This window comes from Prosopis cineraria, unplaced genomic scaffold, assembly GCF_029017545.1.
Source record: "Prosopis cineraria cultivar Desert tree isolate PC_DT_omini unplaced genomic scaffold, ASM2901754v1 PC3, whole genome shotgun sequence".
In the NCBI taxonomy this organism is placed as follows: Eukaryota; Viridiplantae; Streptophyta; class Magnoliopsida; order Fabales; family Fabaceae; genus Prosopis; species Prosopis cineraria.
In genome coordinates, this window is record NW_026555334.1 from 26,066,251 (window position 1) to 26,127,198 (window position 60,948).

Genomic DNA, 60,948 nt, shown 5'->3' on the forward strand with positions numbered 1-60,948 from the left:
TGTAGAAGCCTTTGAGCACGCAAGAGCACGTGAAAAGTGAGGGAAAATGAGGGTATTTAAAGCGTCCTCTGTTACTAAGAAGGGTGTGGAAGTTTTGCTGAATATTTTCCTTCCGAAACTCTCTCTCTCTCTCTCTGTGGTTATCTCTTCTTTCTGATACATTTCTGTTAGCTTTCTGTTATTTCCTTCCATGAAAGCTGTAATACTGCGATCTTGACGTTTGATTAATAAATTACAGTGAAGTTTCTTCTGCACTTTATTATTGTTAATTCAGGTTACATCAGTTTCAGATATCAAGAATGTTCATGTGGTTGAAGTCATTGGTGTGCATGGTTGTAAATGACTCCTAACCATAAAGATGATCCAGGTTAATGCACAAAGCAGTAAGTGTTTACAAGTCAGTTGAAGAATCTGCTATTGCTGCTGAAAACACTTCATGTTGAGCTTTTCATATGAAATCAATCTGATAGACGTGAGATTAGGTAGCATTGATCATTGCCAAGAGGGTACGACAGCTAAGAAGGTTCCACTACTATCTTAGTTGCTTCTGTGTTTGGATTGAAAAACAAAACAAGCTCAATGCATATATAGCAGGAAAGTGAAAAGATCACTATCGAGCTTCAGGATGTACAACAAATGATTGATCCAGACTAGATTAAATGATTTACAAGTAAAAATTTCAATATTAGACATATTGAACATTGATTAAACTTCTCAGACCAAATGGCTTCATTCACAATCCACATAAATTCTTCCTTTAAAAAATAAAATTAAAAACTTATGTTTTTCTTAAAAGATAATATAGCTTATTTAAAATTAATTACATAATTTTTATAACTTAAAATTTATGTCTTCCGTAATTCTATTTGGGGTTTTGCTTAAATTTTAAATGTACTTTAAATTTCATCTGATTCTAAATTGATTCATTAGTTCTACATTTTTTTTTTCACTTTTTGATCCTTTTTTTATTTTATATAGATTAGAGCTATTTATTTAGAATTTAGATTCCATGACTGTAAAGTCAACGCATTAACACAATATAATCATGTATGTTTCTGTTTAGAAAAGTAAATATATTGCTACCTGTCTTTACAGACTAATTAACACTAGAGTTAGAAACTAGAAAGGAAATGAACTAGCTCTTCTCAATACATGTGATGTGAAGGTCATTAGCGCCAACAGCTACGTGCGTGCTTAATTATCATAATGATCAATGAATATATAATTGAGAAATCAAAATACAAGAGACGTATAATGTGTTCTTTTGTTTATGTTCTCTGTTTTTGTTTGCTGACTTTCTCGTGCTCCATTCTTTAATTATGCCTTCCAACAACTGCGTGGCCTTAAGATGTCCCTATCATAAATACTAAACAGGCTTGGCTCGCATGCTTATCAATTTTTTAAGAGAGAGTTATTGGAAAGTGCCCTATAATGAATTTTTAATAATTAATAGGTGACTTTTTAATAATTCACCTTTTTATTTGGGATTTGCCCGTAATTCTGGTTTTTTTTTTTGTTAATGCCTGAACTTTTATTTTTGGTCAAAAATCTATCTCTTAAAAATATTTGTTAGTAATTGTTCAAAATGATGGCAAAAATATTAGAGATTGGACAAAAGATGCCAGGCAGGTGGTTCAAATGAAGAAAATTAAAACTATATAAATTATTTATTATCAAAAAGCATCTAATAAATTTATAGAAAAGTTTTATCAAACTATTATATAAGACAAGTTATTATATTATATGATAGTAAATGTTAGGTTTTTAAGTAACAATAACAATATAAAGTTAGAGTTGCAAAGATAAGAATATTGAGATAGATGAATGGACAAATTAAAAAAAAAGATAAGATTGATAATGAGTATATACAAAAAAAGCGAGTTTAGCATCTATTAAAAAGAATAAATGGTAAAAAAATCATGTACAATTGTTTAGATATATACAAAAAAAATTATGGAAAAACACTATAAAGAAAAAAGCTAATTAGCGACGAAAGCAAAAATTCTATTGTTAAACAAATTAGCGACAGTAAAAGCACCATGAAGGAATAGTGACGGAAATTTTTCGTCACTAAATAAGGGTAAGCTATTTTAATTTTATCATGAAATGCATTCCATCGCAAAATTTCTAATGGGCTAATTCCGTCGCTAATTGCTAGATAGACCAAAACATTATTGTTACATTATCCGATGGACCAATGCCACCTCACCACTGCCTTATCACCTAGTGGACCAGTGCCACATCATCGCCACCTCATTTGTCACTGTTCTATCAAATATTATGACCTTCAATTGTGCTTTAGCTAAGCTTGAACTTGCAACTTCATGCTTCCTAGTACCTTTGCATTCACCTTAATGCCAGTTGAGCTGAAAAGAATCTTCAGTCTTAATTGATAAATTAAATATATGATACTTAACCACACATATATATATATATATATATTAATAAATATATTATTTAAATTATTATTAAATATAGTATTTAAATTTACTTATTTTTTAACATTATATCTATTTATGAATATGACAAAATTGATTTATATATAATAATTATTTCTATTATATTTTATTTTAAAAAATTACTTTTGATAGTAAATTTAATATTAAATTGAAAAATGTTTTATTATCATTATATATTATATTATAATTTGTATCTATATAATATATAATATTTTAAATTTTTAACTATTTTATTTTATTTTTATTTTTAAAAAATAATAATCAAGTATACAATTTAAATTATCATTAATAATATACAAATAATTTAAAATAATAAATTATTTTAAATTATAATTTTTAAATTATTTATTTATAGCATGATAATAAATTATTAAATAAATTATATATAAATATATATTATAAATAATGAAATTAAATTAAAAATTATTTGTGATAGATTAGTGATAGAATTATGACAAAAAGTATTGTGAAAAAATTTTCTGTCACCAAATCAGAATAAACTATCCTAAAAGTTAGGGATGAAATTTTTCTTCAGTAAATTATTTGACGAAACAATGACAAAATTTTAACGACAAAATGTTTCATTGTTAATTGACCGATGGAATTAGCAATATATTAGTGATGGATTAACATTGAAAATTTATATTGTTAATCTGCTTTTTTTTTTTTTAGTGAAATGTGGTAAGGAGAGCAAAACAGATGATAATTTTGAATTTTATGATGAAGGGTAGAAGAAAATTAAAGTGGACAATCTTAAATAAAATATTGAACTAGACCTTTTGATTAATAATATTTTTTAGCACAATGCGATCCATTATCATCTAATTCTAGAAGAATAAGACTTGTTTGTTGTACCCTTCACCATTCTCATTAATTCCTATAAATGTTATTCTTTATAGTCAGATTTTTTTGAATCTCCCCATTTTTCCTCCCTTCAAATGACCCATGACACCAAGTCACGAGGTGAAAGAATGAGTGCCACTGTAATAAAGACCTAGCTGGATGATGTCTTTAGTCACCGTACATCAATAAAACTTTAAATTTTTAAAAATTAAACATCAAAATTCATGTAAAGTTGATAAAACTAATTCCCTTTCCATTTTATATATAAATTATTTTTAGAAAGAATTGATGACTCTTTTTATAAATTATTTCTTATAAAAATAAATCATTAATTACTTTCTCACAAATTTAATCCTTTCACAATTTCCCAGAGTAAATTATTAAATATGAGCCATAAAATATTTTTAACTGTTGCATTTAAGGGTAAATTGAGAAATTCTTTTGTTTATTAGAACATATTAATAATTCAACTGCCTCACTTTGATTCTAGTAATGTAGTTAATTAAAAGTGTTCAAAATAAATTAAAGTGTTCAAAATGAGGGATTAAAGTGTTAAAAATCAAGAAGAGGTCTTTATAATTATAACAAAACAAAAGAGAGCTAGTATATTTTATTATATAATTTATTAATTTGTGCAAATTAAAATCTAAAGAATAGTTTTTAAAAAATTTGTTATGTTCATACATATTAAAAATATAAATAATAACTTATTTTATTTTTGAATGTGTTGCCGTGTATGGATTAAAATTTAATGAATGACTTCTTTTTTATTTTTGTTCATCAAAATATTCCTATAGCCAGCAATTATAAGACTAAAACTTTAATAGGAAGGTACCTATAAAAAACCATTTCTATTTTGCAATGTACAAATCTTATACTACACATTAAAAAAATATCAATATTTTTTTAAATTTCTCACATCCTACAATTAAAGCATTAGGTGTATAGTGTAAGATAAATTTATTAACATTATCTAATTAACTTAAAGCACATAATTTTTTTTTTAAATTTGAAGCACATAACTACATTAATGTTTTTCATAGGTTTTCAAACCATAATCTACTTTTACATATAAATAATAGAATAATATATTTTATTCCTCATGCATTTGAAGAATATCAATAAACAACTTGTTTTATATGTTCTCACGCAAAAAGATTACCTCTCAATTTAGAGACTATTAATTACTTTATCTTACAAAAAGAATATCGAATACTAGACTTTTTCCAATATTGCTCGTAATTCTTTGTAAATTATATTTTGATTGAGCTTTAATATTTCTGTCCAGATTGATTGTATGTCGGCTATTACACATATTCTAATATTGTTACCATAGAAAAGAATTGCTTGTTCAATTTTGTATATGATATGTCGGGTAATAGGGTGCACTGGATATTTACAAAATCAGTCAGAACTTACAGCTATTATTACATGCTAATTATTTATTATCGACATTGGATCAGATCTTAATGTCGACCGAAGACCAAGCACATGCTGGTCAGAAAACTCTATTAAGAAGCTCGAGATTGTATTTAGTTTGAGCGAAAAACATATATACTTAACTTTATATATTTAAAATATTTATTTTTTATTAAATCAGAAGCAGGCATTTTTTTTAATAAAAATCATAACATGTGTATTTGTTATAAATTACTTAAACTATAACAAATTATTATTAATATTATTAACATATTAAAATTTACATGTCTTGATTTAATTAGATAAAAGTATTGAGTGTATAAAACTTAATATATAAGTCTTGCCATTAACTTAATCACGTTAAATAAATCATGCCATGCCCCTCTCTCTCTCTCTCTCTCTCTCTATTGCTGATTAGTTATTTAATTTTGAATGTCACAATCCAAATTAAAACGTGCCTTATATGTGAATAATTTATCAATTTTGACCCAGTCAAGTTAAGTTTGTCAAAACCAACTCTATCCCATCAATGTTTTTTTTTTTTTTTTGTTAGATAGTGTCTATTAACTTCGTCATTGATCGTTACCACTTACCGCTAACGAGATTAGTCAAGAGAAAGGGATGTGTGTGAATGAGAATTGATTATTTGGCAACGTCAATATTTTTTTCCGCATATCTTTAATTGATTTGCTTACTTTTCTTGCTTTTTCCAAATTTTTTTAGACAATACCACTGTCAAATGGTAGAGCCACATACAAAGGATGGGATATTTAAATTTATTTGATTCTTTTTTTAAATTATTCAAAATTTTTAACATTTTAACTCAGAGTACTTCAGTAATATATTAAATAGATATAACTGATTTTTTAATTATTAAAACATTTTAAAAATTATTCTTATTTTAAAAAAAGTTCCCCTGCTAAACAAAGGTCTTCGTTTTATCACTATCATATCTTAGATTTGATTGAAGCCAAGAGGTACTCATGGGATGGGATCAAAAAACTCTATCCTTATCTCATCCTGAAAAAAGATTGAGATTAAAGTTTGATCTTGTATCCCGTCTCATCTTAAAATTTATCCCATCTTGTTATGAATAGGAATTGAGATGAGATCGGGGCATCCCACTATCCTGATAAATTGGACAATGTGAAAAAAAAGCCTAGATAATAACATTCATTAAATTTTTAAATCACATGATTTATTAAATTTAAAATTAAAATAATATGAGTACATAAAACATAATAATTTAAAATCCATTATTAAATTACATCAATAACAACTATAAGTGTATAACACATTATAATAGCAATTATAAGTTATCTCTAAGCATTAAGAGTAACAATAATAGACAAGTCAAGCATAATATTAAGTTATTTTTTTACTTTTTTTTAATTGAGATATGAAAATAAAATAAAAAATATGATATAAGCAAAATTTATTAACTAGATAGATATAAAAATAAATTGTATTAGTATAATTAATTATTATAAAAAAAGATATTACCCTGTACTGCTTAATTTTATATCATTAAAATTATTAATATAAAAAAATTTAGTTTTAATAAGAATTACATTATTAAAATTATAATTGATATAATTAATATAAGAATAAATTATATTAATATATTTAATGTATATTTAAAAATTAAAAAAATAAAAATAATATATATACACACTATTTGGGAAGGGACAAGATGTCCTAAGGGCAATTCCTTATCCAATCCCGTCCTCAATTTCTTTCTCATTTTGTCTTACAAAAGTCTTATCTCAATTGTTTTTAGATCGAGACAAGACTTTTCTTGATATAACTAGGATAAAGATAAGCTAATTGAGATGAGTATAAGTTAAATATCCTGAAAAGTCACTTCAAGCTAACTCAGTTGCTAAGAGTGAGTTCAAGTGTTTATAAAAATTTAACATTGTTCTCTTATATTTTTGTAAGACATGACATGGTACTATAAATGTGTAAGCTGGTATTTTTTTTAGTAAAGATTATTCAAAATTTGTTTGTCACGTTAATAGTGAGCGTTGGTAAGTGCAACCCGTTATTTTGGGAAAAATTACAAGTATGGTAAGTAAATTTTATAACATTACACCTCTACTTTTAATATTTCATATTTGGACTTAAAAGTTTATTATATATGTAATTTTTTAATGATCGAGATAAAATATGAAGATCATAGTAATGTATTTAATATAATTTTTTTAAAAAGCAACATGATGATTGCCTTACTTGTGTTATTCCTATTATAATTCTAATGCTAGTGTATTTATTATTTTTTTAAAAAAATTATTAATTTTTAAATTAAATTATCTCGCATCCTTGATTTCAGGTTAAGGCTCTACCACCGTGAGAGCCTGACCGTTTCCAATCTGCTCACCCCATTTTTGTTGGTGATAGACTTTAATGATATTTATTTATACACAATTTAATATAAGATTTAAAACCCCTTGTCAAAAAAGATTATGACCTACAATTACACATTAAGTCACGATAACTTACACATGCTCATGTTTTCTTAAGGATTAAAAGTCAAAAATATTCATAATTTTTTTTTTCCAAGAGCACCCTATCCTTAAGTGAACAAGTATGAGTACTCTTGAACTTGTTTTTTAAGGGTTAAAGATAAAAAAAATTTATAAATCTTTTTGTCAAAATCACCCATCATATTGTGCTTAAGTGAACAGAGGTAGATGAGAACCCATAAACTTATTTTATTGAGTGCAACAATCTCTATCTCATTAAATTTAATTAACACACATTATATTGATTGTTAAAAAAGCAAGCAAACATAAGATGCAAAAATATTTATAAACTTTTTTTCAGAAACTTTTGATACATTTAAATCAATAATGGTATATGGGTATCCATTAACTTTATAAAATAAACCAACTTTCTCTATTCTTTTAAGTTCTATTCTTAGAACTCCATGGTCAACATTAAGTTATTTTAATAAATTGGGGAGGTTAAAATCAATAATTAAAGTCATTTTTGATGAGCCACCCCAAACAAGCTTGAAAAATCTTAAGGCCAGGCTTAGGAGTTCAAAAAAATTTCCTTAATTCAAATTTATTCTAGTGGCCTCAAAGAAATCAAGCCCAAACCTAAATGGATTTAGTTAGAATACTTGAATTCTTTTTATCATTAATAAAATAAAATTAAAAATTAGATTAAAATTTAAAATCTTAATTTTTTTAGAATAAAAATTGAAATTAACTAAAAAGGTAAAATAAAATAATATTGGATTAACCGGTAATATGGACCTTAAATATAGATTGGGAAGTGATTAAATTCTATACTTATAAATAATATATTTTAAATTTTAAATAATTAAATTTGATGTAATCCTGGCCTGCCATTAATTTCAAATGCACGTTGGTTTGGTGGGCCCATAATACGCTCTCTTATCCCTATTTGTCTCTCCTTTCCCTTTCTCCCTCTTCTCTCTCTTTTGATCAGCACCCCCCCGGCCAACGTCACGGGCAACATCCACATCGCCGTTCCGTGAGTGTAATTCATTCACAAAGATGTGGCAAGTGTTGATTCAGTACAAATGATGTAGAAACCATGCATAATGACGAAATGGGGAAGAGAGAGAAAGGTCTACATGCTGGCTGGGAGACAAACACACACACACAGGAGTGGGGGAGAGAGAGGGAGGTCGGAGACGTAGAGAGAGAAAGTGCAGGATTAAGGGTTTGTTTGACAACATGCTCTAGAAATATTTTGCTGTTCTTCAGAATAAAAAAACAAACAAAATAACTGTTGGGTAATATATTTTTAAAAAATATTTTAAAAAATAATAAAATAAAATATTATTATAGAAAATAAAAAATAGAAATATTTTTTAAATATTCTAAGATTATTATTATTACTATGAAGAACAAAAAATAATATAAAAAATACATATTTTTATTATTTTTTATTTTCAGAATATGTTTTATAAAATACTAATTTTTATAACAATAAAATCAAAATAATTTCAAACAAGCCCTAAAACATTAAAGTAACGGCATGATTTTTGAATTAATAGTAAGGGTCATATTGCCTCAAGTTTAATTGTTTAAAATTTAAAATATACCAATTATAAGTATAAAATTTAAATTGCCCTTGAATTTATAGTTCAGGGTTTAAATTGTATATTAACTCAATAATATTTAACAATTCAAGTATTTAGGTTAACTTGAAAACCTAAGGTGTTAAGACTAGATTTCACTATGTGATCTCTTTTATAAAAGTTAATAGGTATTCATGTATCATTGTTGACTTAAGGATATCAAAAAATTTTTAAGAACAAATTTTTGAATATTTTTACACCTTATATTTGCTTTATTTTATTTTTTTTAAACAATCAACATTAACTGACATCAATCAAATGTAACAGGATGAGAATTATTGCCGTATTCATTGAAAAAAGAATTCATGGGTACTCCTACACCTATATTCATTTAAGAATACTAGATATTTTTAGAGAAAAACTAGATACTTTTAGAGAAAAAGTTGTCATATATTTTTGTCCTTTAATCCTTTTGTTAATGCCGAATGTTAAAAAGTTAAAACTATGGAAATTCTGATAAGATTAGATCCCTTAAACGCGCGTGCGTATAAGTGTTTACATGCATACACTACATATTAACGTATAGAAAACATTTTTCCAATGAAAATAAAATAAAAGCGTACAACTTTGTTTTCATTTTTAACGTGCATTGGACATAAAACCCCACACAATTATTGATAAAGGGCGAAATTGTGTGACAAATAATGGAGATTAATTATGTCATATTCTGCCACTCTTTCCCTCTCAAGTTTTCTGAGGGCCAGCTAGGCATTTTAAAACAAACAAATAAGCTTTTAAGCACGTTTAGGTTATGAAAGATACTAGGAGAAAAATATAATACTCCTTATTCCACAAGTAACTTGCTGAAAAGAACAAGCATTATGTGAGAGATTTGGACATATTCAAGAGACTGATATATAACTATTCGGCAAACAAATTTTTATTCTCTTGCGACGACTATCATAGTTTAAATACATAATAATTGACTTGTCATTTGCAAGTGTTCATTGAACTTGAATTAATACAAGGCACCGCTTGCTGTTATATTTACGTACATACATACATATAGTATAATAAATTTTTAAAAGTCAATATCTCAGCTAAACATGTAAGAGTTAATTAATTATCATGGATATGATCTGCCGTGAATGAATGCTTAATTGTCTCCTGGCCATATATAATACATCCAGACAGTTACTATAGTTACATTTTTTTTTTTTTTAGTATAAAGAGTATGATTTATCAACAATAGAGAATATCTCTTCCAAGGTACTGTAGACAAAAAATAGACATCTCTCAATTAAGTTATTACATAGACAAGGATTAAAATTCAAACCCCAATAACTTATTTAAATGATGTTAGTCTCTCATACTCACACCAACTTTAATTAATTATAATTATCATTTTTTCGCGAACCATCAGTTAGCTGTTTGTGATCATTTTTTAATCCTGTTTTATATTTTCCCCAATTTACTATATTTAAATTATTTTCGCTACTTGATGAAGACTTTGAAAGAGAATCTGTACCTCTAATTTATTTTCCTCGTAATCTGATTGACTTTTTATTAAAAAAAATTGTTTGATACAATTATCTCATATTTGGCATTAGAAGTTTAAATCTAAACACTATTACATCTGATTAATAATAATTCTTCCAACACAATTTTTTTCATTTATAAAGTTTGAACTTTCAATCTTAAAAGATAAAATATTAGTTATTATATTATATGATGATGCCGGACCACTACATGGATCATAATTAATTACCTCCTCCTTTATTGTGTGCATATCTACTCCCTAATCAAATGCTAATTTATCCCGATGCTGACTCACACCCACTAGTTGACTAAGTATGCATCTGATTACCATTAATAAACTTTTTTTGCTTCTATAATCACTTATTAATTCTATGCATCTAACTCCCATTATTAAACTTTTATGCTTTATGTTTACATATTAATTATGCATCTAGCTACCATTATTAAACGTGGATGCCATGACCTTGCCTTCTTTTTCAAAATAACCTTTTAGAATAAATTTTAAATTTTAAATTTGAACCAAACAAATTTATAACTTTATCATAAAATAAAAATATTTTTCTGGAGTTTTTAAAAGCGTAATTTTTAACAATATAATTTTAAAAAATATGTATATTTTTTGACGAACAAAAAATATGCATATTTTCAAAATAACATTTAATTTAAACATTTTTAAAAAAGTAGTTGCTCAATATTTTTGTTGAAAAAATACAGTTATTGATTCTTATAATTTTATCAAATTTTATTTTTCCTTCCTGCAGTTTTTCAGTATTCTCAATCCCTACAGTCCCTATAATTTAACATCGTTAGGGATTTGAATAAATGTCACCCAATCTTGTTAAAATTATAAGAGTTAAAAATACTAAAAAACATACAAGAAATTAAAGCAAAATTCGATAAAACTGTGAAGACCAATGCTTATGTTTTTCTACATTTTTTTTTAGAATTAGGTTCTAAGAAATTGAACATGAAGTCCAATTATAGAAAAAAATTCTTGGCAAATTAGAAAAAGGAAGAAAATAAATTCGTTTATTTTATTGAAAAAATAATTATCATTTAAATAAAGTTAGATCATTGACATAAACTGTACCATCTAAATTTGTTTGGTTTTTAATTTTGTTTATAAAACCAGTATGGGTCCTCTACATTATATAGATAAAACCGAACAGCAGTAAACTACTATATATATATATATATATATATATATTATGAACTTTGGGTCACATATATACATATATATTGTCGCCCCCAGCTTCACCCACACAATAGTGCCTTCTTGTACAGTGCGCGTGGAGAAGAAAGCCATGGCATCGTCTTTACCCGCAAACTTGATAATCTGTGATCCATCTTCATTGAGTGTGCAAGAGCTCGTTAAGAATCCCCTTCCCTCTCTTCCTCAACGCTACATTTGTGAAGATCATTATCAGCTCTCTGAAACCCTCACTGATGCAGCACCAATACCCATTCTTGACATGAACCACTTGCTCTCTGGAGAACACACAGAGATTGAGCTCCAGAAATTCCACTCAGCTTGTAAAGACTGGGGTATCTTTCAGGTTAGAATTCACCTTCTGCTGTTGCTTTTCTCTTTCAGTTGAAGCTTTTTTGATCCCAACCTCACATTATTCTCTTGCTGAGTTCAAAGGAACATGATGATCACCGCCATGTATAATGCGTTAGAATATCACTTGGATGGTTCTTTTAGTTTGTGCTTCTTGATTATTTCTTACTTTCATGATGTTTTATGTGAGCAGGTTGTGAACCATGGAATCAGTGAGGAGGACCTAGAGAAGATCAGAAACGAGATTGAAGGATTTTTCAGGCTGCCACTGCAAGAGAAGATGAAGTACAAGATAAGGCCAGGTGATGTTGAAGGCTATGGAACTGTAATTAGATCACAAGATCAGAAACAAGATTGGTGTGATAGGTTCTATATGACCATCAACCCCCTCCACAAACGAAAACCATATCTTTTCCCAGAGCTCCCTTCATCCCTCAGGTTCTCTCTCTCTCTCTCTCATCGTGCAAATATTCACATGTTTGATTCACACCCAATCTTAATCGTGATATCTTGAATATATCAAGAAGTAAAGATGAATGTCAGCGATAGAAGTATGCTGTCCCACAACAGCATACCAAACTAGCCTGTGACTTTGATTACTGTATATGTGCAGGTCTGTCTTGGATTTATACATACAAAAGGTGCAGAATCTAGGAATGACACTTCTGGGTCTGCTGGAAAAGGCTCTGAAAATGGAGGAGAGAGAGATGAGGGAGCTGTTTGAGGATGGGATGCAATCATTGAGGATGACATACTATCCTCCGTGCCCAAAACCAGAGCAGGTGATGGGGTTTGGTGCTCATTCAGATGCTACAGGAATCACTATCCTGAACCAGGTCAATGGAGTGAGTGGCCTTCAGGTTAAGAAAAATGGCGTTTGGCTTCCTGTGAACGTCCTCTCTAACGCCCTTGTTGTCAATGTTGGAGACATTCTAGAGGTTAATTTCTCATCATTCATCATCATCACCGTTCAGTTCTTTTGTTAAAGTTTATATGCACGCTAGCTATAGTTAAAAACGCCTACGTGGTTGTGCAGATTATGAGCAATGGCGTGTACAGAAGTGTGGAACACAGGGCAACAGTGAATTCAGACAAAGAAAGGATCTCCATGGCTTTGTTCTTCCTCGCCAAACTTGAGTCTGAAATTGGACCTGCAATGAGTCTGATAAGCCCAGAAAACCCTCCTTTCTTCAAAAGGGTTGGCATGGAGAAATATATGAATGATTTCTTCTCTAGTAAGCAGCAAGGGAAGTCATTCTTAGAGCACATGAGGACCAAAAAAGAACATCTCACCAGCACTATATAATCATTTGTTGTTAATTAGCATAAGTGTGACTCTGTATATCTATCATCTTGTATATGCTTTTAAGGAGGTTGATTAGGACTGAATAAAAGTGGTATGAGATAGTGTATGGATTAGATTCCTGCATGTGTAATTCAGTATGCAGGTCTTATATGTTGTCACACACACACACACGACATGTAAATAAAATGTATCGTGTTATGTATACTGTATTGTATTCCTGAATAGTTTAAATAAATCTGCGTCCAATTATTCTTATTGTCATTCAAGAAAATTCGAGAGATAGAGAAATAAATGATTTTATATATTCCACGTGGCTGTTTCTGGGAACAAGACTTTCCAACCTTATCCGGCCAGACGTAGACCTGCTTGGTAAGACTATTCCACCCTTTGACTTTTGAAGGTGAGGCCGAGGAATGTATAATATGAAGATCCCTTGTGTGCAAATCTCGTAATAGCAGTTTCTAGATTGGTTACGTAATATCTGCATGGTGAGACAGATATTTTCGTATTTCTAATGTAGAAATAAACTTCATATGAGTTTTGAAATTATATGGAATGTCTCCCAAATGTTCAAACAAACAGAGACGAGTTTTTAAGATTTCTATATTAACATGATCATTCAAAATCAAGAACCAGGAGGCTTTGATTGAATAGAAATACCGAAGGACACAGAATTACCTATCATGATACAGAATTAGCATTTTCTTTTCTTGTTTGAGAAGAATATGCTGATATGGAAATAAGAGATGATTGCTTAAGTAGTAAACAAGTAAGAGTAAATCAGGTGCAACCTCAAGTGTAACCTTGTATCCTGCGTCCCCTTTGAAGAATTCTCAATCCATCAGTTCTATCTGACAGCTGTATAAAACCTACATGACATAACTCTGCCTCTAATTGAGTCTGTGCCGCAGTGTATCACATACTCAAAGGTGTTGAAACTATTCGCTCAAAGTATCTCCATGCCAGCTATTTTCTTTCTGTACTTAGCAGTTTAGCTTATGAAGCTGCCAAATAACTTTGCACTTTATAAATTAAGACTATATAAAGGCCATTAGCTCAAGAGAAAGATACTCAAGCGAATATGGCAATAATATTTGAGAGTTTCAGCTGTGTTTCTGTTCTGTGTCTCTTTGAGTTTGTGTTCAGCTATTGAGGCAGGTAATTTCTACGATGATACTAATATCACTTGGGGCGACCAACGTGCAAAGATACTTAAAGAAGGGAAGCTTCTGACACTCTCTCTTGACGAGGCTTCTGGCTCTGGATTCCAATCCAAGAGAGCATATCTGTTTGGGAGATTTGACATGAAGATTAAGCTTGTCTCTGGCAACTCAGCTGGCACTGTACTGCATACTATGTAAGAGCAAGCCAAATCGCCTCGTCTCAGTGTATGTGATCTGGTATTTACAGTGTCTTTTGAATTTCTACAGTGTTGTTGACTGAGGCTGTTTCTTGTTCTTTATTTATTATTTTTTTTTTTTTGGCTTAGTTATCTTCAGAAGGGCCAAACCATGACGAGGTAGATTTTGAGTTTTCGGGAAACGTGAGCGGACAACCATACACAGTTTTTTACCCCACACAAATGTTTATACTCAGGGCAGAGGTTCAAGAAAGCAACAGTTTTATCTTTGGTTTGATCCCACCAAGAAATTTTACGCCTATTGTGTAGTATGGAGCCCACAAAACATCGTGTAAGAAGCAATAGACATACAACTCTCCTGACCCAACATTTAATTTTTTTTAAAAAATATTTTTCTTATAATAGAAAAATTATGCAGAAAATGCATTCATCCTAAGAACATTAATAGATATGTGAAACATGCTTTTCGTCTAAACCTACCCTCAACGCATGGTATGGATATTCATTATTGACTTTGTTCATTGATCCGTAATAAATCAAGTTAATCAGACAATATCTCAAATTAAAATGGCCTGAGTAGGAAGCCTCCCACAATTTTTTTGCAAAACAATTCTCAAAATTCTATCATCAGTCACGTAGTAATTATTTGTTTGTGTCATTTGTGCCTCAGTTTCAAAATAATTATTTATAATATCATTTCTGTAAAATGTCAAATGCCATCGTTCGGCATGAGGGGGGAAAAACAAGGATATGTGAGGAAAATAACTCAAATCCTTTGTACATTTTAGAGACAATTAAATGATTTAAATAATTCAGATCAAATCAAAACGATGCAGTTGTCTCTGTAATTTACTTGGTTATTAAATATGTTTTTGTTCTTTTTCAACTCTGTGAGCAGCTTCTTGGCGGACAACATTCCTATTAGAGTGTACAACAACTACGAAGCCAGAGCTGTTCCTTCCCTAACAGGCTACCGATGAAGCCATATGCCAGCCTATGGAGTGCAGACGACTGGGCAACCAGAGGAGGGCTTGACAAAACTAACTGGTCTTGTGCTCCTTTCACTGCCTCCTTCAGCAACTCAATGTCATACCTACCAATAATCTTCCTAATAACAATGCTAAGCAGCTCCAAACTCTAAACGCTAATGGCTAAAAACTACTCAGATGGGTGCGCAAGTATTACATGGTTTATAACTACTGTCAAGATCTCAAGAGATTTCCTCAAGGTCGACCACGCGAATGCAGGCTTTCTAGTTTCTAGGTTCCCTTAGGAACAGTCAGCAATGTAATGCACTTGTTTTTCAGATATCTAGAATGTTCATGTTCTCGAGGTCATTGATGTGCATGGTTGTAAATGACTCCCACCCATAACGATGATCCAGGTTAATGGACAATAAGTGTTTACAATTCAGTTGAAGAATCTGCTATTGCTAAAAACACTTAATGTTAAGCATTTCATATGAAGTCAATCTGATTTCGTATGAAGTCAATCCGACAGACGTGAGATTAAATAGCATTGATCATTGCCAAGAGGGTATGACAGCTAAGAAGGTTCTAACTATCTGAGTTGCTTGCGTTTGGATTGAAAAACAAAACAAGCTCAATGCATATATAGCAGGAAAGTGAAAGGATCACTATCGAGCTTCTGGATGTACAACAAATGATTGATCCAGACTAGATTAAATGATTTACAGGAAAAAATTTCAATATTAAACATATTGATGAAACTTCGCGGACCAAATGGCTTCATTCCCAATCCAAACCTTCAGTGGATCAATCCATAACTCCAAGCACTTCAAGTGATACGTCTTTCTTGAACTGTGCCAGAGAACATTATCCTCGCAGCAAAACCATTATCTTTGCCAAACCTAATTCATGAAAAGAATTGCCAAAGGTCAAAAGATTTTGAGAAACAAGGCAAGAAGGTGAGCATATCAAAGCAGTAAATTGGTAATCCGAACATACAACACAACAAAAAGCTTTACATCCCTTTGAAACATTTACCAAGCATAGATGATCTTGTTAGCAAGTAGAGCTTAATAATCAATTGATTAATTTGTCTATCAAGCATGATATCCATGAATGCATGTCTACATGTTTCATAGCAATAGCATCAACTGAATCACCTGATGGCATCCTCTTATTAATTAGTGTCTACATAGAATTTAGGGTGCATCTAAAATTTAAGATTCTGTAGCCCTCTTCGTTCAATAAAATGTTAGCATCTTACGAGAAATGCTTCAGACCTTATAAACAGACTCTTTTTGGGATCTAGAGGAAGGTGTGGTAGAGTGAGACATAGCGACAGGCACGCTTTAAACAGACCAGTGATCTCAGGTTTATTATCATGCTAGATATGCTGTTATGCATGCATATATACTTCTAAATGGTGATATAGGTAAACCTGTGAATATTCATATATTTTGATATAATAACATTAAATTGAGGTAAAAAGTGTGCACTACATTTGCAGGTCTCAAATTGGGATGAAGAAGGATTGGCCAGATCAGGTTTAAATCAGAGTTCTTTACAAACACAGCCTGCAAACTTTACAAAGAAATTATTGGATGAAAAATGGAGATGGAAAAAATGCAAGGGGAAAAAGCAATCGCAACAAGATCCAAACTATAGTGGGAAGCAAGTAATTCTTCTTAAGAGGTAAGAGTGTAACCTAATTTGCTTGCATAGCAGCATGTTTGTCAATCTCTTCAAGCAAGATGGCTAAAAGATATCGAGCATGAAGGAAGCAAAGGATAAGGGAAGTAGGGAACACGACAAGTACTTATAGCAGATGCAATTAGTGATCATATTAGCATAGTGGTTTCAAAAACTAATTAAATACATTGGTCAAGAGATACACTATGACTGAGAGCTTGCTACGAGCATTTGAAATAAAAATCAAGCATGAATACCTTTCATTTGATCAAACAAGAATTGTAAGAAGCAGAAGCTGCAACTTATAATATAGAATTCTAAAATTTACAAGGCAGATCAGCTCAACTAAGATAAAATGCAGAAAATGTGAATAAAACTCCTAATTGAACTTAAATAACACCTCAACTGTAATCAGCAAGAAGCACAGGAAATAAGTTATTTTTAAAGAAAAAGAATGAATGAATGGAAAGTCACTGTAAAATTAGTGACACATACATGAAAAATCTACAACCCAATTCATAAAGATAGACAACAAAGTTACAAAACAGATTGGGGGAAAATAGTGATGACAACAATAAGAGTCAGCAAAATACAGTTAAGATACTAGTATTTCATCTCCAGCAAGAGCCCTTAGTTCTCTAATTTCAGGTAAAGGTCAGTTTACCAGCACCCACAGGAAAATATTTGAGTACCACTTAGTCACTTACCACAGCATTTCCCCAGTCATTTTCTTTTTCACAATTATTTGGTCTCAACAAAAAAAAAGAACTAGAAAATCTTAGAAACAGAATAGCACACAACCAAAAGACCTTATTTGCAAAGATTAGAACTCAGGACCTCTTTCTTTAACTCTAGTTACAGCTAATTACAACAAATACACATAGTTAGCGCACATGAAAGACTTGTTTAGTTGTTTTAGTAGACCTGAATTTGCTATATTACCCATCTGCCAAAAATGCCTAGAATATTTTCATAACTTTTCTTTAACTAAAGGGAATATCTTTGCGAAACTGGCTCCCTCCACAAGCCCATAAGTACTTGTTGTAGGACATATCAATAGATAAATATTATTCTATTCACCCATCATTTACCAAGGATTTTAATTGTATCAGATAGGGAATTCATCATTTTATCTCCTAAGCTAAACGTCCAAATGCTCTGCTTGAGAAAACTTCAAAATCCCGAGAGATTCTTTTCTGGCAACACCAGCATATTCAATTCCACATTAAAGTAACTTCCGCCCATTTCCCCAATTCAGAGTAAAAGTAACGAGATTAAACAAGTGTTTAAATCCACTCAGAAATAAACGCCTGGACGCAAAAAGGAGCAGATTCAAACAGAAAAGTTGACAAAGAACATATAATCAATCATAAGCAAACTATCATATTAAACTCAGTCAATCATTGGTCTCAGGAACTAACTGGAGACCCACATGAGAGATACCGATCATAAACACAATGAGACACGCTTTAAAGCAGAAAAACGCAACGAACTAGAAACAGAGGAGATGCACGTTAGAATTAAAAATGCAAAAGGGGGACTAATTTAACCATTAGGAGGGGCCGGGAACCCTATTGGGCATAAACGAGGAGAATATTCCAAACACTAACTTACAACTAAAACCCTACAATACCAAATATAAAAAAAACTGAAAGGCGGTGGACAAGTAGAGAAGAAAAGGATACCTTTTTAGAAGAAACCATATTTTAAGGAGGTGAATCAGCAACAGATGGAAAACACCATGGACAGGGTGGTGGGGTTGGGATATAGTTTCAGTGCACATCTACGGAAACCCTAAATTCGCATATAGAGGGAGAAAGGTGGGACGGGAAGAGAGAGGGAGAAAGAGGGAGAGAGCAGGAAGAAGCAGTTCCAACACGGAGTTATGGTACAGAGAGTGATTCGACAATTGGAGGAGAAGAGCAAGACGAGGCTTTAAGCTTTGTGCAGAAGCTAGAATGCTACTTTGGAGAGAGAAAGAGAGGCGGGGAGGGCTAAGATTACACGAATCACGAGGGCAGTGAGGGGAATAGGGAGCGAGTGAGAGGGTTTGTTACAGATTTCGTATCCGAGGTAGTCATTTTACTTGGTTTGAAAATGAAACCCCGCCCTGTGCCTCCCGAACAGCGCCAACTTGTTTCTCCGTTTGTTTTGTTTGTCTCGTCCCTGTCCCTGTCCCTGTTTTCCTCTTTCATTTCAAAACCGCACTCTCTCGAGCGTGCTCCCCACTTTCCTCTTTTTTCCCATTACATGGCCCAGTCATTCCTTATTTTGACAGATCAGAATCAACCCGGCCCAAGATTCTTTAAAGGGTAAAGTAATAAATTTTATTATATATTATTTTTTTAGGAGCATCCAATAATCTAAATTATTAAGTATATGAAATAAATTATTAACTTTTAAAAATAGATCATCCAATAATCCATCATTAACTTCACCTAACGGACGTTATGTGAGACCTATAATGACATGTGGCACTCTATAAACATATGTGTAAAGGTGTAAATTTAGCTATAATTTATTTTCGAGGAGCACTAGGCAGTCTCTACTATAAAAAGTGAATGATCGAATACATTCCTCTCAATTTTGACTAAACATCATTTGTTTTCATACTTGTGAAGCCCGCAATGCATTAATCTCTTCAATCTTCTTCATTTATTCTCAATGTTAGCCTGAAAGAACACATTCAAAAAGTTATTATCTAAAGACATTCATGAGAACGATGCTATGAAGTAAAAACTTGATTTTATTATGTGTAATATTCAAAAAATTTTAACCCTGATTTATTAACTTAATGAGGGTAATTAGTGAGTTAATGAGATGTGTGGCCAGAGGAGCTTAACTTGGCAGAATTATTATGATTTCAGCCCTAGAAGTGGGTCCGGATCGATGGCGAGCCATTCGGGCAAAGAAAGAGGATGAAAAAGTGAAGAATTGTTTTTTGTGCCACAAGCTGCAACGCGTGATTGGTCCACAGCGATGCATGGAGACAATTTAAACGCAACGAGCTCCTCTGTGCCATGCCTCGCTACGAAGGGTATTGTGCGCCGCGGTACACGGCCAAAAATTAGATAAATCAGCTAGTGAGCTATGTGAAAACAAAAGAGAGAAAAAGGAAGAAAATGAAGAGCTCAGTTTTGGCTCTGTTAGGGCACAAGATTTAGTCCCATTATTGATAGATTGAAGCCTTTAAACACCCAAGGTAAGATTATGGTGATTTCTTCTTTCTCTCTCTCCCTCATTTATGATTATTTGTGGTAGGGGTTGAGTTGGAAAATGAATTTTTAGTCCATAGGAGTATAGGTCCGATTTTATTCATTAAAATAAGTTAAATGAGAGTTATTTAATGTATTGGAACACCACATTGATAATTTTGAAAGTGGTTGGTTCATGGGAATATTTAATATTCAAAAATTGATATTTATGAGGTAATTGGAAGAGATTAATGTGCATTACTAATAGTTTGAGGTATTATCAATGATAATGTGCATTAATAAAATTTAATGAGTATATTGGGTAAGAATAAGTATTGATTATGAGCTGATAAAATAGTGTATGAGAAGTTTTATGTTGATAAAGCTTTAAGAGCTAGATGATGATGATATCCTTGTGATATGGTTGTAGAGAGATTTGTTTTGGCACCATTTGAACTCGTTGAAGCTTGGGAAAGTTGATATAGTGAGGGGTAAGCCTTTAACTTCTCAAAGGTTTGAGGTAACCGAGAAAAACTTAATTTTTATAGTTAAATGTTAATTGTGTTTGTGAAATGTGATTTATGAGTTTATTGATGATGCATATTAGTAAAGTGTTGATTTGTGAAATGATTTCTTTTAAAAGTAAACCTTGATTCTATCACCCTTGATGTTTTATAAAATTAATTGTGATTTATTATTATGAGTGGAGAATTGTGATGAATTGTGTGTTAAATTATGGAGCATATGTGTTATGTGAGTTCATGTGTTGAGAAATGATTGTTAAAATGCATAGTATGTATGAGATGTACATAGCATGATCATTGGCGAGAGTTCGCCTAGGGAGAAGAGTAAATTGATTGAAAATTCATGTGGTATTGGCAGTGATCGTTGAAATCAAAAACTAGCCCTTATCCTATAGTTAATTCAAGACTGTCCCACTTGTTTTACGAGAGACTCAAACCTAACTAGTCTGCATCAGTTCATGAGGAGGCTATATTAAGGGTACGACACTCTATGGTTGTTAGTATTGGGGGAAATCGAATTATATAAGTGAGTGAGTTAACCCTGGCCCGATAGCTCCTCACAAGTAGAAGGTTAGGTTAGTCCGTGAAGGATGTAGCCACGTGATCGCCATCAGTTTTGTGTCAGAGGTAACAGGAAGATATAAGGTTGGCATATGATCATGTAAATAAGTCCTGCCACAAGGTTATTAATTTTGTGGTCCGACAAGTGTTGAGGATGCATGATTGTTATTTTTGTGACCTTGAGTTAAGTTTTTTTAAAAAATATGATATGGTGTTTTGTAGCAAGCCCAGTCACATGATTGTTAGTTTTGTAAACTGTGGCCTAATGTTATGTGATATATGTGTTTATTTGCCTAATTGCATCTATTTACAATTAATATGTAATTGTAATGGTTAAGTGAAACTTGATTACTGAGTGGTTATACTCACCCTCAATTTTGAATATTTTCAGGACCTAGCTCATCGAATCCGAGTTAAGGAAAACATACAAAGGTTTAGGATTGGTGGAATAATCCTTTTATGCCTCTCTTTTGCTATTTACATGTGTATTTTGTTAATGTCTTTGCCAACTAGGATTAATTGTCATGATTGCTGTACTACTTACATAATTTTATATTTAACTAGTGTATTTTATACCATGGGTTAGTGAGTTTTTATTGTGAACCCGTAGGTAGGGCAAAAATACTTGTACAAGTAAAATATATGTATTTTTAAGAAAAATGAATGAAAAAGTTGATGTTCTGCAACTTTTCCTCCCCTTTCATGTTTTGTGAAAATTGAGGTTGAGTAGTGATTTTGTAAAATAAATATATTTGATTGTGTATAGTGTGTTGCACAAGTCCGTAAGAATCCATTGAGTATGGTCGAATGGTTTGTGTAAGCTATTAGTACATGTGGTAGAGTTAGGATACCCCATTTGTGAGATTTTGTGAAAAAGTGGTAGAAATAGGTTTTGGTGTCCAACTTTCTATAGAAAATGAGTTTAGATGTGAAACTTGTGCCATGAGCTAGAGCTAGGAGAGAGCTCCATATAGACACTGAAACCACCTCAATTGAATGTCAGATGAAGATTTGGGACGAGTCAAAAGTCCACTCCCTGTACTATCAAATGACAACACTGATCTATCAAATTTCGTGCAATGTGTCGCGGCGCATGGTGCCTCACGCTATGGTGCACGGCACAAAGAAGACACGCCACGGTGTACGAGCCGTAAGTCGCGGCGCATGTGTCATTTTTTGCACATAAATGGTTTGTTAGTTTTAAAACTTATTATTTGGGTCCCAATTGATTTTCAAGCTTCCACTTTATTTTCAAAACTCTGATTTAGAGTCCTTAAATTATGTTAGGGATTAGAAATGTCAAATTGGGATTCCTTTGAAATAATTTTGAGAAATTCTTCTTTTAAAATCTTGAATTACTATAATTTGGAGTTAATTGTGGTTTAACCTCAGGGAGGTTACATTATGCGTGAGAAAAGCATGATTCTAGTTTAATTTAGTCACAAATTATTTCTTTTAATTTGTTTTCATTATCTTTGTGAATATTTTTAGATAAGAACTCTTTGAATCTATTCTTCTTAAGTTGAGATTAAGAATGAAGGCAAGAAGATTGGAGAGATTGATGCATTGTGGGTCTCATAAGTCTGAAAATAAATGATGTTTGGTCAAAATTGATAGAAATATGTTAGATCTAATATCCTCCTCCTTCTAATCCCATAATTAAAACTAAATCTCAAGTAAGTAGGGAATGTGATTATAGTAATTATCAAAATACAAAGTTTTCAATGGTTAGTAACATGAGAACTCCAAGTTTGCAAAACTAAATTCATTTTCAAATCTTGCAATTAGACAAATTATAGTTCACAAATATGTAGAAGCATAGGATTATTGCATAAGTAAGTGCATTTGTTTAGTAATTTAAAACAGGAGAATTTTTGAAAAATTTTAGGGTGTGCACTGAGGTGTGTTCACTTTTATGACACACATCGCAGATTATGGCACCATGTGCTGCGGTGCAATTGTACGAATTTTGATAATAAATTTTGCTATCAATTTGACAGTATTGGGGCCAGCTCGATGTCTGAATGACACGAACTGGTGTCTACAAAAAGCTCTTTTTGAGCCCTAACTAGTTGTATTGGTCTTAGACTTAAATTCTTTTTCAAAGAAAATATGGATACTCTTTTCAAAACTTATACTTTTACAACAATTTTCATAATTTCAAATGTCCAAACCAAATACCAAGGGCCAATAGCCACTAACACCATTTTAATTACATACAAATCATTAAGACTAACTTATGCAATACACCATATCACATGAAATATTCCCAAATCAAATCTTCACTATTCGACCCTTTAAACTCAAAAACATAGAAAGGGGAGGTTTACTAAAATTTTCATCAAGTTCTCCAAAATCATCACATAATTGAGTCTACTCTTACTTGCATTAGTATTTTGGCCATATTATAATAACACATACTCATCAACTCACTCCTTAGGGCCCCAAATATACTTACGATTTATAATTTATATAATGCAAGTAAAGAACAAATGAGAATTCCTAATTGGCAATTGAAATTGTCATACACATAAGTTTATTCAAAATAAGGAGGCCTACTATAAAAGGATCATGATCTTAAGCCTCTGGGTGTTTTCCTTTATCCATATCTCTTGAGCTATTTCCTGTAATATTAAAGATAATGGGGTGAGTACAACTACTTAGTAACTAAGGTTCGACTTACCCATACTAATGCATGTCAATTAGTTTAAATGCAAGTGGCAGTTAATGTCAATACTTTAACCCATGTAAAATACTTGAAAATACATATTTACAATTCTACTCATATAATAGCATTTACTTGAGAAATGATACTCTTTAGCACTTTTCATATAAAGAGAGTTGGTTACATAAATCATTGACAAATACATTGGAAGAAATTAATACTCAACTCATGATATCATCATTAAAGACACAATATAGACAACAAGTACCCTTACTCACTATATGCATGATTACCCCTCCCTTATATCCTCTTTATTCCTTTGACATGAAACCGTGGGCTATAACTCAATGGCATTGTCTATATTCCATGACTTCCTTAGCTTAAACACTTGTGAAGGATTGCCCAATAAAGGCGCACCCAACTCACTTATGAGACACAATTTTCCCTGTTTCTCATACTTTGGGGTGTCATACACCTTAAACTAGCCTCTTCATTAAATCGGTAGATAGTTAGCTAGGTTTGAGTCCCTTGTTGAACCAATAGGATAGCCCCTCATTGAATAAGTGGGACAATATGGATATAATTAATCCAGACAAACCATCGCATTAATAGGGCCTTACCATGTGAATTTTATCATCTACTCCTCTTCCTAAGCAAACTCCTGCCTCTCAAGATCATACAATGCACATTCTTGCCATAATTCACACATATACAATTTATATAACTTCACATTAACCATTTTCATTGAACTTCATCATTACACAAATCATGAAACTTCTTAAACATGTTTTCTTGGAACTTCAAACCAAATAAGTCATTGAACTCTAACTTCACAATCATTGTACCTCACACTTTCAAAATCATTGAACTCCACTATTTTAAACATCATTGAACTTCTCATTAATAAAAATTCATGTTACTTCTCAAATCACAAAGTCATTGAACTCCCAATAACATAATATGAAAATCTATTAATAATGACCTTAAAGAAATTTTTCATCACAAGGCATAAAATTTAAAAATTTAATCTAGTGAATTTTCTAACAAATCAAGTCATGCTTGCATATCTTTTTTTTTTTAATTTACACATTTCAATGATAAATCATAAATCCATAAACTAATAAACACACAAAAGCATAAGATAGAATTCTCCTAGTTACCTTAAACCTTTGAGAAATTAAAATTTTTACCTCCTCAATTACTCACTCCCAAAGCTTCCAAGAAGCTTGAATGGTGCTAATGGTAGTTACTCTACAAGCTACCATAGAAAATTTTAATATCTATTTTGAACTATTTTTCAGTAACACTTCATCATTTCTTATTGCTCAAGATTTATTCTTGACTCATGTAAAAGTACCCATAAGCCTTCTTGGCTTCCTTTAACTCTCATTAGTAATTATTGAGCTCTTAAATGGTCCTTAATGAAATTATATTGTTCCCAACCACCTAATTTATGGGAATTTCAGACATTTAATATCCTCCAACCATCAATCATCATAAAACCATTAATACCAAGTTTACTTAACTCAATCTACTCCTATTAACTTTATTTAAGTCTATAGATTCAGACCCATAGCTTCTACAAACTGAAAATTACTATGAACAATCAAACCATATCCTCTACCATCAAGAAAATGGAAGAAGAGATGAAAATTTAAGTAAGAAAGCTTACCTTTAGTATTTAGGAGCTTCAAAATACTCCTAATAATCTGTTCTCCTAAGCCATAACATTGCTCCTTCGTTCTTTTCATTTTTTTTCTTCCTCTTCTCTGTTTATTTCATATAGATATGAAGCTGATATATCAAAATTTTAGCTGTGCGCCGTAGTGCACGTTGCCCTCTATCATGGCACATGGCACAAAGGAGTCCATTGGATTTAAAAACTACCTCTGTGGGTCGTAGTGGATTGACCACACGCCGTGGCTTGTGGCACAGGGAGCATTGCTTCGCTTTTTCTCTCTTATTCTTTGGTTGGGTGACCCGCCATCAATCCAGACCACTTTTAAGGCTAAATTCACAACAATTATACCAAGTTAAGCCTTTCTGGCTACACACCTAACTAATACATTTATTTGGTCTATTTGAATCTAAAAAATCTTGATTTAAAATTGAGGATGTTATATTAGATGGTCTATTTTTTATAGTAGAGGCTACCTAATGCTCCTCAAAAAATAGTTCATAGCTAAATTTATGCCTTTACACATGTTAATGTAGAGTGCTTGTGTAGTGCCACGTGTCATTGTGAGCCCCATATAATATTTTTTAAGTGAAGTTAATAGTAGGCTATTGGATACTTTATTTTTTAAAGTTGATTATTTATTTCACATCACCTAATAGTTCAGGCTATCCGATGCTTTTAAAAAAATAGTATATGACCAAATTTATACCTTTACCCTTCTTTAAATTGGGTTGTTAACTTCTTAGCTTGTAACAGGCCTACATTATGGCCTTGTAAAATTCTTACTTTAAAAGTTTATTATATTCTAAGAAAAAAAATTAATGACTTAATCACTTCTTTTTAACTCTAGTAAAATAATTAAAAGTGTTTTAGAATAGAGATCAAAGGGAGTACGTTAATAGTGAATAAGTAAATTATGCTAATAGCCTAATATTAAATTATATGTGTGAAAAATAAAGAAAAGACTTACATACTTGACCTTAAATATTTAAGGGAAAATTATAGTCAATGACTATTAGAGAAACATATATTCATAGTTGAGGACCAATTAAATTTGAATTTACATTGCAACTTGGGAGGTCCTAACTAAAATTAATTTGTATTGAGAAAAGATGAAGATGCCCCTATAATGGAAAGAACATGAAGCATGGAACTCATGAGAATAAGCTATCATTCAAGTGAAAGCATTTAAAGGCTCAGCTACACGAGCTTGTAAGCTGAAAATTGTAGATTTCCTTCCTCCATCCCTGTCTTCCTTATTGAACTGGTTTTGCATTCTTCCTTTTACCTAACTTGTATCTGGTTTTGTTTTCTAGGTATCATAAGCTTGTCGTTAAGTTACTTGAAGAGATAGGCAACTGATCTAAAGTTTACGGTGTCATCAAGGCAAACAATCTAGCCCTGATTGATATTAGCTTTGACATTCTTGATCGCAATATATACTTATGCTGCTAAAGAAATGTGTTTAATGTGGGAATGAAGTAGTTAAGGGTTTGGCATATATAGTTAGCAATAGTAGGTGCATAATAATGGCATCTAGTAGCATTAATTTGTCTTATTTAATGTGGGTCTCTCTTGACAGTCACAGTAACATTCTATTCTGATGTGTAATGTTGTGTTATAAATACAATAATATGTTATTGTAAAATAGAGAGTGTAGTTATTATTTTATGATTTGATTATATTTTTTTTCAATATATTGTGATAGCTTGGGAAGAAAAGTGTAGAAGTAATAAACTATTTTTTTTTTGTAAAAGTGTAATGATTTGTGGTTGATATTAGAATTCTAGTTGTAAATTAGAAAATAGAGTAAAATTTAGTTGAAATCTAGGATTGTTGAACTTTGTGATGTTAAGATAGTAATAATGTATTACTGATATTAAAACTGTAATTATAAACTCAAAAATAGAGTAAATTTTGTTTGAAATGGTTGTAGGGTGACATAATAGATGGCAAGTAACAGTCCCAAGAAATTATTTTGTTTCATCCATTATGAAGGAGTTTATGAGAGGACAAGTGAAGGCAATGTCAAATATTATATAGACAATGTAATTGCTAGAATAATAACAAAAATTATGACATATGATGAATTTAGAATATAGATATTAACTGAAGTATGTTCTGGAATTAAAGAAATAGACCTAAAGTTTATAGTCAATATCAAAACTTCCACAATCACAATCATACACCTTGTAGATGATGTTGGAATGGCATAACTTATTGAGTTCAATGGCAACAGTTGTCATGTTTATGTTAGTGTAAGGGCAAATGACATTACACAGTCATCACTAAATGACTGTCTTCAAGCGTAAATAATAAAAATTTAATTTTGATTATCAATTTCACTGCTTTAAGTATTTTGACATTTAATATAGAGCCTTAATTGTTTGAATGTAACATAAATAATGTCCAAGGAATTTATGAAGCACCCTTCACTTCTGAAACTAAATGGCAATTTGATATGTTAAGCTTATCACCTCCGATTCAAACCTTAGCAACATCTATTGTTGAGAAAAGTTTAGCTATGGAAAGTATTCTAGCTCTAATACTAGAGATGAATGTAACAAAATGGAAGGATTTACTTATTGGTGTAGGATAGACATTCCCTGATGCAGTGGCTTTAAGACAAGCATTACACAAATATAACCTTGCGAATATGTTTGCATTCAAAATTTAAAAGAATGATAGGGATAAAGTCATTACAAAGTGTGTGGCTAAGGGATATCTGTGGAAACTTAAAGCATATAAAGGAGCAAGAAAGCAAAATTAATTCTTGTCTATTAGAAGTTTCATTAATGAACATGCACATTTTGTACAAGAGAATCTTATAGTATCCTACCACACTAGAGCATCTCTAACATAATCTATTTTGTTAGATGAGTTGAGGCCAAGCAATAATAAATCTACAAATGAAATTAAAGTAGACGTGTATAGAGAATACGGTGTAAGGCTTTCATATGCCCAAGCATATAGAAGGAAAGAGAAAACATTGGTTGATATGCATGGTTGTCTATAGGAGTCTTACAAGTTAATACCCTATATTTGTGATAGACTAAAGAAGTATGATCCAGAAACTATAGCTAAATGGGTTACAGAATCAAAAAATATATTTATGCAGTTGTTCATTGTATATGGGTGTTGCATAAAAGGCTTTAATAAAGGTGCTCGATCGATATTATATATGGATGGATGTCATTTGTTCATACCGTGCAAAGATACTTTGCCTGGTGCATGTGCTTTTGAAGTGAACAATGAGTTGTTCCTATTAGCATATGCTATTGTAGGAAAACTTTTGATGATTGGTCATGGTTTCTATATAATGTTGAGAAAATAATTGCATTAAGGAAAATTACCATTATTTCCAATAGACATCGTGCAATTATTACTGTTGTTCAGGCCATATTTGGTGGTCAAAGGCATGCCTTTATCTATCACCATGTAAAGAAGAATTTTAGCTCAAAATATTTGAAAATCACAGGGGGTAAAAGGAAGGTGGACACATAAAAGACACTATACTTAAATTACTTAATGCTGTTGCGTATTCTAGACTAGACAATGCTAACTTCAAATAAGGCAACGAGAAGTTTAATTAATTTTTATCCCGAGTTGGGATTATGGCTTGAAACTCATGGAGATATTGATCGTTGGGCTTTGAGTAAGTTCCCTTACAAGAGGTGGGACAACATAACAATCAATAGTATAGAGTTATTGAATGTGTGGCTTGTTAAGGAAAGGAAGCTCAATATTTCAGCGTTGATACATGAGCATAGAGAAAAATTGGCAAATAAATTGTATAAAAGCAAAATGGCTATTAGAAGTTGGAGAAATTGAGTTACACTGAATAGAGTTACAATTTTAGGAAAAAAATTTATCATTGTTCTAGATGTGGGGAACCCAATCATACTTGCAAGACTTGTAAGAACCTAAATCCAGCTTAAAAAAATGGGAAAACATGCTAATTTTTTTGTTGGATATATAGCTATACTTACTTTTGTAAATGGAAGTCACCTAACATGTGTTTTTTGGAAAGTTGGGGAGCACAGATTTTATATACCAATAACCCATTATAGATTTTTTTTAAATGGGTTATTGTCTTTTGTATATATCTGCGTAGTAATATGTAAATGGATGAAAAATTTTGTGAGGGTACTTGTTACTACTATGACAAGTATCAATATGAAATTATGTGGAATTGATGTTGTATATATACTAAAATTAACTCGTTCTTATTATGATGGAAGTTGTACATCAAAAGTGTGACTCTGTTTGCATCAGTGTTAGTTATGTATCAGTGAATGGAATTAATTCTACCACACTGAATAATTTATTGTTAAAATAGGAAGGGGAGTTGTGTTATATCAAATGGTAAGTTGTTTACTAGTTCTGAACCCTAACACATGTTCTCATATCAGGAATTAATTTTGCCACACAGAATAATTTATTATTAAAATACAAGGGAAGTTGTGTTTTCCCAAGTGGTGAGTTGTTCACCAAATCTGAACCCTTACACCTTTTCTCAACATCAAATTTTGAAATAAATAATACTTAAAAGGGAATAGAAGGTTGTAATTTTTTGAATGGTGACTTGTTCACTATATCAAAGTCATTATCCACTTCTTGAATACTGTCACATACTCATCAGTTAGGTAGATATGTCCATTTCAACTTTCCTACTTCAAAAAGCCTATGCTATTGTTATTACAAAGAAGTTAATCAAAATGAAATATCATAATAATAGTCCAAAAGCTATTGATGCTTCTTAGCATGTGCCTTAGCGTTAGAAATCAGTGAATGGACCTTTAAGGATACTTCATTATTAAGATGATCCACTAACTACCATATTTGGTCAGACCTCATAGCAAGTAGCTCTTCTTTAGAATATTTTGGCATTATGTAGCCTGACCAGTCCTCTTCCTTCGTATAGGGCCACCATTTTAACCATGTGATTACATGAAGCCTGTAATCATCCCTATATTAACATCGATAATTCCTATCAATTGACATGCCAATTGGTAATTTTGTTACATACTCCAATACAATTGTTAACATGCTTGCTTGTTTTCTTGTAAATGAAAATATCCATAAATGATTTTAGATTTGGGATCCTTGTCAAATAGTATTGATAGCTCTAGCTTACATGTTTCAAAATTGCAATGAGGTTATCCCTCTACATCATTAAATATATTATAAGTACCTTACATGTATGTCATTAGAAATAGAAGAAGAATTTATTAGTAATGATTAGATTCTTACACATCTAATTTCCATTATATTCTTCCTACAAGACACTATATCTTTCTTCTTAGATGGATTCCCCCTTACTGCCTTTCAATGAATCCAAAATATAGAATTTTTATGTCCTTATATCCATAACAATGCATAATCAATGGAAGGAAAAAATTATTGGTGCAAACATTAAATCATAATCTCCTATGTTATAACTAATACTTTCTAGATTTATTTTGTTTAAGTGGCTAGACATCCTCTAGGCTTTTGGATTTGCGATCAGTTTCTCTGTGAACTCATAATTAAATATGTGACACTTGACAATTGAAGATTGTGCTTTCTGCTCACCAACCAAAGTTATGACAACTATTGACATTATCTGCCCATGATACAAATATCACACACACACATTATATGACATTATATCTTATGCAACTTAAGTCACAATTACCCTATTACTAATCCATTCCCTAGGACCAAGATCTCTCAATTTTGCCCTTATAAGGTGGTGTTCAAATATCTAGACAAACACCCTAGATATAAAAAATAATATATTAGTACTTGTATCTAATTGACTTTAAACTGGACAAATACATGTCATGAGTTTATAACTTACTTTTGTTGTTGTTCTTCTTTATAGAATTCAAGGTGTAAAGTAAATAAATGTTTGTTTTCACTTATTTTTCTCTTCCGAATAACACAAGCCAACCATGGAGATCAAATGCTAAGCTTTTTCACCCTTTTTTACCTCCTTCGTATATGTCCAACTTTGTATTTTGATTCATTTAATCCTTCCTTCTCCCTATTACTATGCATCTTCTTTTGACTTGTTCTCATCTTCTGAATCATCTTCCTTTTCATTTTGTTTAGATTTCTGTTCTCCCTCCTCCTCCTCTTCATTGTCCACTTCCTCTTTATTATGTTCAGAGTTTTGTTCTCCTTCCTCCTCTTCTTCATTGTCCACTTCTTCTTTACTATCTCTAAATTTGTATTATTCTTCATCATCTTCTTCCTCTTCTTGCTCACTCTCTCCATGCTTCTCATCTCTATCCTGTAACATCTAAAAAATTTAATCATAGTTAATTAACTTAATAAGTGTGATTAGTGAGTTGATGTGGTGTGTAGCCAGAGGGGTCTAGTTAGTGTGGTTCGCTTTGATTTTAGCCCAAGATGTGGGTTAAGATTAAAGTAAGGCCATCTGGGTAAGGAAAGAGGAAGAAAAGTTAAGGAAAGTCCTCTATGCCACATGTCACGATATGTGAGCAATCTACTGCAATGCATAAAGACGATCAGGTGTGATTTGGGCCTCTCTGTGCCATACGTCGTATCACAGACTTTATCAATTTGTATCTGTGCATGAAAATAGAAGAAGAGGAAGTGAGAAAATAAAAGGCACATTTAAGGTTCTACTAGGGCATGACATTAGATCTCATTAGTGATATTTTTATATTCCCAAACACTAAATATAAGTAATTTATACCATCATCTTCCTTTCTTTACCACATTTATGAAGATTTGAGTTAGGATATTAGTTTTTGGTCTCTAGAAATATGGGACTTAACACATTGACTAAAATGGATATAAGAGTGGTTTAGAGTATTCAAACTCTACATTGATGGTTTTGTCAAGAGTTAGTTGGGAGGAGTTATTTTCATGCGAATTTTGCCATTAATATGGTTATTGAGAGAGTTTGAGTCTTATTAATAGTAGTTTAATGACTCAATAGTGATAATGTAAGTTAATGGAACCTAGGGAACCCAATGGATGTGATTTTATGATATTGATGAGAAAGGGATATGAGGAGTCTAGTGTTATAAAATTCCCTAATGTGAAATAATAATGTTATCCTTGTAGAACTGATTGTAGATCATTATTATTGGTATCATTCAAGCTTGTAAGAAGCTTTGAAATTGTTTGTTGTGAGGGATAAACTTTTAACCTTTTAAAGGTTTGAGATGACCGAGGAAATATAGTTTATATAGTTGAATATTAATTGTTTATTTGGAAATGGTTAAATTAAGGTATGATTTATATTTTAAACCATAGTTTATATAGTTGAATATTAATTGTTTATTTGGAAATGGTTAAATTAAGGTATGATTTATATTTTAAACCCATGATGTAAATTTGACATGTTTGATAATGTGACATTGTGAAAATGCTATGTATACATTTGAATAATGATGATGATTGAGAATATGTGAGCATGTATAGATGGATAAGTAGAGTATAATGGTGAAAAAGAGTTTTATATGCTTGATGTGATGAGAGGATTGTATCAATGACATTAATTGTTGTAAGTGCATAACATGTGTCAAATATGCATGGCATGATCATTAGTGAGAGTTCACCTAAGGAAATGAATAGTTGTTAAATCCATATGGTATTGATAGTGATCGTTAAAATTAAAAACTTGCCTCGACATCGATCGTTGGAATCGAAAGGTAACCTATGTCCTATGATTAATTTAGGACTATCCACTTGTTCTATAAGAGACTCAAACCTAACTAATCTTCACTAGTTTATGAGGAGACTAGATTAAAGGCACGACACTCTATGGTTGTTAGTATTGGGGGAAATTGAATTACACAAGCGAGTAAGTTAACCCTGGCCTAGTAGCTCTTCACAAGTGAAAGGTTGGGTTGGTCTGTAAAGGATGTAACCACCAATTTCACATCGAAGGTAACAGGAGGGTACAAGATTGGCATTTGATCATGCATTTAACATCTAACTACATGGTTGTTATTATTGCGGTTTGATATGTGTTAGGGGCGTATGGTTGGTATTGTTGCGATCCTATGATATGCATTGTCATCCATGTGTGTTAGGCTTGGTTGCATGGTTGTTAGTATTGTAAGCCGTGGCTATGCTTATCATATGTGCTATATTTGTATGTATTTTCTATTTGCAAATGTTTTCAATTGATATGCAACTGCATAAATTAGGTAAAACTTGGTTACTGAGTAGTCGCACTCATCCCTCAATTCTTAATATTTGTAGGGCTTAGCTCATCAAATTCAATTTGGAAAAGCATACTGAGGCATAGGATTGTGGTAAAAATCCTATTTTCATGCCTCTCTACTCTATTTATGTGTATTTATGTTGTAAAATTGCCAACTAGATCACATGTTATTATTTTATATTGCTTACATTAATATTTTGTCACACTTGTGTATTTTATATCCTAGGTTAGTGAGTTTTAGTTTTAAACTGTTGGATGGGGCCAAAATATTTTTGCAAATAGGAACATGTTTATTTTGACTAATTTGAAATAAAAGTACTCGTTTTGAAAGAAATACCTCCCCCTTGTGTTTTGTAAAATTTGGGGTTGAGTAGTGAAATTAAAGTTTTTGTTTTTAGTTGAGTATGGTATGTTGCACAAGTCCACTAAAATCCATTAAGTGTGATCAGATGGTCGGTGTAAGGTTTTGGCACTTGTGGTTGAGTTGGGACATCATTGTTGTGAGTTTTATATGAAAAAGTGATAAAATGAGTTTTAGTGTCTAATTCTTTGTAGAAAATGAATTTAAGTATGAAACTTATGTCATTAGCTAGAGCTAAGAGAAAGCTTTATGTAGATACTAAAATCATCTCAATCGAATGTCGGACAGGAATTTAGGATGCGTCGGAAGTTTGCTCCCACTACTATCAAATGACAGCAGCTGTTTGCTATCAAATTGCGTGTAACGCACCACGGCACATGGCACAGAGATGAGTGAGCGATGGTGTACTAACATTTAGCCACCACACATATCACATTTTCTACACAAAACACATTTTTGAGTTTTAAAACTCAAATGTTTTTTGTCTTAATCGATTTTCAAGCTTTCGTATTGTTTTAAAACTTTGATTTGAGCATAATAAGTCTTTGATAGAGATTAAAAACATTGAATTTTGGGATTTCATTGTAAATGATTTTAGAATTGTTTCTTCCCCTAGAATTTTGAAAAAACTTGTTTCTTCTAATTGTGAATTATGAAAACTTGATAATCTTTTGTGAGCTCAGTCCCTTGATTTCCTCAATTTTGATGTTAATGGATTATTTAGATAAGGGTATTACACATCCTCCTCACTGTCTCCTTCCTTCTCATCTCTATCCTCCTCATTTTGTCATTCCTTCTCATCTCCATCCTCCTCTTTTTCTAAGGTATCCCTATTTACTTGTAGCTTTAGCAACTCCTCAGCAATAAATGTTTGTACCTTTATCATTTTCTCATGAAAAAGGCTATTAATCCTTGATAAGCCTCCATTAACTCTTGCACAAGACATATACTGTATAAGACAATTTTCAATCAAAGCATATATTATAAATTTCAACTTAATATCAATTTGGTCATAAAATGATGTTATTGATGGCATCTTTGTTGAAGAAGTATCCTCACTAGTGCCTAGAACATATATAATTCCATGAAAACTTTTTCTCTCTATGTCTACTCTTTTGTTCGGTACTCTTTCCTCATTCCGGTGCTTCATTGCATCATTTGAGGATGAGCCACCTTCAACTAAAGGAAAATATTGGAGGAACAATATTTGAAAACAAAACACACATCACACAAATATTTTTTATTGAATTTATTTTTTATTGGACAAACTATGGAAAAAAAAATATATAGTAAAAATTATATTTTATACTAATGACTCTTTCCTCATTTCAGTGCTTCATTGAATCACTGAAGGATGGGCTACCTTCAACCAATGGAAAATATTGGAGGAACAATATCTGGAAACAGAACACACATCACACACAACTTAAAAAGGCTAACTTAGTTCATAAAAGTGACAAATACAAATGTACCAACAAGAAGAACACACAGCCTCTAACATTTTTAGATCTGAGGAGTTTTCTCTTCTTAATAGCCTTCTTGTATTTTTCAATTTCAATTGTTAATTAATTGAAAACAAGTATGGCCTAATTATATTATACCCATGCATTGTTGGTACAAGCTATGATTTTCAATAGACGATCATTTAAACCAAAACATGCAATTGGACACAATAGAGTACCTAATGTATATAATACAAACAAAAACTTGAAGGAATCAATAGGCAACCCTAATAAGAGCTCAACATCTGCCGACTTAATATTAACAGTCTTCCCTCTTGTGATAATCCTTTTAATAGGTGGATTATATACATTAATCACCTCTACAACAAGTTCTCGAGGAATTATCCTGTAACTAATATCTAACAACCTTCCAAACCTAATATTCTCCACCCTTTCCCTTAAATTTTCATTCCCCTTCATATATTCACCAACTTCTATGAACTTACTAAGTGAGCATCTAGTTAGGAATGGTAAAAATGTACTTTTTACATATTTCTACTCTTCCTTCTAATGCCATTTCTTTGTACTTCTTCTTCTCTTCCTCACTTACTCTCTTCCATGCTTCTCTAACACCATCCGCTACATCTTAGAAGCTCTTAAACTTTTCCTTCCTATTTACATAGAAATGCTTCTTAAATAACATGTGTTCCTTGTTTTCTTTGTCAGCCATGTTTCTACCACTGCAAATATTAATAATTCTATGACTTAGAGAAATCATGTATACTACATACTTGTGAAAAATAATAATAACAGGACTTGTTATCTCCAAATTATATATTTGTCAAAATAGTAACGGGACTTTTCTTTTGCAGAATATAGACTTGTCCAAATCTTGCAGATTATATACTTGTCAAAATAATAACAAGACTTATCATTTTCAGATTCAATACTTGTGAAATTACTAGCTAGACTTGTCTTTATAAGATTATATACTTGTCCAGAACTTCAAATTATGCACATTATATACTTATTAGTAGTACATAATGGGATTTGTCATTTACACATTATATACTTGTCAAAATAGAAACGGAACTTGTCTTTCTCAGATTATATTCTTGAACAAAACTCAAACAAATCATGCATATTATATACTAGTCAAAATAATCATGAGACTTGTCATTTCTAGATCATATACTTGTTAAAAAAACATAACATCAATACTTGTCATTTTTAGATTATATACTTGTCAAACTAATAATAGAACTTATCTTTAGAAGATTATATACTTATCCAAAACTTTAGACAAATAATGAACATTATATACTTGTTAAAATAATAACAGGACTTGTCATTTGTGTATTATATAGTTGTCAAAAAACATAATAAGAATACTTGTCATTTGTAGATCATATACTTGTCAAACTAATAACAGGATAAGTCCTTTGCATCCATTTACATATTGAACATTTTGACAAATTATCAACATTATATACTTTTCAATCACAATAAAACAACAAACAACTAACAACATTTGTCCTCTCCTTTATCAACATTCATTAATCAGGCACAATACTCAATCTACTAAGGAGACTTATTAAGTTCAAATTGACTGCTTGTCAATATACTAACGGGACTTGTTCATTGAGAAACTTCTTAAACATGACAAGAAACTTCAATATTTCTAGGAGCATGGACTTAGTTCGCCTATTAATGAATGAGTATATGAGTCTTGACATACTACTTATTTTCCTAAGGCAACATGCACTGTCAATCAGTCAATATCAACCAATCAATTGTTAATTTCTTAAAGGATACTTGTTCTTATGGTTTTAGCTCTTGTAAATTTTTTAAAATTCTTCGAAGGGAACAATGCAATGGTTTATAAACAAAGAAGCTTGAAGAAACCCAACTTACAGTTCAATGCAGCTTCTACTCCTCGTGAACTCCAACAATGCTCGCCAAGACAACATTTGATGGTTATGTCCAAGCTTCTACAGCACACCAAACTCAATTGACTAAATGAGTAGCTTCTCTCGAACTCAAATATAGGGAAAACCACCTTCAATATAGCCAAATTGCCTCTGAACCACAAGTAAGGTGACGTGAAGGTTGTAGGAGGGAGAGCCATAATCAATGATCTCTTATTTTTTTTATTTTTAACACTAGGGCTGTTTTTGTCTTTTCTCAGTGCAAATTAATTACAGTTAGAACCTCCCAGATTATAGTGTAAATTCAAACTTAATTGGTCCTCAGTTGTGAATATATTTCTCCAGTGGTCTTTGGCTATAATTGTCCCTATATTTAATGGTCCTTATTTTCAATTAAATTAAGACATATGGATATTTAAAGATAATTTATTCCATGGCAAATTTTTTTTATTAATATTATTGACATATTAAAATCTATTTTTTTTCATTTGATTGGATAAAAATATATTAGATATATAGAACTAAGTATCTAAGTCTTGCCCAAAATGTAAAGGAAGCCGTTGGAAAAAAATGGTATGTTGGGATGGGTGATTAAAAATTCTCGTATTTAATAGGGACAAATACCTTCTCATATTAGTTATTAGCACGTGATTTGATTATTAGTTATTAGCATGTCACACAATCCGTAAATGCAGTGTTACTTAGGAGGAACTCAGTAAAGTCGGAGAAAATGAAAGTACAAAGGATGGAAAAATTATTGCCAACTAGTGTATGTCCCGTGCATCATACGCAATGGTTTAAATAAATAATAAGTTAAATTATAAAATTACATTATTATAAAAAATCACTTTTAAATTAAAGTAATTGGTGTTTTTCAATTTGTAATAATAGGTTAAATATAATAATTATTTAAAAACCTCCATGCAACATCCCATTGAATGAATTTAAAAACTAGATTAATTTTAATAAAAATTATTTAAATTATAAATAATATATTCACATTACGCAATTAAATTAAAATTAAAAATTAAAATTAATGTTATAAATTATATTCGGGGTGAAGATTATGCATCACAATTTTCTCCGTTAAAGCACATTTTAGATTTAAAATGTTATTTAACTATTTTTCATAACAGATAATAGATTATTTATCATTTTTATTCTTATCATAGATTATTTATCTTATGCCATAATTCCTTAGTTTTTAAAATTAAAAATAAGAATAGTATGATGGGGAGCTACAATAATGGGAGGGTGGGTGAGATAATGGAAGAGGAATCAGGAACAATATGAATTATGACAAATCAATAAATCATTTTAAAAATAACACGAGTGAAAAAAATAAAATATTAAAAGAAGTGGGGTGGGTTTGACAATTGCAAAAATAATATAAGGAATTACGATTTTAATATTGTAATATTTGAGAAAAAATGTAATTAAAAAAATTTGATGTGGCACATTGAAATTGCATAAAGTTTATAAATGATAAATTACATAAATATTCTATATCATTATATACAATTTTTTGAAACAAAGGTAATATTTGAGTATGAAAAGTAAATAATAGAGAAAGATTCATCACCTCCCTAATAACGTCAATGAAAACTCTTCCAATAAACCTCCACCTAACTATACCTTTTTGAAACAAAGGCAACTTCAACACTTTCAACAACCTTATATGGCAAAATTATGTTGATATGGCATCACATTGGAAATTATAAATCTAGTCGCATAAATGTTATTTAACTTTGAAAACATACCAAATACTTTAGACTAAATTTCAATAGAAGAAGTACAAGAATGATAGCCTAGAGTTAGAACATTGAAATTTGAAAACCATGCTAAGAGCTTTACAAGACAATTAATAAAATTTTAAAAATCATAACGTCTCATAAAAGGAATAATGTAAAACAATGTTAAGAGCTTTACAAGATAATTAATATGAATTGGATGAACTATAAAAGGAGGACATTCAGGAGCATATATATATATATGAAGATTAAGCGTGAACAATAAAATCACTGAAAAAAGAGGTGAACTTTTTCATGGGGCTATCATTCCCTAAACTTGAATTAGAAACATGATGCCTTTAGTTTTTCCCAAAACATTAAATGTGAGAAAGATACAGAAAAGCATATGAAGAGATATGAATTGAATTGTTTGTTCAAAAAATGAGAAATAGGAATTGATGACTTGAGAAGGGAGGAAGGGGATGAGGTGACAATGACTTCAAATACTAAAGCGGCTGGCGATGGATGCTTTTTGCTTATCTTATATTGAATGCTCAGAAGAAGTACGAGAAATTCAAAGCGATGGGATTCAAGGAGACAATGAGTAGAGAAATATATCCAACAATATAAGTTGTTGTTAATGTGGGTAGAGAAGTTATGATTTATGAAGGTTTTTAAAATTTTTAAAATTTAAAATAAAAGGAGAAGAAGTTACATTTGATAATGCGAAAGTTTTTAAGTAAAATTAAAATTTAAACTAAAAGGATAGGAAGTTATAATAATGGGAAAGATCATGGAAAAGAATATTAAAGATAAAATAAAATGAAGGAGTTAATGTAATGGAAGAGAAAAATAAGGGATAAGGGAAAGTAGTTTCTATAAGTTTTAGAGATATTGCAATAAAATATATCTAAAAAATCAATATTAATGTTAAAATTATGATAATGGGAGACATCATTGGAGAAAAGATTATAGATATATTACATAAAAAAGAAAAGATTATAGATAAATGGAAATAAAGGAGAGAGCGAAATAAAAGATGAGGGGAAGGCCTTTGATTCACTTTAGATACCTGTTGATTACTTAATTCATAAATCATATATATTTAATTAAATTACAAATGAGAATTAAATTAATTAATAACATATATAGAATTTAATGTAAATATTTTATTAATTCACACCAAAAATTAAATTTACTCAAAAAATTCTTCTTCTCATTGCTATGTGGATTGGTATAATTTATAGATATTTATAAATAGAAGATATATTGATTAATTTAAATTTCTTAAAAATTATTTATAATTTCAGAAGTTTTATTTGAGATTATGGGAGAGAAAATCAAGAATAAAGAAAAGCATTTTTTATCAATTTTTAAAATAATAATTTTGTATAGGAATAGGTATTATTTATTTAGATATATTTAAGGTTTTTAAAATTAAGATTTTAAATTGTGAATTAATTAAAAAATTATATTTAAGATTTTGAGATAAATTATATTTATGGGAGAGAAATTATAATTCATCATGATGCTTGTAGTTTTACTTTTAAAAATTTGAAATTATGAATAAATTAAGTTAATAAATTTCAGCATGAAGGATGTGACATTGTCATATTGCTTGTAGTTTTTCTCGTGTATGTGTATATATATATATAGATAGATAGATAGATAGATAGATAGATGTTCACGTATCATGCGCGACAATCTCTTATAAATAGATAGATGTTCACGTATCATGCACGACAATCTCTTCACGTTTGCATCCAACGGTCGGAATCAAAATGATTTTTCCTCTTTATATACTATGACGGAGTTAGTGCCTCTTTGGATTAGTTAGTACTTGTTTGGATTAACCATGAGAATCAATTATTTGTACAGAAACGTGATTTTGGTGAAGAATATCTAAGCCAATGTTGACCGGATATTAAACCAAAAAAGTCAGCGATTCACGATTTGTATGGTTCAATTGAGTTGGACCGATGGTCAAATCAATGACGTAATAATTAAATTAAAAAATTATATGCGTATATAATAATCTAAATATAAGAAATACATATGAAATTGCTATTTAAATTAAAAAATCAAATAGTTTAAGTTTATCATGACTTGACAAGCCACATGATACGACATAATATCAAATGATTAAAAAAATAATCATTTTTTAAAAAAATTTGATAAAAAAATTTAACATTCTGGTTTTTAAAAACCGAATCCGGTTCTCGACTTGATTTTGGTTCCCAATTTGACTGTTAATTTGAAATGGCTCAACTCCTAAAATAATTCTTTCATATGAATTAAACTGAAAACTAGACCGATCGATAGTCAGATCGATCTGACCGTCCAGTATGGTCCGACTTTAGAAACACTTATCTAAACAATTCAATTTTTGCATCATTGATTGTGTAACCCCAAACCACGTTTTTGCCTAAGCTATTCTTACCAGCTTATCAATTTCAATTACACCTATTTGAGCATTTATTACTTGTCAGAATTTTTACCCTGCCAAGTATACCCCTAGCTTTGTGTGATTGTATGAACAGAAAGTATGAACGGTGGAACATCAACAGAGTTACTACTTTAATATGCAGCTCAAGCCAAAAAGAAAAGTTTTTTTTTGAAAAAATTGAAATAAAAATATTATTAAATATTAATATTATAAATTTATAATAATTTAATTTAAATTATATATATATATATATATATATCAATATATATGCGTTAAATAAATTTAAAATAGTAAATGTATCATTATCATATTTTTATTAAATAAATAAAAATAAATTTAATAATATCATATGTCATTTAACTCATGTCCTTTATTGTCATTTGCATATTTAAAATTGATTTTAATTAAAATCATCCAAACATCTTTAATTTTATCAAAAAGTAATTTTAGAAAATATTATCCAAATACCATCACATTATAATATAATTTATTATAAATAAAATCTATTATGTTAATCAAATTTTCATAATTAATTATACCTAATTGAAATCCAAACACAGCCTTAGTCTCATAGCTTGTTTTGCCATGAAGCACCGATAATTTAAATTATCTTATGTGTCTATATTGGTATTGTGACGATACTAATACTTGTCGACGCGTCTTCGATACATATCTATAGAGTATTGAAATATTATTTTTTTTAATTTTCAGTATATATCCTATACTTTTAAATTGTAAGTTGATATTTTAAAACTAATACTTCAAGATAATTTTTAAGCAATTAAATTTTATTAAATATTGTGATATTAATTTTTGTTTCTAATATATTTATGTGATTCAATTTTAAAATCAAATATTATATTTTCCTTCAAAAATAAGTTTTAGATATAATAAAAAGATAAAAATTATATTTTTAATTATAAAAATGTAGGGATATAATTTTTTTGGCATATAAACTCTAAGCATGGAACTATTGGTAAAAACTAGGCAGAAGGCAATTAAGTAGGGATGAAAAAAAATATAATTAATTATTATGTTTTGCTTGGTATTACTATAAAGAATCATATATGTATGCTAGGTTGGATATTTTCTAAATTAAAATTATATTGTTAACATTTTTATGATTTTTTATAAATATATTTGTATGTGTAAACAATGTATCATATCTTGATTTTTAAAAAATAAAAGTATCAACATATTAGATACATATCATATCTGATATGCTTATCAATATCTATATAATGTAACTATTTTGTTATATCTCGAATAGGCAATCTATATTGAGGAAACTATTTACTTTTTTTTGGGCATTACTTTCTCCATATCTATTTATAAGTTACTTTCAATATGTTTTATCGAAATTAAAAAAATCTTAAATTCTATTAATTTTATTTTAAAATTTAACAAGTTTTCACCTTTATCTTTAATAAATATTTTAAAATTTTATTATTGATACTTTTATTTAAAATATTTAAAAAAGGTAAAAATGTAAAGAGAAGCGTTATAAATTAGTAAGTGCTTTGTAAACAAGATTAAATTTTTTTTGGATCTATGTCTTATGCATAAAACAAAGGAGTAGAGAACAAGGTAGAAAGCAGAGAGCGCGCGCGCGCATATATATATATATATATATATATATATTTGGGGGATAAATGAGAATGCAAAGCAAAGCCTATACTAAATTAGAAGCATCTAAGATTAATAGCCGGGATGGGAGGGACTCTGCTTTCACGTGATGCTAACCCAAAGGGAGAGATAAAGCTCTCTGTTGAACCATCAATTTATTCATCCGTGATCTTAAGAAGAATGATTATATAAATATTGAATAATTAAGTTCTTTTACGTAATAAAAAGGTATAATTGTTAATTACAAACAATTAGGAAAAACAACTGTGTGGATTGAAAATTGGTGTGCGATGTCGAATACACTGAATTAATATAATAGACGTGTAATCGAGAATTGACCCTATGGGATTTTCTTGATAATCTATCATGAAACAACAGCATGCATGGAGTTTATGCTTGAATATTATAAAACAAAATAAGCAACTCAATCTGCACTCTGCGTGATTTATCATACTCTCACTTTTGCTATATGAGCATTAACCTCGTACTCAAAGTGACGTAATAAGAGATCACTGATCTGTTCAAATTAAGCTTCCCCCCTCCACGAGTTAACGTTTTAGAAATTATATTTTTCAAAAAAGTTAATAAATGACCCCACATGCTTCACTTTTACCTTCTTGAAACGTAGAATTGATGTTTTTATAAATATAGTTTTTTTAATGTTAAAATCAAATATATCCTTATAATTGATTTTTTTTATCACACCTTTAATCGATTTTTATTTTATAAGTTTAAGAGTAAATTTATAAATATACAATAAATAATTCTCTTAAATAAATGAAAACATCATATACCTAACCCACTGACCCCTTCGTAATTTTCTTGAAAAAGAAAACTTCTCTGCATTCTCTCAAACAAAAAAGCATCCAAAAGGATTTTAGTTTTTAGTTTTTTTCTTTTTGTTACGTCTAGCAGAGTTTAATTTGTTAAAGATAAATTCTTATTTCTAAGACCTCTCTCTCCCTCTCTTTTCTGTTAAAATAAATTAATGCTATACCTAAATTAGATCGAGTTCGTAACAGAACCGACTAGAAGATTCTGTGCAATCCATCTCTCCTCTTCGATCGCCACTGTTCTTTGATTTCTTGTTTTTCCTACGTCACATGCATCATGCTACGTTTCTTTCTTTCTTCTCAATCATTATCGTTTAACATGTTTCGTTAACCACAGTGGAATTCTTGCTTCCTTTCTTTATTCAGTTCGCAAAATTCTGTGGCTAAAGGAGAAGAAGAAAGACATTATCAACGCAGAAAAGTTTTGGATCAGTGAGTGGCCGGACTCAGCAGCCATGGCACAAGGATCAACAGATTCATCGGGAAACCAGAGAGTTCCCTTTCACAAGCTCTTTACTTTCGCGGACCGTCCCGACGTGGTCTTGATGATCATCGGTACGATCTGTGCGTTGGCCAATGGATTATCACAGCCTCTCATGACACTGATTTTTGGGAAGCTCATCAACACGTTTGGTTCGACTGATCAACCACGCATTGTGCGTGAAGTTTCTAAGGTACACTATGCATTTAAATTACTAGACTACTGATGTATTTGCTTTTCTATTTCTGGATTTTGACTATCCCAAATGAGCATGTAGCTTCTAAGCTGTATGATGAAAAGCCAATTTTACTTTGCCACGTCACTTTTGGAAGAGGGAAGGGTAGTTTTCTCTAATTAGACTCAAAAGACTGAGAATCTTTTGTTTTCCTAACTTCATCACTTTGCCTACTTAATTACTACAATCTGGATTACAGATTTTACGTGGGAAAGAAAACTAATTGATATCTGTTACTTTAGAACAGGTTGCATTACTCTTTGTATACCTGGCTATTGGTTCTGGCGTTGCTTCAAGTCTCCGTAAGATTCCTCATTCTTTTATTTCTATTTCGTTGATACTTCGCTAGTTTTAGGAAGTCATATAAATTTGTTTATCTCATAAACGTAAGCATATTGAGGAAGGTACGTAGGGCATCGTTTTCTTAAGCTTTCCAATTTGGGAGAACACGGTAAGTTCAAACTTTTGTGGAGTACATTACAAAATGCGTTTTCTTGAATGCCGCATCCAAGTTATCATTCCAAATCTCTTTAATTATATATATTGATATATTTTGAGAAAAGATGGATAAAAAACCAATACTATGTAAATAAAGATGTGATGTAAACACCACATACATTTGTATTCTTGTCTTATTCTTAATTTGTTCACAAATCCATATGAATGTAATGGCATCTCTTAATTAATTGGTGATCGCTATCTGGTAAGCCACATCTATATTTTGTGTGTTTAGTTTAAAGAAAATTACGGGCAATCTGGGAGTCATTTTTTTACATATGCCACAGAGGTAGCTAGTTGGATGGTGACAGGAGAAAGGCAAGCCGCACGGATTCGTGGTCTGTACTTGAAAACAATATTAAGACAGGATATTGCATTCTTCGACACTGAAACAACCACAGGAGAGGTCATTGGTAGGATGTCTGGTGATACCATTCTCATTCAAGATGCCATGGGCGAAAAGGTGAACCTCCTTTCCTTTCTTATATGGAAGTCGCCATAATCAAGTGTCTTGATCTTGCAAGTATTATAGTAGTCTTTTCTTCTATTCCTTACCCCCCCCCCCAATCCTGTATTGTTCCTTATTCTAGATCGATTTAAATATGGATTAGTGGTCTGATTCCAATAGAACTCATAAGAACTTTATAACAGGTGGGGAAGTCTCTGCAACTTGCTTCAACTTTTGTCGGCGGTTTTGTGGTTGCCTTTACAAGAGGATGGTTACTTGCTCTGGTTTTGCTTTCATGTGTTCCATGTGTTGTCATTGCTGGTGGAATTTCGTCAATGTTTGTGGCAAAAATGTCAAGTCGTGGACAACTTGCTTATGCAGAAGCAGGAAACGTGGTTGAACAAACCGTTGGAGCTATTAAAACAGTAGGGCAAAAAAAAAAAAAAAAAACTCATACTAAGTGTCTGAGATGTTTGAAATTGTTCTAGTGCTTGACTAGTACTTGTGATATTGAACTAGGTTGCATCTTTCACTGGGGAGAAGAAAGCAGTAGAAACGTATAATAGCAAGTTGAAAGTCGCCTATAAAACAATGGTTAAACAAGGGATGGCCACGGGGCTTGGATTTGGAGTTGTTTTGTTTATAATCTTCAGCACTTATGGACTTGCAATGTGGTATGGAGCCAAGCTGATCCGCGAGAGAGGGTACAATGGTGGAGCTGTCATCACTATAATTATGGCGCTTATGACGGGTGGAATGTGAGCGAGACCAATTTCGGTTATGGTTTATAATCTTTTCCGAGGCCCTTTCAGCTGAAAGACCCAAGCCACTGAAGACTTTTCGTTACGACAACTATTTTTTATTGAATTGATTTTTGTCAAACTGACTTTTGGCAAAAAAAATGAAAAAATAAAACTAAACACGCACTATGTTTAACATAACTTGGTGTTCATTGTTCACCAGTAGGCTCTTCATAAATATGAATGAAGTTAATAGTAAACATCTAATATGCCTTTACATATCATACTCATCAATCTTTTATCATGCAACACAACCTTATGTACCTTCCTTACGTCTTTGTTATCTTATTGAACCAGGGCACTGGGACAGACATCGCCAAGTCTCAATGCATTCGCAGCAGGTCAAGCTGCGGCATACAAGATGTTTGAGACTATTGAAAGAAAACCCAAAATTGATGCTTATAACACTAATGGGGCTGTCTTGGAGGACATCAAGGGAGATATTGAACTTAAAGATGTTTATTTCAGATACCCTGCAAGGCCAGACGTGCAGGTTTTTGCTGGATTCTCACTGCATGTTCCAAGAGGCACGACCAGCGCTTTAGTGGGTCAAAGTGGAAGCGGAAAGTCAACTGTAATTAGTTTATTAGAAAGATTCTATGACCCTGATGCTGGTGAAGTATTTATAGATGGTGTTAATTTGAGGGACTTCAAACTTAAGTGGATAAGAGAAAAGATTGGGCTTGTTAGTCAGGAACCGATGTTATTTACAGGTACCATCAAAGAAAATATAGCATATGGCAAGGATAATGCAACTGATGATGAAATAACTACAGCGACAAAGCTTGCCAACGCTGCAAAATTTATCGACAAAATGCCAAAGGTATATCAAATTCTTTAGTTTTAACTTTTAATGATAAATGCACAGTTTTGGAATCTTAGAGAATAATTATAATACTTAGTCGATATTTGTTTCACTGTTTGCAGGGACTTGACACCATGGTAGGGGAGCATGGAACTCAACTTTCCGGGGGACAAAAGCAACGGATTGCCATTGCAAGGGCAATTCTGAAGAACCCTAAAATCCTCCTTCTTGATGAAGCAACAAGCGCACTAGATGCTGAGTCTGAACGCATTGTTCAAGATGCATTGGTAAATGTCATGTTAAACAGGACCACAGTGGTTGTTGCTCATCGTTTGACAACTATTAGAAATGCTGATGCAATAGCAGTGGTGTATCAAGGGAAAATAGTGGAAAAAGGTTACATTACCTACTCTTATGCATTTTATTCTTTTTTTTTTTTTGGGCCAAATTTCATTCACATATGAATACAGCACCGCGACTAATTTTATTGTTAAAATCCTTGAACTCAAAATAATTACATATACACTTTGTCATTTTTCTTCTATTAGCAGGAACTCATGATGAGTTAATCCAGAATCCTGATGGTGCTTATTCTCAGCTTGTTCGTCTCCAAGAAGGTGCAGATAAAGCTGAAGCTGGAGAAAAATCGGAAACAGATAAGGCCACTACCAGTTATATAGACAGAAACATTTCTTCCTCTGAGAACCAAAAATCATGGTTGAGATCATTTAGAAGAATTTCATCAGGAAGGCAATCTTCTCACTCACTTAGCCTTGATCTAGCTAATCGAACTAATACATATCCTTCTGGAGAAGGTGATGATCCTGGAAAACCCAAATCTGCAAATGTCAAGCGGCAAGAGGTTTCCATTATGCGCTTGGCCTATTTGAACAAAACTGAGATTCCTGTGTTATTGCTTGGATCAGTTGCAGCTGCAATACAAGGCCTAGTTTTCCCTATATTTGGCCTCCTGCTTTCATCAGCTATTAGAATGTTATATAAACCACCTGAACAAATGAGGAAAGAATCAAAATTTTGGGGAGTTCTTTATGTGATTTTGGGTTTAGTTTCTTTAGTGACTCTACCGTTACAAAATTACTTCTTTGGAGTTGCTGGTGGAAAATTAATAGAACGAATTCGTTCTTTGACATTTGAGAAGGTTGTGCACCAGCAAATCAGTTGGTTTGATGATCCTGCAAATTCAAGGTAAATTAACAAGTTATTATAGGAGTTATTATGCTTTAATTTCTATCATTCATCAAACTCAAATGTTTCTCATCTTCCAGTGGTGCAGTAGGTGCAAGGTTATCTACAGATGCCTCAACTGTGAGAAGTCTTGTTGGCGACACCTTGGCCCTTATTGTGCAGAACATAGCAACAATAACAACAGGCCTCCTTATAGCATTTTTAGCTAATTGGAGACTCTCTTTTGTGGTTCTTGCTGTGTCACCTTTGATTCTTTTGCAAGGAGTATTTCAGATGAGGTTTCTGAAAGGGTTTAGTGCAGATGCTAAGGTTAGCCTTCTTAGTTCTTACTTTCTTTATTGCCAATAAAATCCAAAGGGTTTTATTTTGGACACTTATTTTTTGTTTTGTTTTCCTGTTGTAGCTGATGTATGAAGAGGCCAGTCAGGTGGCAAATGATGCAGTTGGTAGCATTAGGACTGTTGCATCATTCTGTGCTGAGCCGAAGGTCATGGAAATGTATAGGAAGAAATGTGAGGGGCCAGAAAAACAAGGCATTCGACTAGGTTTTGTTAGCGGTGTTGGTTATGGCTTCTCCTTCTTTGCTTTATACTGCACAAATGCCCTGTGTTTCTACGTAGGATCCATCTTTGTAAAGAAAGGGTTAGCAAATTTTGGACAGGTTTTCAAGGTATATCACTAACGGACTGTCTCCACATATTTGTTTTGCTGCTTTTGATATGGTTCTTACTGTAGGTTACTTGCAGGTTTTCTTTGCTTTAACGATTACAGCAATAGGGGTTTCCCAGACGAGTGCCTGGGCACCAGACACCAACAAGGCCAAGGACTCCACAGCTTCAATATTTAAAATCCTAGACAGTAAACCCAGCATTGACTCTAGTGGCGATGAGGGCATGACATTAGATTCTGTGAATGGTGAAATTGAACTCAGAAATGTTAGCTTCAAATACCCAACAAGGCCAGATGTTCAAATTTTCAGAGAACTGAACCTAACCATACCCTCTGGAAAGGTATTCAATCAACATGACTTCAAGGTTTTAGATTGAATAAATAGCATTTTCTTGCCAAGACTATATGATGTAATTGCATTTCTTATGTCTTTTTCCTAGACTGTTGCTCTGGTTGGAGAAAGTGGCAGTGGAAAATCTACAGTTATAAGTCTCCTTGAGAGATTTTATGACCCTGATTCTGGACTTGTACTGCTAGATGGAATCGATCAAGGAGTTGAGATTAAGTTGGTTGAGACAGCAGATGGGTTTGGTTAGTCAAGAGCCAATTCTTTTCAATGAAACTATCCGAGACAACATAGCTTATGGCAAAATAAGAGGTGCAAATGAGGAAGAGATAGTTGCAGCAGCAAAAGCAGCCAACGCATACACGTTCATAAGTTCACTTCCAAGTGGATTTGACACCTTTGTTGGGGAGAGAGGCACACAATTGTCAGGAGGGCAAAAGCAGAGGATAGCCATTGCAAGAGCCATATTGAAAAACCCAAGAATCCTTTTGCTTGACGAGGCAACCAGTGCATTAGATGCAGAGTCTGAACGTGTAGTTCAAGAAGCCTTAGACAATGTTACGGTGAATAGAACTACTGTAGTGGTAGCTCATCGTCTCTCCACAATTAAAGGTGCCGACGTCATAGCAGTAGTGAAGAATGGAAAGATTGCTGAGAAGGGAATCCATGACTCCTTGATGAAGATTAATGGTGGTGTTTATGCTTCGTTGGTCGCTCTGCATATGAGTGCATCATAAGAGGAAAATGCAAGTCTAAAGTGCCTTGCTTGATATCATGGCATGCGTAACGTTAAATAATAAGGATGGCGAATAACTTTCAAGTCACTAAGCTTTACGTTTCCTCTTAAAATGAGAAGTTGCGGCCACTGATTAGTGAGGGACCTTCAAATCTCAAAAAAGAGTTATTAAAATTTGAGCCTTTTTTTTTCAAGCCAATGTACTCGCCCATCTCAAATTATAAAATAACATTAGATAAATTTTTTTATCTCAAAATATAAAATAATTTAAAAAAATTAAGGTTTTATTAATTATATTTTTTTATTATTACCTTTCAAGTGAACAAAATTGAGATGATATTGTAACGTAATGATTAAGTGTGTAGGGATATTTTTAAAAACTTATAGTTAGTTTTTGAAAATTAAATTTTTAAGGTATCATAATTACATTTTATTGATATGTGTAATGTTGTTTTAAATTATTTTAGAATTTGGGATGGATGAATTACTTATTTGTTGGGAATATGGTATTTGATTTCACTCTCCTGTGCAATTATTATGTTTGAAAAACAACTTAGAATACACATTAAAATTGAATTTGGATCTCACGCATGTCCCAACTACACGCATGGAATGAGTGGCACTACATGGCAAAATCTCTTGCTCCCAGTAGAATCAACAGCCATAAAAATTTTATAGAATCAGATATAGTTTTCACCCAATCTTTCTCTCTGCCAACACTTTACATTATTTTCTTCTTCGCGTCTTTCGCTTCATTCCTAGAAAACTTAAGGAAGATTGTGTTTCTTTTTCATTTTATGGGTGCGGAAGTGAGAAGATGCAGAATCAAAGAGACATAGTTTACATACCGCTCAAAGGTCCCAATAGTCCCTGTACGACCTTCTTCACTCCGAACAACGTCCCAACATCTAAAAGTTCATTGTTTCAAGTGAAAAAAAAAAAACACTAAAAATACTGAAACTAGCAATGATATTATTGAAGAAAAAATAGAAGAAAAACAAGGTATAAAGAGGTGTGTTCTATGTGTATCCTCTGTTATCTCTTTGGACTTTGGTTAAGAATCTCGAGCAAATTATCAATTCCAAAAGATATGCGGGAAAGAGGGATCAAAATTAATACATGATAGCACCAAACGAGGAAGGAGATTAAATATGCATCAGCCGAAAAAAAGAGAGAGAAGAAAATTAGTTAAATACCGAATTTGATTCTATAAAATCTTTATGACCATTGATTTTATTAGGAGCAAAAAATTTTTTTACGTGGTGCCACGCAAATGGGATCCACATCCTTAAAGATTTTAAATATTATCTTATCAAATTTAATCATTGTTAGATTCAATTCAAGTTAATTCTCTCATTACAATTTTTTCTTCCACAAGATTTGAATCTCAACTTGTCAGTACAATTTTAGGAAAAAAAAAGTCAAAAAGACCAAATAACAAATATTTTCAAGCATAAGAATCAAAATTTTAAAAAATAAAAAATCTTTTAAAGGAATTAGGTTTTGGATAAGAAAAGCACTAAAATGTTATGATTTAATATTGATTTGACATTTGTCCAAAAAAAAATTGATTTGATATTAAAAAAAATTAAAGAGATTGCATGGTAAAGAATTAATCATATTGGCACAATGAGACTCACCACAAATATTCATTATATTTTATGCTTTAAAGTACTATTGACAATTTGACATGCCGTTGGCAAAAAAAAAAAAAATATATATATATATATATATATTGACATACCAAGAATATTTACACTGAACATACCGAATTTAAAATGAAAGTACGAAACTGTGCAGAGAAATACACAGAAACAGATCAATAATTCATGGAGTATTATCTAATTTGCCTTTTGATTTGTTTTGAGATAATTCTGTCAAAATTTGGTTGTCTTATTAAATTCTATTAAGTTACTAAAAAAATAAATATTTGAATTATATATATTATTGATATAAAATTTAAATAAGGAAATTAAATATTTCCCCACAGTAACTACCTAACTATTCTCTGTTCAGAAAATTTATATATAGAAAATGAAATATAAAAAAAAATTGATGAGATTTGCTTCTATTTTTGCTCGAAGAATGAATTAAGAAAATTTTTTTGGTAAAAAAAAAAAGAATTAAGGAATTTTTTTTTACATATCCTTTTTTTAGAAAACGAATTTGTCTCTTCCTTGTGGAGATAAAAAATGTGGAAGTGGGAACCACACAAGCCCTGACAAAATACTGAGTTGGCGCATTACAGACCTCTCGCTTTCTTCTTCTGCCACACCATAACTTGTGCAAAATCAATAAACAATTAATCAAAATCAGACAACCCAACAAAATTAAATTAAAAGGAAAAAAACAAAAATTCCTTCCGCCATTACTCTCACCTTCTTTTTTCCTGTATTCTTTGATTCTTCCCATTTCCCCCTCTTGCGAATATTTTCTCAAGTTTGAAACTTTAACTCAAATCCACCACGTCCTCTTCTCGCTGCATTTATTGCTACTCCAACGAGCGCGACGATGGTAGAAGATGCACTCACTCAGTGACCTCCTGGTGTCGTTCTTGCATTTCTCAGAAAACATCTTTCTGTAAATCCCTGTTCTTTTGATTTATTTGAATTATTGGCACAACAAGTCTCATTCTTAATCTCATTCTCTCCAACACAAAAAGTGAGAGAAAGAGATACACACACACACACACACACACACTCAGGGGCCAGAGTATTGAGACGGAACGGAAACACCCCACGATCTGTGGCGTGTCATTGTTTACCTAACAAAGCCTAATCATGCCATCAGCTTCTAGGAGGAGAAAGGCTGCCAAGAAAAAGAAGGTAAAGGAGGCTAATATCAACCCCTCAAGTGACGGCCAACAAGGTACTTTATCAAGGCATGCATAACTGGCAAGCAATCATGCGTTCATGCTTTTCAATTATTGATTATCTGTGCTTGTTGCCTTTTCTTTTGCACCTTTTTTTTGGTTAATTGGGTATTTGTGTATCTGTTATTTCTTCTTGTTTTGCTATGTATTACGAATGTGCAGCTTGTCTGTCCAGTAGTTCAAGTAGACACCGCCACACACCTTTGAACTTAATGATCGATTGTATTTGGGCAAACTGGTGCCTGGGTTTTTGTTAACGAGGCTGTTTTCTTGATATTGCTTTGTTTGATTCGATAACAAATGTTAGGAAGTGATGATTTGAAGTCCCAGGATGAGAAAGGAAGCGATGCTGGTGAGGTGGGTTTATCAGCCAATGAGTTGAGTGATTTTGAGAGCGTTGGATTTGTTAAAACAAAGGAGGACATTGTTGGTAAAATCGGTGGGGAGTTGAAATCAGAGGAGACTTCTGATGGCAAACGTGACATCATTAAGTACACTGAGTCTGCTGAAGAATCAAATCATGAGAATAAAAACTCCAATGCTACTTCAACCTACGGATCTCCATCTGAGAGGGACTCTGATTTTAAATCCTGTAATTCAATACAAGAGGCAGCAACGCCTGAGTATTTGGGTAAATCCTCTGGTTCGGCACCAGTCCAAATGATGTTCATTTCTGAAAATACGCCATTCAAGGAGATCGATGATTCAGTTAAGACAGAGAGTTTAGTGTCTGTGGAGAAAAGCAGTGATACTGAAAGTTCTTTGCCAGAGAAGCCAGCGGCTGCTAAAGTAGGAGCAGCAGATCTTGGTATGCAAAGAAATGATGATAAAGTATATCCCTCCTCTAATGAAAATGCTGGAGTTTTAAGTTTGGATGTATCTAAACAAAAGGAATATGATAGTAAATTACCAAATTCATCATATGGTAGTCCTCTCCCTGAATCTACTAATGCTATAGAACATACCAAAGATTCTGAAATTCCGGAATGCTCTGAAGAGCAGGTATTACATTTTCATGATTGCAATCTTAATTCGACCCTTGCAAACGTTGTGTGGTAAATTATACTTACAACTGTTTTTCTTTAATGAACTGGTATGCAGCCCCTAGTGGCATCGGATCCCCCAATGCGAAAGTCCTCCTGGTTGAATTGCTGTGGATTGTTTGAACTGCTAGGCTCTAACAGATAAAATCAGGTTGGGAGTCATCATATAACTTAGATTTAAATTTGTTTGAACTCTCTGGTAGCCTTAAAAAGTTTTGACATGCTATAACACACATGATTTCCTCCTATATTTCCTTTTGTGTTTTTTATCTTCTTCCTTACTTTGGGGATCTAAGTAGTTTATTGTGGTTATTTATGTTCTGTAACTGCTTAAGGCCATTAGAGAGAGGTTTGGCTGAGTTTGTTATGTTCTCATTTTGTTGACCTTCCTGCATGGTGTGCATATAGCTGTTTATTGTTAGATGGATCAATAAATCTTGTGGTGACAGAAACAGCTTGATATTGTGAACGTTAACTGTGCAATATGTGATAGTCTTAAGTGTATCGTTTATTCTTGTTTCTATTCCTTATTTGTTCCTTTCTTTTAACTTTTGAGATTATCTTTCTGATGCTTTCTGTCGTTCCCTTGTGTAAATTAAAGAATATGGACTTGACTCTCGAGCATATCTCTAATCTCAAATGATTTGCAAGTGAAGAATGTAACTTCTGAGATAAACTTGTCAAGATGTTTATGTCTATGAGAACAATTATGTTCCAAGTTTTTTCAGAATGTGTTGGTAAAATTGGATTCTTTTAATGAAATCTCAAGTAATTGTAACATTAGAAGATTCGCTGCTGTTTGACTAATACAGTTGTTGTGTTCCGTAGCTGAATGAGTTTCATGTGTTACCCAGAAAACAAGGATTGATTTTGGGAATGAATTACTATTGTTCTTTCCATGCCTTCCACAAAGTAATTTGCTTTCATCTCATGGGTTGCATCTCTGTGAAATGAAACTGATGGCTGACTTATATGTTCCCTTATGATTGCTTTTGAATGCTGAATAAAGATATATCTACAGGTGTTGATCTCCATTAGGCATGACCATTTGTTGATGTATACCCCCCCCCCTCTTTTTCTTGTTTGAGCACTAGTTCAACTCACTAAATGTTTGACCATGAAAGTGAGCCTGCCTTGCCGAGTTTTACATCACAAAAGATATATCTTATTGGGCTTGTTTGGTTCTATTTTCTGTTTTTAAAACAATTTTGCAGAATAGTTTTTGGAACAAGTTTTGGAAACAAAATGGAAAAAAATCTTTTTGAATCATTATTTTGGAAAACATATCTAAATTGGTGAAATAAAGGGTGAAAAAATAATTTATTTTATTAACATAATTGTCATTTATGAAAGCATGATATTTTTTATTTTTTCTCTAGTTTTGCAGAACAAAAATTAACAAAACATTTAAAAGATATTCTGGTTTTTTTAGTTCTTCAGAACGACGTTTTTTTTCCCCCAGAATAGATAACAGAAAACACTGGTTGCAATTAGTGCTTCCCATCCTGTACTCCTGTTGGGGATTGGCAAAGAGAAGTAGGTTGTGATATAGAATAATGATTAGTTTAGGTCGTACCATTGTCATATTAGAGAGACCCCATTTAGAAGAAGCTCGTAGGTAGAGAGGAAAGGAGTAAGCAAGAATAGGTTGCAATTCAGTTTAGAGAATCTGTCAACTCTTATTTAGGTCAAGAACAAACTCTTAACTATAGTGTAAATATGATTAGTTGATAACTATTATCAAGTGAGCTGAGGCTTGAGGATTAGAGCCTGGTTCCCTCATAGAGTTACTTGGTAGCCTACTCATTATAGTCTATCCATAACATGTACCCAATCCATTACTTCAATACTTGTTACTAATTAATTATTTGATATTATTGAATAATTGAAACATATTCTGTTGATTAGTCTAAAATTACAACTGATCCTGCATTCATGAAATTAATTTTCCAATAGCTTGCATTGGCCAAATCTTTAAAAAATCTAGGCACTTCTCCTGTGAATTTGCACAAATTCTAAAAGGAAGGAGCTATAATATTCATTACTTGTGAAAAGTGTGGCTTGTAAAATATTTTAACACGCTCACATTTTATAATCAAATTACTTGCAAAGGCACCCTACAAGTAAGAGGAATTTACAGAGACTAGAATAATTATGGTAGTTAATGATTTTGAGTGAGGTTATTTTTGTCTTCAAAAGTCTTCTTCCTCTTATTCTTGAGGCTGAGTGCCTCCCTCCGTTTCTTTTGACTTTCTTGGCTGTAAGACAACTATAGTTCATTACCTGTTATGCTGTTCATATTCTTTTCAGCTGATTATTTAAGTGAAATGGACAATTTGCTTGTAAGTTAGATGTTGGTATGTAACTATGTGTTAATGAATTTATGATTTGTCAGAATTCCCATTACAATTATACATTCTGGGCTTGTACCTTGTAAATTGAGTTTTAGTTGATAGCTTCTGTCCTTACTGCTTCACTCTGCAGAAACATGAGCATGGGGTCTCATCTGATGGGTGAAACCTGAGAAGTCCTGGGAAGAGGATTTGATTTAAAAAAATTTTCTGATATTTTGATCGAAGATGCCTCCTTTAATATTCTGCGGAAGAATAATGAGCAAGAGGTCTAATAAAGTTCATATATGATTTATATACGCTAAGGACTGAGGACTATAGCGGTAAATGTGTCAGCAACAGTAGGAGACTCAGTATAACTGAGACTTTGGACTAATTTTTGTTCATTTTGCATGCAACGTTTTTTTTTTTTTTTGGGTCTGCCATTCGAACTTGCAATCTGTGGGCCGAGTGTGCGGCACACTAACCAACAAGCTACAAGTTTTCATGGCTGCATGCCATGTTTTTGTGTCGTCTGTTTTCTTGATTTCCAACCAGCTTTTTCATAACGTAGAGCTGTGGCCTGTGGATTAGAAGTTGGGCTTATTATTAGAAGCTGATGTGATTCTTTCATTCTTGGAGAAATGTTATTTACATTAAAACAAGTATTCTAATAATTTGTGGAGTATTGTAGTTTTTAAACAAATCATGATGAAAGAATTGTTAAAAGAGAAATAACATCAAAAGGAAAAAAGTATTGAGATTTATCTTCAACACATGCTTTTACATTATTTTATATTAATTTTTTAACAGAAAAAAATAAGGCCAACTTGTTGCATGGCAGATTATGTTATCATTTTTAAAATAATTTTATATATGTAAATTTAAGATTGTAGGTAAGATAGGTATTGAATGATAAAATAAATATTAATTAGTGGGTGGCCTTTAGCGCTTATTAATGTTGGTTCAGCTATTTGACAGTCCGAACGAAAGTGGTGGAAGATGGATGGGGCAATGGAAATGTTTGGCAACTTATTTTAAAAATAATTTTATATTCCCTAAAATGAAAAAAATATATTTGATAAGGTATTTTTAAAAAATATTTTGAAAATTAAAAAAATTAAATATTATTTTGAAAAATAGAAAATGAAAATATTTTTAAATGTTTTAGGATTATTGTTTTTGAAAAATAAGAGAAAATGCAAAAGAAAATATGCTTTTATTATTTTTTTCTTAAAACATTTTCTACAAAACAATAGTTCTCGTAATAATAAAATAAAATAATTTCAAACAAGATTGTACATTCATTTCTTTTCATTTTTGTTATTTTTTCTTGAAAGAAAAATAGATGATAAAATAAAATTGAAAGAGAATGTCATTATTTTTTTAATAGATGTGAAATATTTCAATCCGGATTTATTTAGCACTCCATCTATTCTAAATTATAAAATATTTTTAAAAGAGATTCGGTGTCTCAAAATATAAAATACTTTAACAAAAATAAATTTTTATTAATAATATTTTTTAATATTATTCTTTTTATATATTATCTCTTTTTAATATTCTTTTACAAATGAAGCTTTAAATGAATAGTATTTTTAAAAATTTATATTTTTATATTGAAAAAGTAAAATTGTAAAGCACATTTAATAAGCTTTATTGATACATGTGATTTTATTTAAAAATATATTATAAATTGAGAAGGAGGCATTATTATGTAATAATGTTGCTGCATTTGCATTTGGACGTAAGAGAATTTGAATTTAAGTCAAACTTATCATTTAGATCCATAAAAACTTATGATGTGTTGGATTAATGAAAATTTGGATTTAGATTTGGATTTTAACCAAATTTTTCATTTGATTACACAAAAAATTATAAATTTTTAAAGTCTATTTTAAATTATAATTCCTTTATAATTTGAAATTTTCTCTATGCCCTAATCATTTAAAATTTTAAACACTTTAAACATTTTTTTTAGTTTTTACTATTAATACTTCTATGGCTCTCATATCTTCTTTTATCTCTCGTTGATTAAAAAATAAAAATAAACTCATCATTTCTTTTTCATTTTTGTTTTGAATCTCAATTAATCTTTCTTTTTCATTTGAAATTTTTTTAAACTACTTAAACAAAGAATTTTAAATACACAAATTTCAATGTGAGATTTGAATTTAAAATTTAAGTCCAAATCCATCAATCCAAAGGTTACCTTAATAATTTGGATCAAATTCAAATTTAAATTCATATTTTATTATAATTGTTTTTGTAATATCAAAACTCTCTTACACTTTTAGTTATTTGAAATGCTAGTTATTCTAACTCCCACTCTTTTCATTTTTAGTTCCCATATTTCTTTCATCCTTAACTTAAATTTGAAATTTTTTATATCATCAAAACAAAAGATTTTCAATACATAAATTTTAAATATGATATTTAAATTTAAAATTTAAGTCTAGATCCACCTATCCTATCGAAACAATACTTTTATGTTATTGAACAAACAGATTCTTTGTAGAGTGCAAAGTAGATTATGCTAATAGGCAATGACATCATGCCATGTAACAGCAAGCTAAGTTCAACTCTTCATAGCGACATTAGGTCCAAGCGAATTGGCGGCTTGATTATATCCATTCAGCCAATACACACAATAACATAATCAAACGTAGAAAAACAAACACATGCAGGACAAAAAAAAAAATTCAATTAACAACTTCAAACATACATACAAAACAAAACAAATTATACCTTCCACCTTTATATTGATCAACATCTTGTGATATGGACCTTGAGATCATGATCTCACTCGAATCACTATTGAAACTAAGGGAGAAACAGGATGATCTTATACAACATGTGCTTGATAATTACAAAAGATATAGCACAAGCTATATTATCTTCAGTTGAATGAAGGACAAGTCCTTGCCCAAGCAAATCCTAAGTCCTGCGGCGAAACTAATAAACTTGTATGGCAGCATGTGAACAATGTCTCTTTTCTTTTAGATCCATCTTTTTGGTTTGAATTTGATCCAAGCAATTAATCTTTTCCCCATATCTGTTCATCCCTTCCCATCGCATACAAATATATTATTACCATAGTACAAGGATTGATCTCATGTCCACTTGGAAGAATGTCATGTTTGATTGTTTACCCTGGGCACCTTAGGTACGGGAGGATACAATCTCAGAGATTCCCACAAGGTGGCATGGAGATATACTTGATCTTTTACTTCCTTTTCTTTTTTGATCTCTCCATGAATCTTTGCGTCTACTGAAGGGTGTTTACCAACAAGCCAAAAGAACCACGTGAGAGCCGAAGTCATGGTATCTTTACCTGCAAAAACAAGATTAAAAGCTGTGTCTCTCAGAAACTTTTGTGATCCATGTAATATTTTCCTTCTTCCTCCCTCATCAAACATGCTAGCAAGTCAATGGCTTCTTTCTCCTTTGCGTTGTCACTGATTGTTTTCTTTCACATTGGCCTGCCCATTTGGACTTGCCCGGAGCAGTGTTAGCATAGATGTATCATGGCAGAATGACACTTAATTCATAATTGAACCATTTTATCACGATAAAGTTCCAACCAAATTTAAAATACAAAAAAAGTCCCCTGATCCTTAATTCATTTTTTTGACTAAATTTTAAACTTTCAAATTTGCAACCCTTTTTACTTTGATTTGAAACTTGATTTCTTAATTTAATTTAAGAACACAAATGTTTTTGTAAAAAACACTAAATTTTAATATTAAATTTTATAAGATTATTTATTCATTTTCAAGAATCTGCAACTTATTCTCTTGAACTTGTAACTTTATCCACTACAATTTTCAACTCTATATCCGTATTTTATTTATAAACATAATCTCAATATTTATTGGGAGAATTTCAATTAAGGACCACAATAGCTACTTAATTACATGTAAGATTTTTTTTTTTTGGAAATTTCAGTTTAATCTAAGGAAGAAAAGTTAAAAGAATTTTGACAATGAAAAAAACAAAATACCCTTAACTTGTTAGGAAAAATAACTCATTTTTAATTTTTTTACTTTACTTGTTAATTTACTAATATTACTTGTAAATTATATTCATTTGTTAGACAATC

The 60,948-nt window shown here is 31.5% G+C and overlaps 3 protein-coding genes and 1 pseudogene across 3 annotated transcripts; all 4 read left to right on the top strand.

Annotated features, from left to right (window-relative positions):
• The first annotated feature begins 11,564 nt into the window (after nt 1-11,564).
• LOC129306944 (codeine O-demethylase-like) lies at nt 11,565-13,439 on the top strand. Its single transcript, XM_054947771.1, has 4 exons — nt 11,565-11,873; nt 12,072-12,316; nt 12,492-12,816; nt 12,915-13,439. The coding sequence occupies exons 1-4, from the start codon at nt 11,622-11,624 to the stop codon at nt 13,182-13,184; spliced, it is 1,092 nt and encodes a 363-aa protein (XP_054803746.1). The 5' UTR covers nt 11,565-11,621; the 3' UTR covers nt 13,185-13,439.
• Nucleotides 13,440-13,917: 478 nt separating this feature from the next.
• LOC129305482 (xyloglucan endotransglucosylase/hydrolase 2-like) lies at nt 13,918-16,177 on the top strand (annotated as a pseudogene).
• A 28,597-nt stretch (nt 16,178-44,774) lies between these two features.
• LOC129306943 (ABC transporter B family member 9-like) lies at nt 44,775-50,736 on the top strand. Its single transcript, XM_054947770.1, is given in 13 exon segments — nt 44,775-45,051; nt 45,341-45,395; nt 45,879-46,054; nt 46,243-46,464; nt 46,559-46,797; nt 47,137-47,662; nt 47,767-48,040; nt 48,196-48,850; nt 48,931-49,159; nt 49,254-49,520; nt 49,597-49,860; nt 49,960-50,066; nt 50,068-50,736. Coding segments are annotated over 13 exon segments (3,768 nt in total). The 5' UTR covers nt 44,775-44,832; the 3' UTR covers nt 50,603-50,736.
• Nucleotides 50,737-52,996: 2,260 nt separating this feature from the next.
• LOC129305032 (uncharacterized) lies at nt 52,997-57,523 on the top strand. Its single transcript, XM_054944933.1, has 5 exons — nt 52,997-53,181; nt 53,264-53,469; nt 53,781-54,475; nt 54,575-54,667; nt 57,001-57,523. The coding sequence occupies exons 2-4, from the start codon at nt 53,382-53,384 to the stop codon at nt 54,659-54,661; spliced, it is 870 nt and encodes a 289-aa protein (XP_054800908.1). The 5' UTR covers nt 52,997-53,181; nt 53,264-53,381; the 3' UTR covers nt 54,662-54,667; nt 57,001-57,523.
• The last annotated feature ends 3,425 nt before the right edge of the window (nt 57,524-60,948 follow it).

Excerpts from the sequence above, each read along its gene's own strand:
- LOC129305032 (XM_054944933.1), top strand. The coding sequence starts at position 53,382 with ATGCCATCAGCTTCTAGGAGGAGAAAGGCTGCCAAGAAAAAGAAGGTA. Across the intron at positions 53,470-53,780 it reads CTCAAGTGACGGCCAACAAG|GAAGTGATGATTTGAAGTCC; the intron begins GTACTTTATCAA and ends AACAAATGTTAG. Across the intron at positions 54,476-54,574 it reads CGGAATGCTCTGAAGAGCAG|CCCCTAGTGGCATCGGATCC; the intron begins GTATTACATTTT and ends ACTGGTATGCAG.
- LOC129306944 (XM_054947771.1), top strand. The coding sequence starts at position 11,622 with ATGGCATCGTCTTTACCCGCAAACTTGATAATCTGTGATCCATCTTCA. Across the intron at positions 11,874-12,071 it reads AAGACTGGGGTATCTTTCAG|GTTGTGAACCATGGAATCAG; the intron begins GTTAGAATTCAC and ends TTATGTGAGCAG. Across the intron at positions 12,317-12,491 it reads GAGCTCCCTTCATCCCTCAG|GTCTGTCTTGGATTTATACA; the intron begins GTTCTCTCTCTC and ends GTATATGTGCAG.